We start from the raw sequence: 70,099 nt of genomic DNA, 5'->3' as shown, positions 1-70,099 counted from the left end.
AGTTATGATTGATTGATTGTCTTTTTGAAACAGGATTTCGCTGTGTTGTTCAGCCTACCCTTGAACTCACTTTGCAGCCCAAGTTGGCCTCAAACTCAAATGATCCCCCTGCCTCATCCCCCAAAGGATTATAAATGTGTGCCACCATGCCCAGACAATGTTTGGGGTCTTTTTTGATAAAACACTTACAAAATTCTACTCAGAACTAAATACCATTTTTTGAAATAATTTGAGTGAATAATCTAAACAAATATTTAAGTAATCTCACTGATTTGGTACATGCTGCTACTTAAATCATACTTTTTAATCTTCCAGTGAAGTCATGGTTATGTCCATCACAACTATTTACATTAGACCCAATAAAAGTCACAATTTGTATTTGCTTATTATCATTTAGCTCTTACATTTAACTCTGTAATTATCATAAATTTGCAAGCAGCATAAGAGGTTCACGAGCACACAGAGCTGGCCTCTAGTAAGCACTCAGCTCTGCTGCCAGGAGAGGCAAGTAGTCTTCAGGTCTCTGAGTCATCCAGCTGTTGAACACAGCTGGGATTTTCAAAGGACATAAATATTGTTAAGCTGGTAAATTTATTAAACTCAAGTTGCCAATATTTCTTCCCTCCACTACATCTACGAAAATCACATTCCCTCCTTCTGTAAATTAGGCCTTCGGCGAAAACACAAGGGTCTTTGCTATGAGAAGGATCCAGCCTATCCGTGCTGTATTCGTCCCTTCTTTGTCATCAATAAGGTGTCGTCACATGGCCAGTCCACACCTGGGGACTCGCTCACTTGCCCTGGTTCTTGACATAATCGGCCCCCAGATTCTGAGCTAATCTCAGATGCGATTCATTACTCTTCCTTGCTCTGTAATTCAGGTAGAAGAAAAGCCCTTCTTGCGCCTTACGGACTAAGAAAAGGTAGGAAACGCCGAGCTTCCCTGGGCAGGCACGTGGCGAGTCACACTCGGCCTGCTGGGGGGGGGGGGGGGGCTTGAGGGGCAACTGGGCCGCCCTGTGGCCCAGACCCAGCTCTGGTTTTCTTTCTTTTCTTTTTCTTTTTCACACCCCTAAGGGTGGTGAACTGGATCCTGCAGGGCCCGTCCGGGAGCTCCCTGGTTCCAGGCCGGCCAGGGCCACAGTCTCTGCAAAGCCCGCCTACCTCTCCCCACCCCCTGCTTCGGGCACCCACCACAGCAGATCAAGCTTGGGCCTGGGTGTCTAGCAGTCAACTGTCAGCCTCTCTGCCCTGTGGTCTGAGAGCTTGCAGTGGCTCACCTGCTTACCCCTGCACAAGCCGAGGCCCTACAGTGTCAAATTGCCAATGCTGCATCCCAGTAAAAGTGCTGCTGGCAGGGGCAAGATGCACAAGCCCACCCCGCGTTGTGTGAGTTACAGGAAACGGTCTAGAATGCAGCCCCAGGGGCTCAACTCTTTCTGCTGTTACCTGCTCCCCTCCATCGCAGCGGCCTACACTGCATTCTCACCATCATGTAGACTGGGAAGGTCGTGTTCTGGGTGAGGCAGCCGACGGGGTGGGTGCTGGGCCAGCGGGCCGTGACTGCAGCTACCATTCTTGTTCTCTTTACATCTGCAGTGCCGGTTATGTGCAGAGCAGGTGCATTGTTAGTGTCTTCGTTCTTAAAGGGAGGAAAATGCAAGTTTAAAACCATTCCCCTTCATTACCAGAGAAAAAGAAAAAAATAGGAATTTAGCATTTCAATGGCTACATCTTAGAAAAAGCTTATTAGTGTCCCAGGGAAAGTAATATTTATAAAGAAATCAAGTATCTAAATGCAAAAACATAGCCCCATCCCTGGGTGCGCTGAGCTGGCAATGGAGCCCGGGCGTGGTGGCGCATGTCTGTAATCCCAGCGCTAGGCAGGGTGAGACAGGAAGGCCACCATGAGTCTGAGCTGCATAGTGACACCCTGCACAAAATAAATAAATAAACAGAATTGTTCGCTATGTAAGAAATACATACTTCTGCATTTATGTACTCAAAAGATATAAACATACACAAATGCATAGAGAGAAGCAGGAATGTGAATGTCTTTGTGTTTTTTGTTTTCAGTATAGGAGACTGACAACAGGGATCACTGAACTATGTCATGAGCTTTTTCTATTTTTTAATTTTGAGACAGGGCCTCCTGGGATCATGCACACAGAGGCCTCTACACAGCACCCTTCGGCCTCAGTCATGCGAGGAGCTGGGATTACAGCGTTATAAAAATATAATCAATATTTTCAAATGCACTGCTCCCAAGCAATTTCATTCTTCAACATTTTTCTTAAGAAACCAACGTGAAACTCAAAGTACATAAACAATTCTGCTAATTAAGACAGGCAATTAGAAAACTGGTGAAATTGAAGACAAGTCACACTTTCTTTGTGAGGACCGAGTTACGAAGATTGAGTTCTATGAAGTCAGCCGATGGACTGGTTTTCATATGTAGATAGTTATTACGTGAACTGGCACAGCTAGCACTGAGCTGAGCTCTTACCCACTGCCGTCTGCTTCTCTATGCTGTTCAATGCTTGTTTTGTTTGATTTCTACAAAGAACTCTGTACATTGCCATAGTGAATTTACCTGTCCAAAGCCGGAGAGGGGATCCAGAGCAGAATCTGGATTTAAACCCTGTGTGTGTGTGTGTGTGTGTGTGTGTGTGTGTGTAATAAAGTGGAGAAATAAAAAATTTGCAAAAACAATGGCTGAATAAGCCAATTTAACTTTTCTAAATTCAATCCAGTTGTCAGATTAGACAGGGCAGATTGTGGCATGCCCAGCTGAAAAACAGATGCCTGTTCCTCAACATCTGGAGGCTGGGATTGCAGCCCCAATGCGCTGGACAGCGGGATCCTGGCCAGGGCTGCCTTGCTGCCGTGTGGAGTTCAGCCTCCAGCACAGCACAGGGCAGCAAAATGTAAAGTCCGTTCTTGGGAAGCCCACCCCAGTGAGGGCCTTCATGTCCGTGCCCTCATCTCAGTACCTCCCCAGGGAGCTCTGATGAGGGTTCGGGAGTTTTGATGCCCTGAGAGATGTCCATGTTAGGGAAGCACACCTGGGAGAGATGGGGGTGTGGTCTACAAGTGCAGAAGCTCAGGCTTCCCCGTGTAAATCGGGATCTGCACAACCTTTGCCAGCTTTTCTGGTTCAAATTGTTGTGAGCTGTGAGCAGCATGCCACACACGAAGAAGACAGACAGGCTCTGTGGGCTTTAGGCCACTACAGAGCAGTTTTCAAAGGTTCTGCCCTTCCCGTGCCGGGCTACGGCATCGACAACTTCAAATGTGCTGTTGGACCTACCAAGGCCCTGAGGACCTCTACAGACTGCGTTTTTCAGCCCACTTCCACTAGGCAGCAGCTCTGAGGGCCTCCCCTGACCAGGATGTCTGCTCAGCCAGGAGACGGAAGGCTCCTCTCAGAGGGTGAACAGGAAATTGCATCCTTCCTTGATAAGCGCTAGCGGAAAGCCCCTTCACTCTTGGCTCTTTCCATTTTCTTTCTAGGTTTCTCATGCATAAGTATGTTACGTCATGCTGTAACCCAGATCACCTTGTCGCATTTGGGAGCCCTGCAGGGTATGTGCTATGGTTTGTGTGCAGCTGTCCCCCAAAGCCTCATGCAGTCCCTGGGGCGTGGTTCTGGGGTTTGTGACTAATTCATGATCCAAGGCTGGGATTATGGGTGTGAGAGCCACCGCCACCCTGGGGCGGACAGCCTGAAGGCAGCAGGAGGAAAGGAGAGGGGCTGGCTAGCTGCTGCTGCCGCTGTGCCTCCCTTTTGCTCTTGCTGTTTTGCTGTTTTCCGCCATTGCGGACTACTGCCCTCTGCGTTTGGCACTCTGCCTTGGGCACAGCCAGGTGGGCCCAAACCCCTACAAACTGTCAGCTAAATCAACCTCTTCCTCCTTAATTTTGGGTGCTGGGTATTTTGTCTCAGCAACAAGAGAAAAGTAACCGAGGCAATATGCTTTGATTTTTATTTTCATTTTTAAAACACTATTTGGAATGCTAACATTTAAAAATACTAACTTTATGAAGACATCTTGCTTCACTCTTTTGGGAAATAGACTGTGTCCTGTGGTGGGACAATACTATAGCTATTATACAGATTTCAAACTTTTCTTGTGAAAATTATAAAAAATACAAATAATGTATCATGTGTGCAATAGATGACTTTTCTATTTATTTCTTATTCCTGTAGGCCTGCTACTGAAATATTTTTGTTGTAGAGACTAAGAACAGAAACACACACCAACGTATGCCCACACGCACGCACGCACACACGCACACTCACGTGCGCACACTCACGTGCCACGCTCATCCCACGTCCTGGGCTGTCACTCTCTTGCTTCTCCACTTTTGTGACGCTCATAGCGTTCTGCTGTCTCAGCAGGAAGAGGCTGCGCTGGCCGCTTGAGAGGGCGTGACAGGCCTCCAGTTATTTATCCTGTAACTTTTCCAGGAGACATTATACCCTTTAATTTTGTTGAGAATCTCACACGCACCTGTATCAATTTTAAGGTGCATCAGTCACTAGAAGGTCTAGAAATATGGTTCAATTTACATGGGCATTTTTGTAATTTTAAACCTGTCTATAACTCATATTTCTGAGCTGTTATAACTGTCCACTGCTTACATACTAGAAGAAGATGCTGCGGGGGAGAGGAAACATCCTTTACCTGCTCGTCTATTTCGATTTTCTGTCCCTGTCAGTTACCTGCTCTCAGCTAGCCATGGAAATTCGTACACATCAGCATTGGTTCATCGGTGTTCCTGCTTCCAGACATCAAATAAGTCATCCATGAATTAATTTTATAAGCAATTACGCTCTTCCAAGGCAACACTTGCTGAATTGATTTCTCTTTTACAGTCAAGACGCAGTTCAGCTTCGCTGTGCAGCGCAGCGCACCTCTCCACGAGTCTGCTCCTGCCTTTCGCTTCCTGCCTTCCAGTTTTCCTCCAGCTTCTCGGATCCCCCTGGGCGAGGACACAGACTCTCCCCGCTTGTCAGCTGAGACCAGGTGCTGGCACAGAACTGAAGTGGAGGCACAGGGAGAGGCTGCCATCGCTCTGCGGGAAGGAAGAGCGGGAGGGCAGCGCAGCCTCGCAGCAGCGCAGGCGGCGGGCTGGCAGCAGCAGCGCAGGGCTCAGAAGGGGCCCGGGAGGAGCGGCCCGGCCGGCCCACAGCAGCAGGCCTGCGACGCCCACGCTCCTCAGGGGCGCCCCTCGGGGCTCTGCTGTACAAGGCACCTGAAGAGGATGGGTCATCTGCAGGAGACGGGCCCTGGAAGCCTGCGAGTGCAAGGCCGCCGTGCCAGGGCCTGCCCAGTGCTGAGCACGGCGTCGCGGGAGGAGCCTGCTAGGTGTCTTCGCGTGGCAGGAGGACAGACAGCCCACAGGGCCCGCAGCCCATCCTAGACGCTAATGTCGTCTGCGCAGGCTCCAGGCTCAGGGCCGGAGCCTCCAAAGACCCCGCGTCACCAGGCCAGCAAGGGCCGGGTGCTCCCTGTCCCCTGGGGACCTTGCACGCTGAAAACGGAAGTGAGCCGTCCTATTAACAGTTCAGTGTCTTTGCCACGGGAACCGATAGTCCCTGTGACACTTTGAACTGAATAAAATACGTCTTGAAAATGATTTTCATCTGTTTCTACTTTTTGGATATGCCTTCAAGAGGGCGTGGAAGTGGGTGCGTGGGCGGCATCGCGAGTCGGTCCTGCAGGGCTGCGGTACGAACCTGGCTCTGTGACCCGGCGGCTAGGCACAGTCGCTGTGGCTCCCGAGACCCTGGGTGCCTGGTGGGCAGGTGGGACGTGGTCCAGAGGCTCGTGGCTGCGTCTGCTGCTTCCGGCCCTCAGGAGACGGCTGGGATGTGCCTGCAGTGCAGGTGAGGAGAGCTGGGAAGGTGGGAGACTGCGAGAGGACGAGGAGGGAACCTTGCGCAGCCCCCAGGTCTACAGCACTGCTTTCCTCGCTAGCCCTGCAAGGCCTTTCTCCCCTCAGATTCTTAGATTTAACTTGAAGCCCTGTCACCAGCTCAGCACCCGGAGCTCTTGCAGCACCTGTCTGCAGAGGGAAGGAGAACAGGGTGGGCATGAGCTGGACTTGCTTCTCACCGAAATTATGGAAGGATTCAGTGGTCTCTAAATCTGTGTAAGTATTTGGGTTTCAAGCTGTCTTCTAAAACTAAATCTAATCAGGATTTTTGCATGCTCAAAATATACGGTGAATGTTTAAATCAAAACAATAAATTAGAGTAAAACACACACTGCAAATGAATCCCCCCATCACTCCCCGTGCTTCTCGCGCTCTTTTCCCACCCTTCTTCTCACGTCTTGAAGCCACTCCGGAGCCCTCTTTCCTGAGGGTCTGAAGAGGTGCGAACGCGCCTGCAGAAGGCTCCGGGCGGAAAGCCAGCTCGCTAAGGGCAGGAGTGCGTTCCCAGCCGCTACCTCTGCCTGCGGCAACGTGTAACCTCGGCTCCCCCCACAAGTGAAGAAGGGCAGGAAAGAAAATGCTTCGAGCAGATTCAATCAGACGTCAGGAGAGCGAGGCTGCAGCGAGGGAAGCTGCTCCACAAAGGAGGACTCCAGAGCCGCTGCGGAGCGGAGGGCCGGGGTGGCATTGGGGAGACGGCCGAGGGCGATGCTTCCTCCTGCATCGCCTGAGCCACTCACCACCCTCAAGCACACCTAGTGCTATTTTTAAAAAGGTAAACGCTCTCCAGACGCTTCTTAGATTAATGGGAAAATCCCATCAAATTCAGTATGCATTTAATCAGAATCAATATGAGCAGCAAGCTTAATACTTTAGTTTCTTAATATTTTAATGTAAATAGTTCTAAACAAATTATAATTATACTTTTTCAACAAACATTAGATGATTTATGTTTGCTTAGTAAAGAAAACAAGACAATTGAGACATCATTTTTATGCTGTTACAATGAACAGGTTATAAAACTGGAAAGAAAAGCAATAGACACTCACCATGAATCTTGGCACAGCCCACATGACACGTCCATGGTAGAGAAGAGACAGTTAAAGTCCCAGCACCGACTTGAGAAGGATGCACATCCTCACAAAAGAACATTTCTCTTGGGGCATGGGTGCAAATCGATGTTCCGCCGTAAGACAGAGACCTGAGATGCACGCCGATAAAGTCCCTCTGAACCCGGCCACCGCTCTCTGTTTCCCGTAGAAGCTAAAAGGCGTGGGATTGTGCCCAGAGAACAGCAGCGCTCCCAGCCCGGGGCTCGGAGAGGACAAGCTCCCTGGAGCCGAGGTCGCAGGGTGTCCTGGGCTCTGGGGTCCGCTCGGGTGTGGGCTTCTGTCTGCTCCCCCTGAGCTGCTGAGTTGTAGCACAAAGTGCAGAGGTCAAGTTGGCTGAGAATGCCAGGGAAGGCATGGACAAGAGTGTTCCCAAGTTTCAGCAGAAGGGTCCTCCAACTGGCACCCAGCTAAGAAGGTTTGGCCAAGGGCTGGGGACCTGCGCATCAGGGAAATGCGCAGGCGCTGAAGCGGGCCCAGTGGAAGAGTGGGCACCACGGGTGGGGACCCCGCCGTCAGTGTCCACGCTCACAGGGATGTTGGCTTTTAACGTGTATCTCTAGAAAGTCATGAAATTTTGTCACCTGCGTTGTGCCACATCTGATGTCTTTCTGTGCATGTATCTGGGGAATAACTTTGAACTACTGTGACAGTGACTGAGCACCAGGTCCCTCTGGCAGAACAAAGTGTTGGTACCATGCTGTCAGCTGACCATGAGAAGTACCCAAGGACGTGACAGTCCTATGGAAATCACTGCCACTTAATATATACCAAAAAATTCCCAGAAATCCCAGATCCTTTTATTTTGCTTGCCCAACTGTTATACATTATCAATGAATCTGGGTATTAAAAGAAGAAATGAAAATACTTCCTTTTTGAAGATTAACATAAAATCACAGACATGTTTGTGGATCTCTCACACCCTCTCCCTCTCTCCTGGAGGTGCTGGGAGATGGAACCCTGGAGCTTTACAATGAGCTACCTCTCCTGCCAATGTATTTTTATTTTGAGACAGGATCTTCCTAAGTCACTAACTTGCCCAGGTTAGGCTGGCACTTGAGATGCTCCTGCCTCAGCCTCCTGGGCTGCTGGGATTGCAGGCCTGCTCCACTCTGCCAGCAAGAGCAGCTTCTTTACCATGCTCAGCCCAGGAATCTCCAGGGTCTCCTGGCCCAGACGCTCGCATTCTTCTTCCACAGTTGTGCCGCAGTCAGGACAGAGCAGGAGCCCTGGGAAACGCTGCAGGCAGCAGCACCATTGGGGGCCTCCTCAGCTGCCCCCAGGCTTTCATCCTGCCCTGCTCCCCAGGACTCCCCACCTGGCCAGGGTTCCCTTCATCCACAGGGAGGAGAGGGGTGGAGGGAGCCTCTGGCCCTGTGCTCCACCAGGCCTTGCCCCAGGGCTGCAATTTTATGAGGAATCTGTGCTCCTGCCAGGTTCCTTCTCTTCAGCCTCTCATTTATAGCAGAGGTAGAGCTTTGGAGAAGGCAGGAGAAAGCGACAGGAGGAGCCGTAGCACCCGTGTAACCCAGGGACAGGAGGCTCTGGAGGGGAGAGGAGGGCGGAGCAAGAAACCACTCGGGAAAACTGTTACCCAGTCAGTGGGGAGGAAGGAGCCCTGATCACAGGCCTGCACAAGTCCACTGAAGCGTCACAAATTAACAGTTTTAATATCTTTCTTGATTAGGTAGATTCCAATTTACTGGCTCTACTATTTTCTTCCACATTCTTATACCTTACCTTTTAATTGATAGGAAATGTAATATTGCAAAATCAAAACATGAACACCTCTATCTATCCACCCGTGTAAATGCACCCAGGGCTATGGGGATGCCTTGTGTCACCTGGATAGTCTAGAAGCCGGACTGGTTTGGCTGGCCTGCCTCCTGGGGCGTGCAGAACAGGCCTTACCTCCAGGGTGCTGTCCACTGTGTCAGCTTGAGAAGTTCAGTTCAACCGAGTGACTTTAGGCGGCCAGAGTCCTCCCTTCGTCAACATCTCCAGGGCCTGTGCAGGAGGAGCGCGCAGAGATGGTGTGAGTGTGCACCTTCCCTAGGGCAGGCAGCCCTGCCTCCAACTTAGGGAGGAAGAGAGGCTTCCTTCCCGTCCTTGTGTTCTCCTGGCTCTTGCTGTCTCCTGGCTCTTGCCTTGGAGCCAGCTGATTACGGACTGAAACCTCCACAACCGTGAGGTAAGGAACCCTTTCCTTCCTTAATTTGTGTGTTGGGCATTTTGCCCCTGCAATGAGAGAAAAGTAACAGAGACACCAAGGAACACGAAGGGAGCCATGCGATTCTGAAGTTTATCGGGCACTAAATACCAAGGAGCACTACCATGTTGTGTAAGGGCGCATTTTGTTTGTTAACATGGTAATAAGCATGCTCTGACATGGAATAAAATTCATTTCTGGGATCTGTGTTCATGAAGTAGGCAACAAAATTTTTGCAGGATGCCACTTAAATGTCTCGGGTTTGGCTCAGCAGCCTTGGGTTCCAGGGTCTATGATTGCTCCTGAGCCCAAGGCTTCATCCTTCACAGCAGGGCTGCATTTTATAGAGAATGTTGTCAGAACGCTACAGGAAGCATTTTGACAAATCAGTAAGCACTCGAAGGACACTCAGCTTAACTTTAAACAAACAGCACTTGGAAAAGCACTTGCCACTGTACCCGCCACAGGCAAGGGTGGCGTGTCCTCGTGCAGGGCCACATATTATCACAGAACTCCATGGACGCTCGCTCGAGCCCGCAGGCAGGCGTGAGTCCTCCACCCTACTTGCTTTCCTGCAGAGTGGTGCCGGCCAGCTTTCCCCTACAAATGCCGCAGGCAGTGCAGCCACATCACCTCGGGGGCTGCGCATCAGAAATGCCAGGGTAATTGCAGTGTCAGAATTTTGTAACAGAAAAGTGCGTTTGGGGTTGCCCTGTGGGCTCTGGATCTTGGGAAGTTTTACCATCTCTGCCTTTGGCAGTTCCACAAAGGAAAAGGACTTAGGGTGGGGAGCGAGGGCCCTGAGGGTGCTTCAGCAGCCTAGAGTCAGCAGCAGAAAGGGGCAACTTTAGGCTGCTCCCACCCCCAGGAGATGGGGCTCAGGCCCTAACCTCCCTGAGGGTATTACAAAGCCGGCCTCCCAGGTCCTGGCAAGACCCTCAGGCTGTAGATTTACATCTCAAAGGACAGAGAAAGGCTTTGCCATTGCAAAAGTCAGAAGGCAAAGGCTCTAAGAAAGAAGGGCCTGCACTTCAGGTCATGTTTTGCTGGAACAAACTGAATTCTAGCCAGGGAGGTGGCGGAGCCCTAACCCCACCCACTGGGAGGCTGAAGGAGAGGGTCACAGGTTTGAGCCCAGGACAGGCAGTTCATTGACTTGGAGAAACACAGTCTAAAACTTTAAAGACATAAATACCTAGAGAGCTGGGATGTAGCTTAGCACCACCGTCCTGGCTCAATTACCAAGATCACAAAAATAGAAAAGTAAATGAGGAAAGTGCATTCCTGCATTGAGCTCTTTTTTGCTGGGGCTTTAGGGGAACTGGGGCTCTCCCAGGTGCTGGCCATGAGCCTACAGCCACGCTGGAGGTCGACCGGGCCTGAGCACGGGCTCTCAGGATGGTCTGCCTGATGCTCTCCCAGCACAGGGCCAAGTCCGGTCTCATGTCCAGTGGCATGCTTGGTCCACAGTGACTTTGACACATGCATGCTTTAAAGCACCAGAAAATTTCAAATAATGAATAATGAAAGAGCACACACAATGTTACAGTATGGCATTGGAGACAGATGAGAAATAGCGGATTGCCGTTTCCGCTGTTCTTGAAGCAAGTAGCTGCGGAGGCAGGGATGTGCCCCTGGGAAGCCTAGTCTATTCCACACTTAGTAAAGGCTTCCTGGGAGCTGCTGTTACACGCAGAGGAGGCTGAAGGAAGGAACACTCTGGACAGCCAGAATCCGCCGAAGAGACCGTATGTATTTCTGGCTTTAAAGTAAAATTCAAAGACCTCAATATAGAAAATATTTACCACATTTTTAGGGACTATGATCATCTGTGTAGCTTTACCCGAAGTCGGTAGAACAGTAGAAGTACTTAATACTTCCTGAAAAACTTTTGCGCTGAGTAATTCCACTTCCTGGGTCCTCCCAAGTCATTAGAGGGGCTACAGGAAGGTTCGTGCTGGTGCCAGAGCAGGCAGAGAACGTGTCCCACACGCAGCGAAGGATGCGTTCTGGGCTGGGGGCTGCAGACTGGAAGGAAAGGAAGCGGAGAGGCACAGGCTCGCGCGGGGCAGCTAGGCGCCTGCGCTCCTGGTCTGTCGGCCGTACTGTTGGATGCGTTTTGTGCACCTGCATCTGGCAGTCTGAGCAACTGCCCTGAAGAGAACACCACGCAGCGTAATAGCCATCGTTAATTTCCTATCGCCTTGCTTTAAAATTCTGTCTTTGTTTTTTCTTCTCTTTAAAATGAAATATGAGCCATCTTAACAACACAGAGCCCTCCAGTCATGGACTTGAGGTGCCATTCTTTTTTTTCCTTTTATTTCTTTTCAATCATGTTTTGTAGTTTTCAGAGAAGTTGCATACTTCTTTTGCTATATTTACTATTAAGTATTCTGCTGTTTTTGATGCAAGGTGAATGGAATTACTTTCTCAATTTTATTTTTGAATATTCACTTCATGTATATTTAAATAAAATTAAATTTCAACATTAAAAAAATAAAAAATAAAATGAAATATTTAAAAGGAGTGCTCAAGGTGAAGGATTTAGTCTCTAGTACTGTATAACTAACTAAATACATAAATAAATAACTACATAAATAAACAACTAAAGTGTGTAGATTAGTCACAAAAGTTAAAAAAAAAAAAAAAAAAGCCTTCTTCGATCTGACCCAAACAACAACTCACAAACTGCAACACCTGTAAATTTTCTCTCAGGGACAGGGCTTCAATGTGCAGAAAATCCAGGAGTGAATCTGCCAGGAATCTTCTTCCAGGACGAGTTTGGGGCCATGAGGAGGAAGGACCCTGCCCTCACACGTAAACAGCGCCACCACTGACTTTCTGGTCTCCTGCTTGTTCTAAAACCCCACGTTTTCCCAGAGAAGCCTGCACGCCCTTCCTGTGAGTTCTGTTGCCTGTCCCTTCCCTCCAGGTTGTGAGGACAGAGCGTTAACTTTGTCCACGCAGGATGAGAGCACGCTCTCTGGGCTCTTACACGTGTGGGAGTTTTTCTCCTAGCGACCTCCCCTTCCTATTTCAATGCAGAGCCCACCTAGAGCTGAAGCTGACACGCTGACAAGAGACTTTCTTGTTCAAATAGAGCGGAAATGCATGCTGAATCCTGTGGGCTCTCACGGGCTTCTTCCTTAACTGTGAGATGTGGCTCTTAGGTGCGGACGTCACCAGCGAGCCAGTAACGCTGTCTGATGCCCTGATGACAAGGGTTACTCAAAGAGGTTTCTTCTCCTTACTCTGATAATCAAAGAATGCCCATGATTGGCAACCCATTTCCATCCACAGAGGGTTATAATTATTGCTAATCAAGTGTCATTTGAATAATGAAGTAAAACCAAGATAAATAAAAATAGTTTTAAAGTGCGGCCACTCCCTGGTACCCTGTGCACTGGCTGCAGCGTCCACCACGGACACCAAAATGCAGGATGCTCAGGCCCCTGTGCGCAGTGGCAGGGTGTTTGTGTCCAAGCCACGTGTGTCCTCCTGCCTGTCGTGGCCAGTGTAGAATCAGTTCTTACAAATAGGCGCCACATCGCTGGTCAGTTAGAAGGCAAAGTGACTCTGCTCAGCACAGACGCCGCCACTGCATGGAACGTCACGCTGCAGCCTGATGTGCACATCGGCCACGCCTCGGCCACGCGTGAGACGGCCCACAGGCAGGCCTTGCTGTCCCCTCCGCGGCTGCCTCGCCAGGTGTTTTGTTTGCTCTCAAGGCATCAGGCTGCTGGTGCCACCTTGCCTCTGCCTGCAGGACTGGTTTGTGGCAGCTCTGGGAACAGAGCCCCGGCCTTCTCAGCCAGCTGTATCCCTAGCCAGTTCTTATTTTCTATTTTCAAATAACAGACTTGCTAATTTGCCTGTGTTGGGCTCCAGCCTGGGATCCTCCTGCCTCAGCTTCCCAGGGTCCTGGGATTTCCACGTGGGACTCTTCCACCTTGCTGTAAGAGCAACAAACTCTTCCTGTGTGGCTGGCCCTGGAATTCTCCTGCATTTTAATTTTTATTTATTTATTTATTTATTTATTTATTTGGCAGAGAGTCTCACTACACAACTCAGACTTATAGTGATCCTCCTGTCTCCGCCTTCCCAGTGCTTGGATTACAGGCATGTGCCACCACACCTGGTTATGGTGGCTGGCTTGTCACGCCCAGTGTTCTGGGGCCAGTAAGGCACATGGTACTAGGGACTGAACTTGGGACTGCACTTGCCAGGCAGGCACTTAGATGCTGAACAATCTCCCCCGCCCAATTTCTCCTGCATTTTAAAAGTATAACTTGGTTAGACCCAGAAATCTTGGTTGGCGGCTTGCTCTACTTGCTAGATCCCCAGGTTGCTCTGCTGCTTGCCGGCCTTCATTTTCTTCTTAAATGAAAGGTTGGCATGCCCTCACTGACAGCTCCTTACCCTGATGATCTCTCTCCTTCCTCGTCTCGCTGCTCTCTGGTCTTCGCGGTCAGCAGTTGGACCGGCACCAGCCTTGCTGTGGCTCGGAGACAGAGACTTGGCGCTGGTCGAGAGTCTTGATTTTGTCTCTAGGCCCTCTGATTTTACTGTCTCCCACGGAGCTCCTTGAGTTTTCCTTCCTGAAGTTAGCTGAGCTTCCTGGTGGGTCTTCCATGTAATATGGGCAGCTTTGGTTTGCTCTGGGAGTGTCCTGCTGTTACCCTCTTGTGTCCTCTTACCTGCATTCTCCGTCTCCCTCTGAGGCTCTGGGGAGGACTGTGCTGTCCATCCATCCGTCCATCAGCTCCTGAGGGCTGTTTCTTCTTCGTTTTGTTTTCTGCTCTTCATCCTGAGCTGTCTCTTCCAGTGAGCTGCCTTCTGGGTCCAGGCTGTGCTCTTGCATCTGTCCCTATCTCTGGGGACACTTCCTGTGACAGTTTTTACTCATTTATGATTCCTTTCAGCTCCACGGTATCTGCTGGATTTGTTTTTTTCTGTTAATCTCACAAGGTTCGTACACCACTTTCCTGGTCTTGTTCAGCTCTGCCATTGCCCTCCGCATGTGCGTAAGGCAGCTGTTTCCAAGGTCTGTCCAGGAAGCTCGTCCATGATTGGTCCCCGACGCAGCTCCAGGCCGTCGGCGTGTCTTCCTCCGTCTGCGTGTCTTCCTTCGGTGGGCGCTCGTTCTCCTCCTTCTCTGACCTTACTTCTTGCTGCTGCGAGCAGTGCCGTTCAGCACTATGAGGTCTCGCTCCGTTAATTGGTCTTCGCAGCGCTCATTCTTCTTGAAGTCTGCAGGCTGTCGTGTGTTCTAGGGTTTTTCCAAGCATCTTCTGCAACTGCAGTTCTTCTCGGGGTGGTCCCTAGGTCTCTGTTCTAATTTATCAGAGATCAGCCTGTGACTTGCATGAGGTTTCCATCAATAGTGAAGGAGAGAGAGAGTGCTCACCCTGCCGGTCAGAGCCCAGCTCCAGCGCAGTTTGGCGGCCACTGTGTCCAGGTAGAGCAGGAGCCTGCGGCTCTCCTGGCCTTTGTCCCTGCTTGCCCAGGGCCCACAGATGTGCCAGGGCTCATGGGCTGCATCTTTGGGTCTTCTCTAAGCACAGGTGCAGGCCCAGGCCTACTTGAACTTTCCCTGTTCAGAGCCCCGAGTCCTGTGTGAGCCTCACTCTTTGGGCCTGCACACCACATGCCCTGTCTGCCACTCTTTAGCCCAAAAGGGTCCATGAGCGCCTCTATACGCTGAAGTATGCTGCCCCTTCCATGCAAGCGCCCCAACCCCAAGGACAGATGAGGAAACAGTGAGGGACATTTCTCTGAGAATCGTCAGGGGCTACACCAGGAGTGCAGGAAGCTGCTCTGGGGCCGCGGCCCCTGCCCTAGGCTGGGTGGAGGCTGGCAGTAGCTTTGAGGGCCCCGGCTCCCTTGGTGAATGCGGTGTCCTCCCCTGCAGTGAGCAGCTTGCTGCCCACCGAGGGCTCAGCGCGAGCTTCCTCGGTCCTACACGAAGTGGACAAGATCACGCTTTGTCGGCTTAGCTTCTGTCACCAGCGGAAGCAAACCTTCGAGTTCCCCTCTCTGTCATTTCCTTGTTTGGTTTCTACACAAACTTAAGAACGGTCATCATTAACTCGTGACGCATTAACTCGTGATGCACAACGTCTTTAGTTAACAGCCGAGCTGCCTCCTAACAGGCCCAAATGTGTCACAGTTTCCATTTTCCTTTCAGCAGTGCCACACGATACTTACCCTCATTTGCTGTACTTTGCCACGGGACCCCTTGCACTGTTGTGCTTCTCGTGACCTTGGGGGCTTTGTGCAGAGATTTGCTCCTGCTTTACTATTACCAGGCTTAGGCTTGATATAACTCCTCAGCTTACAGGTGCTCTCCCGAGGCCTGGGGACCTCGCTCACGGCACAGGGGCCTGCCTCACCAGGGCCAGGTCCTGCGTTGGATCCCTGGCACCAAAAGGAAAGTTCTCTCCAGGGAAGTAACACAGACTCAAGCTTCAGTTCAGCGACCTCCGCAATACCCGAGTTTCCAGGACCAAGCTGTTCTGTTTGGCCTCTACCCTCAGGAGAAGCAGGAGTCCCTAGCATTTTTTCAGTCTTCGAACACAGTTTGGCCAGATCTCCGGCGTGGCCCTGGGACGTCTCCATTCGGCCTCAGGCGGGAGGCTTCCTCCGTGGACATCGGCAGCCACGGCAACCCTGCCGCAGCCCACTGCCCCCGCTGGCTGCTCCCTCTGTGTCTCATAAAGGGGCACCCCTTCTCCTTCCTGAGACCTGAGGTACACCCTAGAAAAGCTTCACTGGGACAGCGCTTCTGAAGACCGGCAGGCCACGCTGCGGCGGAGGCGTTTCCTGCTTGACCTTAACCCGAAGTGGGCCCTTCGCTCCTCCAGCTCCCTCGCAGCACTCATCTGGGGCCTGGCCAGAGCCGTGTGGTCACCCGTGGCTCCCCAGGTGGCAAATCAGCCACGCGAGCCCTGTGCCCAGTGTTCCGGGCAGCAGCTACTGCGAAAATCAAGTTCTTCCTCTCGAACATACGTCTACTTACCGTCTGTGTTCTTGTACTGTTTCACCCTCTTTGTGCCTTTCAGCACTGGTGCCGAGTGTGGGCTGCACGCGCTCCTCTTCGGTGAGCGCAGGTTCTCTACAGCTTCCTGCGGCGCGGTGCTCGTTTCCCCTGCGCAGCGTATTCCTTGGAATCCCCGAGTGCCGCGACAGCTAGAGCTGCCCTATGCGCCTGCGCCTGCGCCTATCTGTATATTTATACTTGTTCTAGTATTACAATAGCTCCAAGTATTACAATACCATATTTGTGATATATATATATATATATATATATATATATAATTTCTTTTTATGGACTGGTAAAAATGTCTCATTTTCATTAAACATCTTAGGAAGTACAACAAATACTCTCAGAACTTAACAATTTTTAAAGGAAGTATTTTCATTCTTCTTTTTAGAAAATATTGACTTTAATATATCCTGTTGCACAAATCGGGCTGCTGGAAAGAAGCAGTCCTGCCTGTGTGCTTTCCCCTGCATTCTATTCCAATCATCAGTAGCTCTGCCTCGCTACCTGATTGCAGTCTGGATTGCGTGCCCTTCTTACTACTCTCGTTGTCGTCGCTGTACATACCCAGCTTGCTGTCCTTCCTCAGTGAAACACTGTACCATCTTCGTAACTGGTCTTCATGATTCTGGTGTTCTCTAAGCTGAAACATATCTCAAGGAATTAGAAATATCTTCCTAAAATTAAAATAGAATCCTACAATCTAATCAGCATTCATCACAGCATCCCAGAGTAAAACATGGGAGTGGAAACAATGCAAAAAAGACAAAATGAAACACAAAATGCCCATGGCTGGCTTACACTGCAAAATAGCAATAAGTATATTAAATATAAATGGACTAAGTGCAGCAAATGAAGAGACAGTGTAGCAGCAGGAAACTTTAATTTCTTAACATTATGTTGTCTATAAAAAACTCACTTCTGCTTTAACAAATAATCCTGAAACAATATTTAAGTATATGAAGAAGGAAATTTGACTGTTCCATCCTACAACATTGAAAGTCTAACACAAGATGTATTATCATCCTTAATACCCAAAATAAGAAAGGGAAAAATAAAATAAAAAAAAATTATTGAAGACAAATATTTCTTGGAACACAAACAGCATTAACCTAAAATAATAAATGTTACTTAATTAAAATTAAAAGTTCAGTCTGGTATAGTGACTCATGCGTATAATCCCCCCACTTGGGAGGCTGGGGCAGGAGAACCCCTCAAAGGGAGCCTGGGCTACAAAGTGAGTTCAAGGCCACCCTGAACTGCACAGTGAGACCCTGTCTCAAAAAGACAAAAACAAAACAAAACAAAACAAAAAAAACCACTCAATTACAACTCTGTCTTAAGTAGTGAATAATCTTAAAAAGTAAACTCCCAACTTAGCAAGCAAGTCACACAAATGCATGCCTGGTGAGTGGAAACAGGAAAGCATTCTCAGTACAAGAGCTAGTCAGAAAGGTCCAGATGAAAACAACAAGAGCGCGTTGCTGCAACCCAGCTGAGCTGGCCAAAGTTGCACATTATGAAACGGCCGACATCGGCAACGTTACGGTGCCTGATCATATAGTGAGCCTCTCATGTATTACTGATCATGGGACAGAGGTAGAAATAATCTTATCAGAATGTATGACAGTTCTTCATCAAATAAATGTATGTTAACCATATGGCTAAATAATTGATTTTCTAAGGATTCCATTTTTAGATTCCTAAGAGAAAAGAAATGGTACACAAGCACAACAACCTTTAAACACATGCTTATAGAAGTTTTATTCACATCTGTCACAGCAGCCGCATGACCAGTGACATGAAGCAGTGTAAACGCTGGCCGATTAGAGCACGGCCAGTTAGGGTGCATCCACACAGTGTGAAACAACTGTTCCATAAACATAAAATCCCTCACTGGTATGTGTGGTAACCCCCATCACTCTGCATAAACCTGGCAGTCTGCAAGCCTAGGTGCAAAGCGTTTGTGCTTTGTAATCCCATTCACGTGAAGCCCAAGGAGTGGGGCATCCAACTTCTGTGACCGTGCGCCGCAGAAACGGCCAGAACCACTAGCCAGCGTGGGCGCGAGGGGCATTCCGGGTGACCTCAGGGGTCTCCGTCTTCACGCAACGCGATGCTGCCGCGGACATCCGCGCTCAAGGAAGCCCACAGTCCCATGCACCCAGAGTGAGCCCTGCGTAAAATACGTGGACACTCCAGTTCTTTCCCACGGCGCGCCAGGCGCTGAGAAGCAGGCGGCCTCCACCGGCCGTGGCTGCGCTGGCCGGCTCAGGGCCCGGCTTGCCCACCCCCGCGTTCTCCACCAGGGCGCCTTGGCAGAGGCCCTCGCCCATCTCGGTGCCCTCCAAACCCTGCCAGGAGGGCAGAGTCCAGAGCAAGGAGAGCGCGGCCCTTCAGGGTGGTGCTGCGGTTGAGATGCCCTTTGCTGTCCTGCCCACGCCTATCCACTGCCGGCAGGTGGACACTCTTCTGCATGAAAGAGAGCCAAGCAATTATATATATTTTGTTAAAACGTCTATGCAAAATGTCACTCCCAGTAAGACAAAAGTTCCGTTGTTTAAAAAAGAGGTGACTGCGTTGGTGTACACAGCGCCAGCCAGTCTACGGGGCCAGCCTGGCGAGCGCGCGCAAGTTATTCAGTTTCCCCGTCTCCCAAGAAGCTAAATCCAAGCTTGATCTGGTTAGTCATTGTCTCAGCGAGATGGTCCAAATACTGCAAATGCAAAGCCCTCCCCCACACGCCTGCTGCGCGGATCCTGCACGTACTAAGCGGTCGGCTCGCAGCTGTTCTGCTCCCAAACCACGAGTGGAAAATCGCTGAGCTCGGACGCCACGAGCGCCGGAACAGCCTTGCCCCGAGCGCAGGAGCACCGGGCTCACAGTGTCGCCCACGGCGGCGAGGGTCACCATCTGGAAAGAGACGCAGACGTCCCTCTCACCGCACGTCTGACTTTTTAAAATTTAACTTAATTCATTGATTGATTGATTGATTGATTGATTCTCTGCATTTTAGGAAAGAGTCTACAGGGTGTTCAGAGTCTCACTACTAGATCAGACTCGTAGATTCTCCTGTTTACAGCCTCCCAAGAGCTGGGATTACAGGCACGCCACCAAGCCCAGTTTTCCTGTGATTGCGAATAGCGGCTGTGTGGAAGTAAGGTGCTGAGGGATCCGGACCTCAGAGCAGGCAGGGCCGCGGGCAGCGCAAGCCTTGCCGAGCCGGGCAGCTGCCTTTCCCTCGCTCTAGTAGTGTGTTTTCTCTTTATTCCTCTTGCGGTCTCTCTCTCTGTCTCTGTCTCCACCACTCTGCGCGCCTCTCTCTGTCTCTCCCTCTTTCTTCCCAGCTCTTATCACGCTTTACTGAGACCCAAGAAGCTCTGCTCTCGGTGTGGGGACCTGACAGCTGCTGTCCTATCCCTTTGCTTCTTTACTTCTTCCTCTAGGCAGGCTTACTCAATTGAATTTATTTCTATTTAAGTTTCCATCTGCCTTTTGGTCCTTTCTGGGGCACCGTTGAAACGTGTGTGTGTGTGCGCGCGCGCACGCACAAGCATTACTAGGGCTTGAACCCAGGGCTCTGTACGGAGCTGCATTCCTTCCTCCCTCCCGTTCCCTCTTCTGGTCTCTTTCCTTTGAGACAGGAGTCAGGAAGTGGCCCAGGGCGGGCTTGAACTTGCCGCGCTCCTGCCGTGGCCTGGTGGGGTGCTGGAATCACAGGCAGGCACTACCACATCCGGGCAGTTTGTACTTATTGTATTTGTTCCACTAATAAGTTGTTTGATGGGATTTTTAAAACAAAGAAACTCTATAAGAAGAGTAATTCTTTTTCATGATTTTCAAAATACCAAGCCTCAGTTTGGGGTTATCCGGGACCCAGGAACTGCTGAGCCACAGTTCAGCGGGCTGCTTTCACCACCACAGATGTGCTGCTTCATTTCCTAAGCTCACTGTAGCCAATTATTTATTTTTAATGTTTTGTTATTTATGGTTTGGTTGCAAGCGAATGAAAAAAACCTTTGATAATGTCAATTTTAAGTAAAAGATAGGAAGTTTCCTAAAACACTGAATCTTTTGGGCAGACATTTTTCCTTTCAATAGCGCCCATGCAGTGGAAGATTTGAGGCATGCCCAGCAGCCAGCAGGAACCAGGTTCCAGAATGTGTTCAGCTAAATCATTGGAACTGCCTTGTTCTCTCAGGAAATCGGGGTAAAACAAATCCAACTGGGAACTTGTTGACTTACGTGCTAACGCTATTAATAAACGCGAGATCCATGACAGAGGCGTCCTGTGGCCAGTTAGGCTGATCACAGAACTGCAGATTCCCACTGACACCAAGCTGACTTGGGTCTTCTAGCGTGAGAGGGCGGGTGGCTAGAGGGCGCAGCAACAGCTGCCGCTCGCTGGACTGCTCCTCTTAGCCATTTCCACAAGCCTGACCTTGTGCATGGAGTTTAGTGGCTTAAAATATTTTAAATATTTAAACTGCTTAACGAAAGTCTCATTACCCTAACATGGTTAGTGCTGCTTTCCAAAACTGTTTTTGTACTTTCTGCTAAACAATTCTGTTTCTTAACCAGAGAACTTCTGTCCACTCAATACATGCCTTTGGTTTTTTTTAAATCAAAATTTGATGAGAATCTTCCGAATTTCATTTTGCATTTCAAGGTTAAAGGAAATTTTAATCTGTAGCACTAACAAAAGGGAGATGGAGGCTGCAGAACAGCGAGCAGACAGTGAAGGAGGGGTGAACTCAGCCTCGAACCCTTCCCTGAGCAGAGGTGGCCACTAGTCACACCTGACCCAGGGACAACAGGGTCACTTTCTCTTTTTATTCACATATTAAGAGCATGGTTTAAAGAGGGTCCAAGAATAACAATGCTGTTGTTGCAGGGAGCTCTCTTTCCTGTAGTAAGGAGTAGAGACAGACACCCGCTCACCACAGTTTTGAAAAGAGGACTGAAGTTCTGAAAGCCACAACACCTTCTGGAGCAGATCTCGACTCTTTCACTTCATAGTTTAGGGGATTTGCGTCCTGCCTCTCCTGGCTCAAAGTGTTCTGCAACTCTGAACGTTGTCTGGTCTGGCTATGAGGAACCTGTGCTTCCCAGAGGCTCCTTGGAGGATGGGTGATCTCCTAGGGGTTCAGAAAACAGAAGACAGCGGTTCTAGGTTAGTATGCTTCACAGGAACCTCCCACATGAGAAGCACAAATTCAAATACGCAGCAGTTGGCCTGAGAGTATCAAGGTAAAAATCTCGAAGAGGACTAACTCCCAGAGGCCCAGGTCAACGGGCCGCTCCACACAAGACACCAACAGCTGAATAAGAAAGAGGTTCCCAGCTCCACAGCCGCGGGAGTGCCCATCACACTGATTGTGCTGAGCTTTACATATCAACATGTCTGAAAATATATTTCATTCTTTTTTGCTTACTTGAGAAATGATAATAAACTTGATAATTAGCATGTGCTGAAGGAGCACCCCCTGACATTGATGACTTTGGAACCGAATAATGGCCACTTCCCTCAAGGCTTCTTCCAGGAAGTATCAGAAGCCTTGCTTCAGAGCTACAAGTAGATAAGATGTTGGGTAGAGTACTATTCCCTGCTTAGATGCTATTCAACAATAAAACAAATGTATCGCACATGTTGAGTGTAAGGTCGTTCAGCCTGTCTGTGAGATGCACGAGGGAGATGGCACTGCGGGTCTGCACACTTGTGCATACCAGATCGTAGACAGCTGTCGTCCCTTCCCAGTTGGAGCTTCAGTGGCTCCCTGATCACATCTCACATTCTACACTGAAGTCACATGTTTTCTGTTGGGGACAGTGGGCCAAAGTCAAAAGTGATCAGCCACTTGAGGAGGGTATGGAAGTAGAAGCGACATCTAAGAAAAACCTGTGACCGAGAAAAATGGCTTGGTGTGATCCTCTGCTTCTTTCCTTCTTTATTTATTCAGATTGACTCATGCTTGGAGATTGAAAAACCAAGTCAAGACAGGCCTGGACTTAAGCTGGTCTTCATAGTTCAGGGCTGGAAGCCCAGCCCTGTGGGAGGCTGAGACAGGAGGATCACAAGGTTGAGCCCCATCTCAGAAAAATAGCCGTTCAGTGAGACTGTCTCAGAATTTAACAATAAACAAGCAAATAGCTGGGCATATAGCTTAGCACTAAGGTCCTGAGTGCCATCCCCAGTACTGAAAAAAAGTTTGAATTGAGCTCCTACCTACTTGTAGCTTTGTGATCTTGGGTAACTGTTTAATCAACCACAGGTGGTGAGGTTGTCTTCTAACACACAGTCACAGTCATTCTAGGAAAGACAAAAGCACACTGGCTCTGAGCCCTCACCCTGCCTCCTGCTCTGCGCCTGCAGTTGGGCAGCCGCCCCGGGCTGCGTTCTGCTGGGCCCGAGGTCCACATAGATGCATTCTCAGTATTTTAAAGAAACCGGTCTCAGCTGCTCTAGGCCTCGATTATTTCTTCAAATGGTGACCTCAGCGAACAGAGGCAACGGGTTAGGCGACCAGGGAGGGCTGTTTCCCTCACTGCGGAGATGGCCTGCCCAGCTCTGTTTTTGTTCAGAGACACTGCCACTGTGAACAGGACAGATGCTAGGAGGGGCTCGGGGCACGGGGACAGGAGCGCCGCTGTTCGGCTTCTGGGGGAGTATCTGGGACTGGAGCCTGTTGTCTCCAGGAAGCTCCATGTGGAAACGCCCTGGCACCAGTCCTCAGGCAGGCTCAGGCCTGGGCTGCCTTCGGCCGGTGCCAAATCGCTTGTCGTAAACTGCCTGACGCAGGGGTGAACACTCCTTCTTCGTGTCAGCAGTGTGCGGGGACAAGTGGAATACAGACAGCGATGTGCGCCCAGCAGCTCGAGCCTGCGAAGGAGGGGAGTGTGCTCTGGGTGGCCGGTTCAGAAAAAGACACTCAGCAGCTTTAAACAGGTTGCTACAGAGTCGCTCACGTTTCAGTGATGAACCCGTGAATTTGGCCTGTGTCGTGAGTGGAGCAAATGCACCTGAGCGGTCAGGGATCGTGTCTCATGCCGAAAATGAAGGAATGCAATCACAGCGTGTTTTATACAACTGGAAGACAAAATTAGTGTGAGTAGCCTAGAAATACCCACCGAGAGGCTCCGAGTGGGCAGGACGGCCTGCCAATGTTCTCACTCAAAAAGCAAAAAGAGTTCGATTCAATGGCGTTAGGACTTGCACAAGCAGTAGAGAAGGGGACAGCTGTTCAATTTAGGGAAAGACAGGTGCCAGTCCAATGCTCAGGCCTCAAAACACACAAAAGTACACAGACAGGGAAAATACCAAACTCTCGACAAGACGCAGCAGATTCTTGAATGAGCCATGGTTCAAGCGGCAAGTCAAGAGCCAAGTGTGAATATATTTCAATATATTTGAAAGATATATTTCTAATATAATTAATACAATTAATATAATAAAAGTAAACAGAGTTCTAATATAATTCAATGATAATGACATTGAAACATCAAAATTTGTAGGAACCACATAGTGGTCACAATGCATATGAAATCATGTTTGAAAAGGACTTTAAGTAAAAAAAGTTTGCCCTTTGAAAAGACTGATAAAATTGATAAACGTGTAGCAAACTTCTAAAGAAAAAAGTCAAGGACTATCGGGGTGTTGCTGGGACGGGAATGCGGAAGTGAAACAAGGACTTGTCGGGCTGCGGAAGAGATTGCGGGTGCCTGGGACCAACGCCTTGACAACGGCAGACTCGCATGGGGTCTGACAGTTTTTCAAAAATAAATAGAAACACAAACCCTCAAAAGTTAAAGTTATACAGTTTTATTTCAACTAATAAATTAATTTCAGTTTTGAAAGCCTTCTCACAAACAAAGTTACAGCTCTAGGTTGTTTGGCTTGTCAGGTCTGCGAAGAATAGAAGAAGGAAGATTTTCTAAATGTTACATGACAGCTAAATTCTCGAAAACAGGAAAGCTTTTGCGAATCCTTATGAGATGCACTGAAAAGAACACTTCTATAGAATGTGACGTTATGGCTTGGATATGGTTTGAATGTCTCCCGTTGTATTAAACGCTTTCTGATCTGACATTAGCACAAGGTCCAGCAACATTCTAGATGAACTGGAGACCTCCAGTAGTATCAGAAAGGGAGGAAGTCCCCACGACTACACAAACACCAAGGCACACATGTCGGGGCATCTCAGAACCTCTGGGGTAACACCCCAGTGCCCACTGTGTGTTTTCCTGTTTCATGAAAAATACGACTTGGGTGTCAGAGAGGGCTCCTTCCGTGAAGAGGGCCCCTCCTGGCGTCCCAGGCAGGTCCCTGTGCGGCGTGCGTCTTTCCACTGACCCGTTCTCTATTCCCACTCGTGCATCGCCGATGTGTGCGCCCGTGTGCCTCACGCGAGTTCACGCCCGCGTATCCCGCACTGCAAAGCAGTGACGGCACAGTACACTGAAAGCAGACACGCCTTCAGTTGTGCGTTGCTACCCTGAATACAACACAGCCTGCCCGCCTGAAGAACTACCACAGAGGCCCCAGGCTTCCAGGCTGCGGCTCAGGCTCTGCTTGCATCTGCTCCGCTTCCTGGGCCTAGGAAGGCCGTGTGAGAGGCGCGGCAGCAGGGCCTGGACCCTGGCCAGTCGGGTCCGGACCCGGGCGTGGCGGGGCGTGGCTCCCGCAGCCCCGCTGCGCCCACTGCTGAGTCGCGCGCCTGCCCAGGCCTCCCGCAGCCCGCAGGCCCGCACTAGGAGGAGCGGCCTGCTGGGACCTGCTTGTGCTCCTTGGGACCGGCTAGGAAGCGCTGAGCGCTCTCCACCGCCCCTGGGCAAACGGCTTCTGCGAAAGCTTCGCTGCCGCCGGCGTGCGGGTCGGCTGCACTGCAGGGCTGCCTGGCGGGCACGCCCGACCCTCTGCTGCGCGGGCGCTGAAGGACATCGCCCCAGCACACAGCTCGCGGGGCCCCAAGCCCAGGGAAGCGGGCGCCGCAGCGCCTCGGTGTGAACCGCAGAGGACTCGGAGGCTTCGCTTCCAGGGTAGTGCTCATGGTACCCAATACATCCAAGTTGAGGATTGTGTACCACAGCCGTTATGGTTTTTACTTAAAGTATAAAAACGAAGTATAAAAAGTGAAGCCATATTAATATGCTGAGCTGTAAAAGGCTCAAGTCAGCAACTTCTGACAGAGCCAGTCTTAGGGAAAACTCACTAAAATTATGGACTACTGCACTATATTGGAATAGTTTGCTGAGTTCAGGTACCTACAATATTTAAATGACAAAGAAATACCCTTCTCTGACAAAACTAAGCAAAAAAGGGGATACAAATGAAGGAACATTTTGTATCTTTATATTCAAAATAGGTATAGTACATATACAGCTACATTCTCTTAATTCAATGAATAGTGACATTTGTTCTAATAATGTTTGTGGACAGAATATCATGTCTGCATCTTGTACAATGAATAACCCCTAAGACAACAATATGCAATGTATTAATTATTGAAACCATCCTACTAATTGGTTTTGAAACTGTCTCATTGCTATTTGTTTCTCTATAAAATTATGTTTAAAAAAATTAAAGTAACTTAGAATCACATTGCGCTCAGTTAAGTACTTGAACTGCCCGTAAACTGAGGATGCTACGGAGGAATGATGGAGGTCCGGATTTCAACGTAGCCCGAGGACAGTGTCTTTGCCACTTATGCACTGCTCAGGTAATTGCTTTGCACATTTATTATGTTTATGTGAACTGATTTTCAACTCATTGCAAACTATGTTTACATTAAGGTGTGTTTACATTTAGTACTTTATATACTTTCCAATGTTTTTCTGGGTTCCTATTTACTTTTCCTTGCATGTGTGACCGACTTCTTCCTTTCCCCCTTGCCTCCTCTTATTTGCCTTTCAGCGCTTTGTTCCCAGCCTGCTTCTCTCCGAATCGCCGAGTTGGTCCGCACTTGCGGATCTTACCTGCGAGGTGGAGCTTCGAGGTCGTGAGCGTGCAGGTGTCCGGCGTGCTGCTCGCGCTCGGCTCCTGGTTCTCGCGCTCTCTGCGCTGGAGCCGCGCAGAGCGCCGGGTGCAGACGGTGTGCAGCGCAGGCGTGCGGTGGCGCCGGTGACAGTGCCCAGACCCGGCTCAGGGAGCGACGCAGCAGAAGGGATCTTGAAGGGAAGGGAACTAAGGCGGATCACCTCCATGAAGAGACAGTTCTCAATTTTAAGCTAGTACTCAGTCGTCAGTAGCGAGTGACCCTTCCAGGCCCAGCGAACACCAGCAGAGGCGCGGAGGGTGTGGCCGGCGGCGGGCACCGGCGGGCTCTCAGATGCCAGCCCCGGCGGAGCGGGAGGCCGCTGCTCCGGTGTCTCCCGGTCCGCAGGTCCCGGGCCACCGTTTTTCTCCACGCGTGTGCCGTGACCTCAATCCCCGGCAGCTTTTGGTAACGCTGTCTCGGATGAGGACGAGCGCCACGACGCAGCTGCCGGCCTGGAGCGGTCTGGCGCGGCAGCCGGGCTGACGGCCACCCTGGGGCTGTGGGCACCGAGGGTTCTTTGGCAAAGTCCTAACACCCCGGAGCAGGACGCTGCTCCAGTAGCCGGGACATCTGGGGAAACTCGCAGAGAGCAGGCAGACGCGGCTGGGTCCGCGTGGGGACAGGCGCCCATCTGCTCTCGCCGCATGTGTGTGGCCGGCTACAGATGCCAGGAATCGCAAAACCACTGCGTGCTTGTGCTTAACAGCGCGTGAAGATGGAGTTGGAAAGAATTTCCTGATTCTCAATGCGTGTTCTCTCCTAAAAGTCTGGGACAGTCTCTCTCCTCACACGTTCTCATGCCTGCTTTCGTGGAGGTCACTCAGGAAATAGCTCTTGCGATTACAAGGTAGGTGTCTGAACTGCAGAGGGCGAGGGGACTCTTTGCTCCGACGACGTTATTTCCCAGGACAGCGGGCGCAGCGCTTCCCATTCCATTGCCTCCTTTCCTAACTTAATTAAACCTCTTTTAACTCCAATGTGTGTTCACCAAACTTTCTTGGATCTTTAGTTACAAAATCCTTCCGATGCAAGTAGCAATCAAGATGTTTATTCAGTTTTTATGAGAATGCTTAATTACTTTGATCATACCTTACTCCAGTGGCTAAAATCCAAAAGCATGTTGAACAGTAGGGGTGAAAGTGAACTGATTTTTTAATAAGAAGGTAGTAAATTCTCAATGATTTCTCTGTATGTCCTAAAACCATTTTCTTTTCATGGTCTTTTATACTTTGCATTATTAGGATTAGCCACTTGGATGAACGTCACGGTCCTTTGCTCTGGGGCATGTGTGTGCCACAATTCAGGTATCCTTGACCTTTTTTCATGTAGTCTTTAAGATTATGCTCTTGTAAAGTGAACTGGAGAAGATTTCTATCCTCCGTGTCCAGGGAGCCCAAGGAAACCAGGTAAAATTGCTCGCAGGGAGCCATTCTTCGGAGATAGTTGATCTTCCTCCTACTCACGTACTGCCTCTTGCTGCTGTCGGCTGTTTCCCAGGGTGCACCAGGACTAATCTGAAGCCACACATGTGGTGTGTAGTGCCACAGTGCTCTAGACCATTTCTACCTGAAGATTTCAATAAAAGGATGCAACCACAAGCACACAGTCAATAGCAAAACACCAGAGCTGGGAGGTAAAGAACCTGACTATTAACTTCTTTTAACCATATGTAGAGATCTCTTCCATCAGATTCACAATAAGCACCATACTACAGCCAGCCCTGGATTCTCACAGTGCCCGCTGCTCCTGGAGGCCTCGTGCACCAGTCGTGTGCTGGGCTCTGCTTCTGTTGGCACCTGCATCTGTCACACACGCCTTCATGCCACACGCTCGCTATGTGCTTTGTGCGCTGGACAGTGTGATTATTTTGGAAAAACAATTCCCAGTTGAAATAGAATGAGTCCTGTGCCAGTGTCGCCGGCGTTTTGGCCAGGAGCCAGGCTCATGGAAGCCGATCTTGCCACTGCTGGGGCTGCTCCTGGGAGGACGCCAGGCCAGCCCAGCGCTGAGCACTGCATTGCTGTCATTACGCTGTGGTCAGGGCCTCTGCTGGTGTGAGTCTGTGTTCCTAAAATCGACTACATTTGAGGCGCGCATGCCATCACATGCGTCGCAGGGAGCTGGCGCCTGCGCGCGGCACCCGGATTCCTCTTTCCATCTCTTCCCTCCCCTCCTCTCCTTACAACTTCTCTTTCACTCCTTATCCACAAGAGCTTTCTTTCTATGTTTTTGCTTCTAAGTTTCCTTTTCCCACCCCCTGCCACCCGTCCCTTGTGAATGTTCTCTTCCTGTTTCCTGATAACTGCTCTGCATCCTGATCCTTGTTTTCACTTCTGCTGTCTCACACCAAAGCAGCAGCACACTATTTAAACGCGTGCACACAATGAATGTCATTTAAGAGCATGGCCTCCAGGAGCACTCCTTCAGCTATGAAGGTCTCAAGCGCATCCTTCTTCACGGCAGAGCGGCACTCCACGGTGTGAGCCCCACATCTTCTTTATCCACCCATTCGCTGATGGCAGTGGGCTGCTTCCAGCCGGCAGCGCTTGCCTCAGTGCCCCCGCTCCAGCTCCGGTACCCAGGCACCAGCATGTCGCAAGAGGGCACCACCAAGATGCCTCATGGGTGCGGCTCCCAGCCGGCTGCCGTGGGGAGCTGATCCTACCACAGGCTGGACAGGAGTGGGCTAGGGCAGGATCGCCAGCCTCGGCGGGGCCATCAGCACAGCAGCAGCTCCGGTCGTGCCGCTGCTCAGCTCCTGCTGCACACGTGGGTTCTGCTCTTCTGCAGACCGACACTGTCCACAGCCCAGTCCTACGCTTTTCTGTTGTATCACAGGAAATAGATTCACCCACGTGTTGAGTAGAGGTCATAGTGGATTAAATTTGTGCAGTAATTTCCTTTAGTCTAGGATGAATCTATACCAATAAATGCTCCCCAAACAGTCTCACTAGGTAAGGTGGGGGCAGACCTGTTGTCCTGGAAGTGTGAGGCAGGAGGATCACAGATTCAAAGCTAGCCTGGGCAGCTTAGCCACACAGCAAGCCCTGGCCTTAAAATTAAAGAAGTAAAAGTTTAAGGATGCAGCTCAATGGGAATGCCCCTGGGAGGGAGGAAAAGAGCCATGGGGGGAAGGGAGAGAGAGAGACAGATAGAGAGAAGGAGGGACAGAGAGATAGAGAGAGAGGGAGAGAAGGAGAGAGGAGGAGAGGGAGGGAGGGAGAGAGGATAAGAGGGAAGAGGAGGGAAAGGGGGAGACAGAGGGAGGAAGAAAGAGAGAGGGAGGGAGGGAGGGAGGAGATGAGAGGGAAGAGGAGGGAGAGGGAGAGACAGGAAGGAAGAGAAAGAGAGGAAGGGAGGGAAGGAGGGAGAGAGAGGGAGGGAGAGACAAAATGAGAAGGAAGAGGAGGGAGAGGGAGAGACAGAGGGAGGAAGAGAGAGAGGGAGGGAGGGAGAGAGGGAAGGAGGGAGGGAAGGAGGGAGAGAGAGAGGGAGGGAGAGAGAGAATGAGAGGGAAGAGCAGGGAGGGGGAGATGGAGGAAGAGAGAGAGAGGGAGGGAGAGAGAGAGGAAAAGAGGGAGGGGGAGGGAGGGAGGGAAAAGGAGAGGGAGGGAGAGAGAGGAGAGAGAGAGAGAGACCCTCGCCTGCCTAGCTCACCACAAGCAGGCTTCAAGACCTGGAGCCCAAGCCCCAAAGCCCCTCCTGGTTCTCACCAAGTCACACAGGGGCAGCACCATCACCCAACACTGGTAACACGCACTGAAGCACGAGGGAAGTTTTGGGGGAAATTATGAGTGAAAATGTAGGAATACGTCTAAAATACTCCAAGACTATTTCTTTTTACTTCCTGTTTCTCTTAGGCATTGTGTGGGCTCCTGCAACACTGGACAGCGGTTTGCTGTGGTGTAAGTGAAATCCCAGGGAGCTGCCATGACTGCAGCTGCAGTTCAGCGTGGGCCCATGACACCCCTCGGCTGCCAGTGACTGGGCCTGAGCTTCGGGTGAGTGGATGGGAATAAGCGGACGCTGACCAACTGGTCACTGTGCGGACACGGTGAGGGCTGCATGTTGGCCGCCTGGTCCTGGGTGCCGCTGGAGGGACACCAACATCACGTTTTCTTACACGCAGCCAGGTCACTTTGAGAAAACCTTCATTTGGTCTACTTTGTGCATCACCTTTTCTAACTGAGAAAATGCGAGGTTCATCTTTAACTTACTGACCCATAAGGAGGCATCCCAGATGTCAACTGTACTAGGGAATGTTCATCTTATAAATTTGTGTGTGTGAAGAGACGTCACTGCTAGTATTTTCTCCTTTGAATTTGACTCATTCTTCGATTTTTTTGTTGAAAATAAGATAATTCTCCTTCTTCTCTGTTGCTAAATTGACAAATTAACCCTAATTGTCATGAGAGCGTTTGCTTCTGCCTCAGGGTTAGATTCATTAGAACAACATATTTTGATACATTACAGAAATTATATGCACTCCACATCCCTTATTTTTGTGAAAGTAAAATTAAATGTTATTAGGAAGAACATCCCCCTGCCATGTCCTGACCATATTACATCTTTCAACACCACATTTCTTATAAGTCGTGTCTCTCAAATATTTAAATTGGATTAATTTATTCTCACTGCTCAGAGGCAGGGTTTAAATTTATATGCAAATGTCACCACTTCTAAAGGTCTGAATTCATCTCGGTGCTGAAGTGTGACTTTGCATCACAGCGAGTATGCACATCGTCCCCTAAATAGCAAGGACTCCAGTTATCTTTAGTATAATAACTGAGCAGGAATATCTGAATACTTAGAAGTGTAGACCGTCTGCGTTATAATCCAGACATTTCATACAGGAGCCCTACAGTACATGCCGTCTTTCACTTTCAAAATGACATCCTAAATATCGTGATTAAGCCAAATGAGTATCTCCCAGAATATTGTGAAGCGTTAATAGAACTAAGGTGACAAAATATTCACAAAGTAACTCGCAGAGGGAAGGAGGATTTCCACACAGTGTCTAGCAGGAGAACATAATTATATACAAGGGGATTGGTCCTTATTTTGAAATGGGTCCAGAAATAATGATTGTGTACTCTGTGTTAAACTAGTTTTTAATAACGACTATTTATGGAAACATCTTCACATGGCTCTTAATGGCCTTTTTAGATCTCCAGAAAGACTGAGAGCAGCTTAATACCTCTCCTTTTCTAACCTTAATATGATCGCACTCTGTTATTAAATCATTTCTAATGGTCTGTTTTTCAGGCTAAGTGCATCCAGAGATCCTTTTTTCATAATACATTTTTCCTGCGGGTCACACCGCCTCGGCCGCTGCGCTGGGCACCTCTCGGCCGCGGTGAGGCCGCGCTCGGCAGCGCCCTGCCTCGGGCTCTCGCTGCGCTTGGCGCTGAGCTCGGTGCGCGTCTGCAGATGCAAAGGTTCCCGGGAAACAATCGGTGCGCGTCTGCAGATGCAAAGGTTCCCGGGAAACCATCGGTGCGCATCTGCAGATGCAAAGGTTCCCGGGAAACCATCGGCGCGTGTCTGCAGATGCAAAGGTTCCCGGGAAACCAGCGCGGCGGCGCGGCCCGGCGCACCCGGAGGAGGCCCCTGCAGGCCTGCGGCCGGCTCCGAGGCGCGCACGGCGCGTTCTGGGCACAAGGGCCGGCGCAGCGCCAAGGCAGAGAGTCCGAGGCTGAGCGCGGCGGGCCGAGACACTCACGCCGCGAGGCACTCTAGGCAGCCGAGGACAACGGGACCTCTGCGCGTCAACATCAGCCAGCGTGGGACAGAGATGTTTGCTGGCCTGCTGTTTCCCCGGAACGCCGTCTGCACTCTCTGCTCCCGCTACTCTGAAACGCCGCTTGCGCTTTGAGCTTAACTGTCTGTGCCCGGGGTTCTACAATTTGGAGTTTTACATTCAGTTGATTTTAGCCTCTCCTTCTACTGTTGCACCGTTATTAATTCCTTTAGATGTATACTTAATTCACTAGGTTCTGTGATGAGGACTCTTCATTATGTTCCCTTTTCCAATGACTTACTGAGTTTTACAATATGGGGCTGGATTTAACGCGGAGAGGTGTCCAGACACAGCAGCATGCAGGAGGTCTGGGAGGGCTTCTAGAGGAGCTGGAAACCCGGGATCCAGACCCCAGCCTAGAGCGCCCCCTAACCTGAACGCGCCTCCTCCCTCAGCTGTGTGGGGTGCCTTCTCTCAGCAGCCAGAATTTCAGGTGTAAAGCAGGAAAGGCTGCTCATCCCCACAGCCAAATACGTCGCGGGGGTTCACGTGGTGGCGAGAAAGGCTGCGGCCCTGGGCCCTGGCTCGGAGCCCCGTAACTCGAGCCCTGAACCTAGCCCCAGTCCTCACCCTAACTGGAGCGTGCCCCAAGCTTGAACTGCAGCCCAGCAAAGCCAGGGAGAACATCCGTACTTACTGCAGAGACAGCAAAGGTCCCTATTTACAAGTTCAGGTGTGACAAAGCGGAAAGCAGGAGAGATTGTACTAAAATAAACAAAAATTTCATTAATTAATGTTCAGGTTTGAAGTGTTTCTAGCAAGGAAATGAGGAAAGCTGGGCTCTTTGAGGAAAGCCCATGGCATAAAGTAAATAGGGCTAAGAAATCAGATGTTAGAATGCAGTAGAATATGTGGTGGTCTTTAGGGTGTTGCAGAAATCCACTGTGGTGAGAGATTCTGTTCTGAAACCAGAAGTATCCTCCCCACGCCCCAGGAGGCTTGATGATGAACAATGTACTTAGGAATTGGGGACAAGGAGCAAGAAGGACCTGGGAAGAGGAGCCAGGGCATGGCTGCCATTGCTTCCGGAGTTTCCTGAGCTGTCTCTGGAGCTGGTGCAGAATGCTACAGAAGCACGGAGCAGGGCCATTGGAGTGGCTGAACCCGCCTTGGTGCAGCCAGGCTAGACCTCCAGCCCCGACTGTCCTGCGCAGGTACCTGCTGCGCGGCTGCCCAGACCAGAACTTGAGTGGAGGGGCAGCTCCATGGACAGGTGAGAGTGCACAGGCGTCGACCCTTCCGTCTGCAGCCCCTGGGAATAACAGCAGCGACAGTGAGGATGGCTAAGTGCATCTGTCCCATGTCCTTTTCTGGGACAGTAATAATTAGCTGACATTTTTCTGTTCCATGCTTGCTTTTCTCAAGACCAGCAAGCAGGAGGGATGGGATCAGGCATCTATCTACACCTGCTTCTCAACATCTGCTTCTGCATTTATTCAAGCAATTTGTAATTCAGCAGTCACCATTTTTATACTAAAAGGGACTCAGTCCCCTCACCTCTCACAAAAAGCTCTCCCTGGAGATGATTAAAGGTTACTTCCTGATGTCAGTGCGCAGCTCCTCTCTAGGCCAGACCTCCCTGCAGCCAACCCTACTCCTGTTACCCTGAAACCTCGCAAGCTCCCAGATGCAGTGACAGGTATGCTGTCGACACTGGTGAAAACCCTCAGGGTCAACCACACATTTACATCCACCTTGAGTCACTGGGCTGACACTTCATGTCATGGTTTACGTGTAGATGTCCCCTAATGTCTCATGCACTCATAGGCCAGGTTTTGGGAGATTGAGGGCTCACAGCTAAACTCCTGCTAGGTGGGTCTGGTGGGAAGAGGGGTCACTGTGGAGTGGCCCGGGAGGATCCCCCATCATTCTGCTCTGTTCTTCCTGGCACTGTGATATGAGCTGATTTCGTGGCTCCGGAGCTGGAAGGCCATGTACTACAGCTCTAAGAACTATGAGGCAAAGCAAATCCCTCCTCCAAGCTTAGGGCGCTCGGTGTTTGTCTCAGCAAAGAGGAAGTGGCCAGGTGACGGAGATGCCTCATGCCTGATGCTCACTGACCAGGTGTGGTGTGAACTATCTGCTCCTTTAATCCACCCTGTGGTACTACTTCTGCAGGCCATGGAGCTTCAAGGCAAGAGCAGAAGGAGAGACCGCTTCGCCACTGCTGGGCTACCTGACTGTAGCCGGCAGAGTCCTGTGGATGAACGCCAAGGCTGTTGAATTTTTTTCTGATTTTCCCAGCTTAGTAAAAAGACAAATTTATAAAAATGCATAATTCCTCTTATAAAACATGTCATCATTCATAAATCAAGTATAAATCCCCTATTAGAGGCACAACCCTCTTTCATGAGAATTCGTGCTAAGAGCGCACTGCACCAAAGAACTACTCCTGCACCGCGGGTGTCAGCTTTGGTCTCTTGGGCTTGGCTATACCTCCCAACAATTGGTAGTTTGTGGATATAAAGTTGCACTCAGACAACCAGCTTGGCGTTGTGTGAAAGAAGGTCTATTCCAGGAGAAGAACTGGACCACATTTTTTTGTTAAATAAAAAAATGTTGAAATAATGTTTCCTCATTTAGTTCCATTTTCTCATGGCCGCACTGGACATTTATGGCATTTTGTAACCTGCTTCTTTTAAACAATTTTTCAAGTTTTCTTTCCCACTTGAAGCAATGGGATCTGCTCACAGCAAGTTCTTTGCAAATATCATATGCTTAGCATAATTTTGAGACTGAATATTCACCATCTTGCAGGTCTCTGGTTATGCAAAAATTTCAAGCAGATTTTGCAAACCACTGAAGTTATAAAACAGTTATAAATGGAAAATGGGTTAAACAGCTAAACTTGGGAACTATAGAGCACTTCTAGGGATCCTGGGCAGGGAACTTTATGACATTCGATTTGGCCGACATTTCTGAGCACTGACTAAAGCACAAGCCCCACCGAGGTTGGGTCACTCCTGCTCACTGCCTCCCTGGCTTGAGGCGGTCCCAGGGCATGGCTGATGGCTCTTGCTGCAGTCCTGGTCCTTGGTCCTGGGTCAGTGTAAGCATCCAGCCAGCCGCTGAGGGAAGTAGCCCCGCTATGGACTCTGCAGCTGAGGAAGTGACCTCAGTACAGGTCCAGGGTCCCCTGGTCCCTTGGGACAGATCTTTTTAAAAACTCTTTCAATCCTTTAGCTCCAAGGAAAAATTAATAAATTATATCAAAAGCTAAAGCTTTTGCCCTGTAGAACACATGCTGCGAAATGAAGAAGCAGACTGCAGAGTGAAAAGAACTTCTTCAACCTTCCAATTTGACGAACAGCTGGGATCTAGAATAAGTGGACTCCCAGAACTGGGGTAATTAAACACAATTTGAAGGGCCCAAAGTCCTGGTCGGTCAGTCCATTAAAGAAGACAGAGATGACAAAGAAGCTCACAAAAAGGCCTTCAATATCACTCACCATTAGACAAATGCAAACTAAAACCACCAAGTGATGTCATTATAAACTTATTAGGATAACTGAAACGAACAATAAGCCACGCCAGGAAGGGACATCGAATGCTGACAGTGACCAATCAGGTCCCTCCGACAGCTGTGGGAGCAGAAGATGGCTCTGGCATTCTGGGAGGTTTCTAGTCAACCTCTGAGACATGCATGTCCCAGAAACTGCACTCCTGGGCTATTACTCAATGGAGACTAAAACTTGCACCCTCAGAAAAACCTGTACGTGGGGATGCTCACAACTGCGATCCGTCTGCCTCAGCCTCCCAGGGTTGCACGGGCGTGAGGCCGCACAAGCTTAGATAGCCCTCTGCCTCCTTACGGCCCCACATGTTCCTTCAGAATCCTGCGGATGCCTTTACTGCCCTTGCTAACACCGACGTGTTACATTTCTCAGTTAATTCACTCTGGCTTGTTTTCTGAAATGCCTCACCAGGTACACTACTGCTAAAGCGTACTCAAACACTTCTCTTTAGACATCTGACTCACCTGTGTGGTATTTGCCTCCATAAAGAACAGAGCTGAATAAGCCACTCGCAGGGTGTGCTAGTTGACCGGCACATTCTTTTTGACTTCCAACTGTCCACTTCTCCGTGGCTTCTGCAGGGACTCAGCTTCTCATCACAAGCCGAGCTGAGCACTTTGCCACAGATTAATAAACAGGTAATAATAGTGATAGCGTTTAAGGGAGGACCATCCTGTAATTGACCGGGACTTCTTTGCACAAGGCAGAGATAAGGTCGTTATATTCACTGGGGAAGTAAAACCAGATGCTGATCATCTTAGAGGGTTTTTAATGTCTGTGATACCTTTTAAATTAATATATTAATATATTAACATATTAACTGATTTCATGTTTCTATTGTATTGTATCTGCTCAAAGTATTTCAGCATTCTTCTTGGTGCTGATATCGGTGCATTTTGAAGTAATTTCTCAGTGCCAACATCCAATGTAATATATATATATCTGAAATAGATCTTGGTCTATCTGCTTCCTATTTTCTACTAAAATGACATCACAAATTAGAGAGGGGAGGAAGCACCAGAGCGCGAAGCCCGGGCGCTGCCCGCTACTCCGTTCTGCGCACGTGGATGTGGAGGCTGCCACCGCGCGGGCAGCGGCCCAGCGGCGTGGTCCCCCTGCGGGCACAGGGTCGTCCAGGCCGCGGCGGCAGGATGCGAGCCCCGGCTGTGGGGCGAGCGCCGCAGGGTTCCTTCCGGCGCAGCCTTCCGTCGCCGCTGCAGAGGAGTTTGCGATTGTGCAAAAGGAAGCTCTTGTATCTAAACCTTGTTGAGGAAGGCGGCCTGGGACTCTCGTGAGCTGCTCCGGTGAAGCCTCCCCGAGCCGAGGCCGCCGCAGAGGACCAGCCGCTGCAGGGATTTCTGCAGGGTCCGAGGGAAGTCCCGGGGCGGGCTCCACAGCCTGCCCCAGCCCTGGCGGTGGGTCCGGCCGGAGCGCGTGCAGCACGCGCGAGGAGTGTGGGCCTCGCCTGGGGCAGGCGCCCTCCCGCTGCGCGGGTCTCAGATCCGTCCCTCCAAGCGCCTGAGTCTTGAATCCCATAATAACTTCTCTTGTTTCACTTTTATTTTTCATCAGTTTCCTTAGATATATTATCTCCAGTGCATTCTCTGTGAGGCGTGGACAATTCCTCTCCACCTGTTGGCAAAATTTGTCACCGACAGTGTCACGCTTTTCTGTGCAGGAGTGATCTTGCACTTGTGCAGTTGCCGCAGCGTGAGAGGCCGGAGGAGCAATATAATCCGAGAAGGACGACAGATCCTGTGGAAGGGCGAGAAAGTGCACGCGGGAAGCACCACCCGGGACGCGAAGGAGACGGCGGAGAGCCGGGAAGACACACGCGCGTGTGGACAGCGGGCACGAGCGCGCTGCCGTCTGCCGGTCTACGCCGAGGGCCGGCCGGCGGGGCTCCGTCTCCTGCTTCTTCTCATTGCTTTGACTGATCTTGCGCGCCCGCGTCCGGCAATCCGAGCCGCTGATTTGATGACAGCAGTGTGCATTGCAGCACCCGCTGCGGAGCTCGCGTCTTGTTCAGTGACGTTCTGCATCGTGTCCAATGTATGTTTTGCTATTTTTATTCTCTTAATAAAGTAAAGAATACCAGCTGTGTCACTAAATATAAATAGGAGGCGGTCCGTCTTTCTACCCTGGCTCCCCCAGGCCGTGAACACGGCGCGTCTTTCTGCTTGGTCACTTGTACTCCTTTCACTCCCCACTGGCCGACCCGCAGCATGTACAACTTACGCGTTCGTTAATTTATATTGATAATTGATATATTTCACATTACTAGGAATAGTTACAAATTTTATTGGCTTTTGCATTTTCATTTCCATATGATCATTATACATTCTTTCATCCTGGGACTTGGTAATTTTAAAAATTTACATCACTACTGGTAGAAGATCAAGAATTCTAAAAAATATATTCATAGACCCACGCTTTTCCTTCACGACTTATTGTATCATATTTCACTTACACTTATCTACTACATTAAGTCATTCTTTTTATTTTTATCTAACAGATCACTCAAAGAAGCTCGTGTTCATTTTGATTCCTTCTTCTGCTTACTTTATGAATAAGTGGTTCTTTCTGTTTCTTGAGATCGTGGTTTGGACGGCATATTCGTGACAGGTCCCCTTTCCGTGTCCTGAGGTAAGCCTCCTGCTCAGCTTTAGCTCTGCTCAGCATGTTTAGTAACTGTATTTCATTTCCACTGAGCCTCGCGCATTTACATTTTCCAGCCTTACTTCCTCTTTGGTGGAGTGGGTGCCACTGATTAATTTCCAAGCATTTGACGCTTTTATTGTCTTTCTGATACAGATTTATAGTGTATAGTTGGATCCCATGTAGTGAGAGAACATTCCAGGTAGTAATTTCCCTGTTAAAATTTCTTCAGTTTTGCTTCAAGGCGCAAGTTCAACTCTGTCTTGGACAGTGGCGGTGGTGCTCAAAATGCAAATTCCTCCTGCCATTTGGTGGCAAGCGTTGCGCGCTTGCCAGTTTTCCGTTGGCGGTTCTCCTTCCCTGCTGACTTTCCTGTCTAGAGTTAGTGGCATCAGATGCGGGGCGTGGGGTGCTGGCGTCCCCAGCCGTCGCTGCAGGTTTCTCGCATCTCCTCTCCGTCTGGGGAGCCCCATCAGGCATGCTGAGGTAATTTCATTCCGTGTGCACCCATGAATGACCAGGGCTTTTCTGACCGATCAGAACGCAGTGTGCCTACTTGTCTTGCCATTTTCTGTACCCTGAGTTCTGCTTTACTTGATATAGAGTGGACTCAGTTTTTCTTTGTTATGTAAGAATCAAGTTATATATTTGTCAATTGCACGTAGCATTGGTTTCTTAAGTGAGTCCCACGTGTGCCCCGTGGTCTTGTAATTTTTCCTTTTCTGCACTGAGCGTTGAAACCAGGGTCCTCACGCTAGCTACACCTCAGCCCTTTTTACATTTCATTTTACTATTCTGAGACTGTCTTGCTAAGTTGTCAGTCTGAGCCCAATCTTTAGATCCTCCTGCCTCATGCTACTGGAGTGCTAGGGTAACAGTCATGAAATACCGGGCCCTGCTCCATGCTTGCTTTTAATCCGCTTTGCAATACATATCCTAGTTATCACATTATAGGCAATTATATCTGACATAGTAATTGGCATGCTTGTTTGTGTTAAGTCCGCACAGAACTCATGATCTCCTATTTGTTTTCTCTGTCTCATTCCTCTCCTTTTCCTGAGCATCTTGCGAGTGGTTTGCACTTGTGTACGGCACGTACTCTTTTCTGATTTGTGATGATTTGGGGGTGCACCGCAGCTTTAGCTTCTCTGTGGGCTCTGTAGTGTTCCACTGTTTGCATAATGTTACACTGCTAGTGTCAGGAGTGTGCTGTTTTGCACAGAGTGGGCCCTTCACCTTTTCAGCCTTAGTGTATCATTCATGTTCTTCCGCTCTGCATGGTGGCTTCATTCCATGTCATTATAATTTTTATGTAAACCACTTGGCATGATTTGTGATTCTTTTGCGACTTTGACTATTTAAATTCATTGCTATTTTTATTTATCTGAATGACCTTTTGCACCTCAAGCCCAGGCCATCTTAACTTCATTTCATTTTGATTTCAAGATCTTTCTGGAGTCAGACTTTGGAAGGGACGGACCGGTAACAACTGCTTGCATCCTCTTTCCTATACATGTTTCTCCTCTCTTTAATCCAAAAGGTATTTTTGTCAGGCATGAAATTCAAATTTGGCTGTTTTATCCTTCACTAATTGCAAAGGTTCAGATGCTTTTCTCTTGGACTTCCCTGTTTCAAGAGGAATCCTGTCTTCTAAATTGATGTTCTGCTCCACATAGTGCACTGTCACTGCCTGCTGCTCATGAAGTTTTTCGCTTTAGTTTTCATGGGTTTAATTAGGTTGTGCTGTGGTATGAAATTCTTTGGGATTCTCTTCTTTGTATTCCAGACATCTTTGTGATTATGTAGGTTTAGGACTTTTGACAAATGGGAGGAACTCCTGGCCTCTCTTTCTTTGAGCACAATTTGAGCATTTTCATGTGACTTCAGTGGTGGCAGCTACTGAGTCTCGTTTATGTTGTCTTCTGCGTGTCTCACCCTGGTCTCCTGGTGCTTTGGATGGTACACTGCTGGGCTTCGTATCCGAGGAAGTGGAGGGGTGGGCAACACGATGGTGAGAGCTGAACCGCAGGTCCGGGCTGGTGCGGCCACGTGGTGGGCTTCCCTGGGGGCTCCCCTCGCCCGCACACTCATCCCCGGTCCTCACAGCTTCCTGAGGCAGCTCAGCACCTTCTGTGAGTGTCTATCAGAGAGGGAAATCGGCTGTCAGATCTGTGAAAATCATAAACCTGTGTATTTGGCGAGTTGCTTGGAATCTGTGTAAGATGCAGGGGCAGCGGCTGTCAAGGCCCTCGGCGGGAAGGCAGCTTGTGGTGGATGGCTCCGTGGCCTCCATGGTGGACGGCCCCGTGGCCTCCGTGGTGGACGGCCCCGTGGCCTCTGTGGTGGACGACTCCGTGGTCTCTGTGGTGGATGGCCCCGTGGCCTCCACCCCACACACCACACTGGCAGGGTAGGGTGGCCGGGGGCTCTTCCCGAGGCCAGAGGACCAGTGAGACCTGCACATTCTCATCGATGCCAGGCCGCAGGCAGCCACAAGAGCGCGACCGAAGACTCAGGAAGGAGGACCCGAGCTGCGGTGGGAGGCCCCGAGGCCGGCCGGCCAAGCGTGCTCACTGCTGCCGGGACGACGCCTGCACTCGTGGGTGCGTCTCGCGTGGCAGCCCCGCACTCGGGTCGCGCCGAGCCACGGCCCGCCCGGGTGGCTGCGCTGCAGAGCGCTGGACGGGGCCGTCCCGTCCCCCGCGAGGTCCACGCGAGCGCTGCCCACGCCGGGCGCCGCCCTTCTGACTGCCCAGGCAAGCACAAGGACCGGAGTTCAATTCCTGGCAGCGCATGTCGTGCCAGCCCGGCCCTCAGGCACGGCCACTAGCTCCGCGCCTGTAATCCCAGCCCTGGGAGGCTGAAAGCAGGAGGGTCACTAGCAGTCAGGGCTGTGCAGTGAGACCCTGAACCAAATACATGTTTAAAAAATAATTCACTGATAGTTAATTTCAGGCCAATGTGTAAACACTATCTTTATTCAAGCTTCCAGTCCCAGAAGTCATAACGTTTTATAATTACTGAAGTCCCATTTGCAGTTCCAGTGCTGCGTGACAGCCTACAGCACACCGATCTCTCATCGTGTACAGCGCCACCTCGGTCCACGAGCACACTTCACGTGGCTCTAGCCCTCGAGTTCACTCCAAGGTGCCAGCCGCAACCAAATCGCAAGCATGTATTTTTGTTAACCTGTCATTACTGTAAATTTGTGTCCGGTTTATCCACTGCAAATTGGTTCTGTATCTGACACTGTATCTGAAACTTGTTATAATTATTATTTCTTCTAGTAATTTACTCCAATCATGCCTTCTCGTGTTCTCAACACACAATTTCACCATCCAATCATAATGTATTGGTGAGTTCATTTTCCTGTTTTTATTTTTTGTGTGTTCAGATATTTATTTTTATTTTTTTGTACTCATTATTAACTTTATTGAAAATCAATAATAATTATATAGCAAATTAAAAATTGTAGACAAATATTGAAATGTGAAAGATATGAGAGGTAGATACAGTGAATTTTAGAAAAACATTTCTGAAATGAATACATAATATGAGATTAATAATAGATTGCACATGATAAAATTTATTCACAAACTTCAATGAATATAACAATAAAAATTGTCTAAAATGCACACGAAGAAGACTTTACAGATTGGTCATATAGTAGTTTTCTCCGTGCCAACATCAAGAAACTTATATTCATATAATTAGAATTCTCAAAGTAGAAGGGGGTCGGCAATAAATATTTAAAGATTTATAATTTCTGAATTTAGTTAAAATTATAGCACCACATTTCAAAGAAAAATGAACCTTTTGCACAAGAAATATGAATAAAATCATACCAAGATACACAAAGCTGAAATTATCCAAAACTAATTGTAAAGAAAAAAATCATTAAAGCATATATACAGAAAATAATATTAGCTATGGAAGAAACAAAATTAACATCTTATTCCACATTAGAAAAGAAAAGGGCAAGTGTGTAAGAAACTAGATGTCTTTATTCAAAGGACTGAAAAAAAAATCTGTCTTCATTAAATTTTACATTTAGAAAACATACCTTTGAAAAGTAAAAGTACAATATTTTCCAGTTATACAAACTTAAAATATTCTAATACCTCCAGACATAGCATAAAGAAAATAACAAAGACCTTAATCCAGAAGCCAAGAGAAATTTCTGTATGGTTCTGGATAAAGAATAAAGAGCTCTCAAAATGGTAGTTATGCAGGACTATGTAAAATGTAATTATATTAGATGAACCCATTTAAAAGGTCATTGAAGATTTCCACAAGACAGTATCAATCTTGTGTCAGGTTATATACATATTTTTTCGTGTGTGTGTGTGTGTGTGTGTGTGTGTGTGTGTGTGTGTATAAAAGACAAGGAAGAACTAATATAAAGTCAATGGAAATGAAAATGCACTTTATAAAGTTTCTGATACTAGGAGAAAATATCGTATCATGTCCTGTGAGTAGGTTGTAAGTCAAATAAACCATATAAATCATAAAACAAAGATGAAAAATAAAAGATATTCAGAAAATTGATTGAACATTAATTAGTTCAAAATTAAATTAAATATTTCAGAATAATACTCAAAAATTAAAATTAAATTGTGAGTCCAACTAAGAGGTCAGAATGTAGTGTATCATATGTATGAATCTATGATTAATTCATAGTACTCACAGTATTTGATTTGGTTAATAAATAAAAAAATATTGACTAAGAAAAAGTTTTCATGATAGTAAAGAATTACTAAGAGTAAAACAGGAACAATACTGGAATGGCAAATATATGACCAGACCAACAGTTTGGGGATAGGATATCACACAAAGTTCTAGTATGTGGTGGACGTGGACAGTGCCCATGATGCTTACTGGTGGCCAGGTGTCCCTTGTGGGACAGAGATACTGGTATTTCCTTGATATCCACCCTGTAGACCTGGACAGAATCATGACCTATAGGGTGCAGAAGTCCATTTGCAGAGTGTGCTGATGGTAATACTTTGCTGCAGCATACAAAAGAGTAATTGAAAGACTGCTGTTGTATACCTCTTTTTCTCCTGTGTTTGTCTGCCATATTTGGTGGGTTCTTTCCATTCTCATTCATGGAATTGTGGTCATTTTGATCACTTTCTAGAATACCTTTTAGTAGTCTGTGTAGGGTTGGCTTTGTTGTCATGAAATTCTTCAGTTGTTCTTTGTCATGGAAGTATTTCACTTCTCCATTAAACTTGAAAGAGAACATTTTGCAGGGAATATCAGACTGGGTTGGAATTTGTTTTCTTACAAGACCTGAAGGACTTGGCTCCATGTTCTTCTTGACCTGATGGCTTGTGAAGAGAAATCTGCCATTATTCTGATGGGTTTTCCTTTAAATGTGATCTGTTCCTTTCACTAGTGGCTTTCAGTATACTGTTCCTGTGCTGAGTTTCTGGGATCTTATTATATGTCTAGCTGTGGTTTTAATTGGGTTGATGTTATTTGGAGTTGTATATTCTTCGGTTAACTGATTATCAAATTGTTTCCCCATATTTGGGAAGTTTTCTGCTATTACTTCTGCTCATCTTCTTTTTACATCATTTGTTTTGACTCCTTCTTTCTTATTGATGCCTATTAGTCTTATGTTGTTCATCTTTGTATCATCTTGTAGATGTTAAATTATTTTTTCCTGCATCCTAGTTGTTTTTAAGAGATCTTTTCTTACCTTTTCACTAGCTGCAATGGCGTCTTCAAGGTCTAAAAGTCTATTTTCACTTTCATTCAAATGGTTTTGCCAGCTTGTGATTGAGGTTTTAATTTCCTGTACAGCACTTTGAATGTGCTTCATGCGATCTATTTCTTTCCTATATTGCTCATTCAAGGATTCCATCATTTTCTATTCTCCTCTATTTTTTTAAATCAGTGTCCTCTTTAGAAGAACTTCTTTCATTACAGCTATCATTTCTTTTCTTACTTCAGAAATTATTTCTGATCTGATTTTCTCTATACTTTTCTGCAGTTGTTGCTTTACTTCAGATGCTATTATTTCAGAGATTTCAGGTGTATGTTTCCCAATTTCTTCTATGCTGTTGTCTCCTGCATTTGTTCTGGGTGGGCTTGGGGCCTGAGAATGCATTTTGCTCCTTCTCTTTGTCATTTTGTATAGCACTGTCTTCTTTTGTTGTAGAGCTTTGATAGAGTTATTACTTTAGCGCCAGGTCCAGGTTCAAGCTTGTCCAGGCGGGTGTGGCTTGGGTCTGGCTGCTGTGCTGCACTTCACCCTGCTGCAGCCCTTGGAAGTGCACTTGCTGTGCCCCTCTGGCAAGATGTTCTGCTCCTGGATCAGCTGGGTGGGTCTTGCCTCTAGCCTCTCTGCAGGGAGTTCTTCAGGTTCCACACCGGGCCTGTCTGACGGAGGAAATCCCACTCATACGCCGGGCCTGGGCATTGGCTGGAGTGAGGATCCTGAGGGTCCCTGGGGATCCCACTCACATGCCGGGCCTGGGCATTGGCTGGAGTGAGGATACTGAGGGTCCCGGAGGATCCCACTCACACGCCGGGCCTGGGTGCTGGCTGGCATGAGTGTCCATTTTTCCCTTTACTTAACTTTTTTTCTTTCTCTCTTTCCCTCCTTACCTTACTGGGTCCATTTCTGAAACAATACAAGATTCAAGTTTTGGTATCAAACACGTTTCTCCCAGGGCTTCTTTGATCATAGTCTCTTAAAATCAGAAGTAGCACTTTCTCTTCGCTTCTTTTCATCCGAGGCAGCACGGCCACGTGGACGCGCCTCATTTCTGCATGCCAGAGCATGCCTCTGCTGGCCCTCAGAGCCAGCTGCCTTGTTGTCGCTCTGCTTCGTTATTCCCTTAATTCTTCCCTGTTCTATAAGGAAAGACTGCTATAGTCCTTCCTTGCTTAGATGGATGGCTCTCTCGCTCTCAGAAGTGTCATGATGTTTCACAGTGGTATTCAGTAATGCTGAGGATGCGTGTGGCTCCCTTCTCAGTCAGTTGTGCCTAAGTGAACACAGCTAGGGAAGGAAGTGCGTCCCCTTCATGGGGCCTCTCGGCTGGGCATCGTTCCCCACATTGCTCTTTTCTTTCTTACACTGTTTGCACGGCATGTGATCACTGGATTCGTCCTGGTGTCTTTTTGTCTCTCGACAGTGCTGTGTACTTCTGTCCTGTCAATCTCAGAAGACCCTGGGGTCTACACTAATTTCAGCTCAGTGCTGTCTGAGAGGTGACTGGCCTGTGGATGGCATTGCGAAGGCCATGCCATGGTGCTACAGGAATTTGTAGACACTGAGGGAGGCAAGAGGGACAGGCATGTGTGGGTCCCCTGCACAGGGCCAGTGTGGGTACAGGGCAGGACGCACCAGGGTCTTACATGGATGGAGGACAGGGACTGTGCCAGCAGGGGCGTGAATCTCAGAAATTCTCCAGGGGTCCTGCTCGGCTCCGTGCCCATCCTCTGTGGGCTCCTGCCCTGTGACCACAGCTGTCCGTCAACACTGAGAACCGACAAGTTCATCTGCTCTGGTCTGCTGGAAGTCCGATGGATTCCACAAAGACATCTGGAACAGGAACTCAGGGAAGGTGGGCCGGCTGCAGGGGGAGGATTGGTCTTCCGTTCGCCTTCCTCTGTGCTGTTTCTCGCTAGTGTTAGCACAGTGTCTCTCTCTTCCCAGTGAGGGCTGGGCTGAGATCCACCAGCAGAAAGCCTTGGTGCTGAGGAGTTTAGCTGCCTGTCCCATGATGGCCGAGTGTTCCAGTGTCCCAAGGCTCTACTTCTGAGGTCATCTTCTGCAGTTCGCGTTGGCAGCGTCCATCCTGACCTGGCAGTCAGGTTGGTCAGTGTCCACCTCTCCCTGGGGAGAGAGGTGTCAGGGTCCTCAGGCCTGGCTCAGACCACTTGCCCTGCTGTCTGAACCCCACAGCAGATAGGAGGCAAGTAGCTGGAAGCCAGCCAGAGCAGGGGTATCGGCTCCCGGTCCTGAGCAGATGCTGTGGACAGAGCCAGTCAAGCTGGAGAACTCTGCTGGGCACCTCTGTGGGGTGTGTGTGTGTGTGTGTGTGTGTGTGTGTGTGTGTGGCAGGACTGGTGCTGCAGACAGAGCTGCTTCTGCCTGTCCCAGCCCTCAGGATTCCAAGGTCGGGGCCTGGAAGGGGCTTCCCTTCTGATGAGCACAGCGCAGCCGCAGGCAAAGTGCAGACAAACGCACTGGCTGTGCTGCGTGGGACCTATGTGCTCATTCAGCCCGGGCATGAGGGTGGGTGTAGCCCCAGCATGCAGGGAGGCTGAGGCAGGTAGATGGCAAGCTCCAGTTCTGCCCTGTAGCTCAGTAAGACCCTTGTGTCAAGGTAGAAATGAAGCTGAGGGCAGAAGCCCAGTGTCCAGTCCCCAGCTCCCCCAAACAGCAAAAGATAAAACCAAAACCAAAGCAACGCACCGAGGAATGAGCTGGAGACCTGAATTAACAAGATGAAAAAAAACTGAAAAATTTCTTTAAAAGTGGGAAATAATTAATTTGCTTGCATATGTCAGTTTTAGATAGCGCAAACCCAGAATCAAGTAAAACTCTAGTAACCAGTAGAAATCAAGGGGACAGCATGAGTATTTGTAAAACCTCAGTCATGGTAACAAGCAGCGTACAAGCTTTGAGTAACAAGCATAACGTGGCCTTAGGTAATGCACTGGACCAGCTCAGGAACCGTGTCAGTATGTAGAAGCAAATTAATGAGAAGAAGACCAAGTACTCGTTAAATTCTTTCTGAATGTACTAAATGCAGCTTCACTTCAAGAGCATTTTTTCAATATAGCTTTATAAGCCAATTTGAGTATTTGCAAAGAAGAATAGAGTCCTGCCAAAATTTTAAGGAAGACCAGAGAGTGAAACCCTGAACTACTGGACATTGACAGCGTGAAAATAAGCAGCATGACTTAGAAGAAAAGGTGGCAAAGGCCCCAAATTAAAATGATCAAGCCCAGAAACAAATCACTGTCAATACAAGGCCGTGAAAATGATAAAACTTTAATAATGTGTATGCAAATGGTGAACTGTTAAAAAATCTGAACAGAATATATTTGAAATGCACAATGATACTTTAGAATAGTTTTCCTCATATTTTGTTCTCTATTTGAAAGCCTGCACATGCACGCTGACTCGGGCACGTGCAGCTCACGCCACTTTGTTGGGTGGCAGCGAGCGCAGCGGGCAGAGCTCCCTGCGCCACCGGCTTGTTCACAGGGCTGTTATTTTCTACGTCTCAGCAAGTCTAGCTCGGTCGCCACGTTCCAGCCTCCGTCCGCCGGCGTTTAGGAGTCGCACGTTGCGTCTGCTTACCCTGCTGTGGCTCCAAGCCCTTCACCGCAGAACTCTGTCCTCTTCTGCTGCGTTCTGCGCTTGGCATCCTTATTAATCACGGCATCATGTGTGCTGCAGTAGCGCTGGGCATGCATCTGGAAAGCTCTTTATACTGAAGTACCTCTAATGGAAGGGAAAGTCTGGACTCATTTATTATAACGACTAACATTAGAACTTGGCCAATGTACTACCATGCAGCATAAGTTTTAATACATCTTGAGCATTAAAATGACCATTAGTTACCTGTATCCCCTAATGAACAACAGCAAGAGTTACTTTGAATCATGTTCCAGTGTCTCTGAAGGAAGCCTGCTGCCTGCCTGCCTGCCTGCCTGCCTGCCTGTGTCAAAGCGGAGCACCCTTCTCCAGCGGTGGCACCAGACAGGGAGCTCCGTGGGGGCGCAGGGCCAGAGCTGGTCACTGGGCAGCCAGCATGCTCCTGGCCCTTCTGAGCCAGATTCCAGTAAGAGCATGTGTCACCTGTCATTGCTCGGAGAGGAAAACACCTGCCAGTGTGGACTTTCCATCCTTAAAAGTTATTGACAAGAAACAAATGAGACCAAAAGGCACACGAGTGCATTTTTCTTCCCATCATTTGCAACTGTTCTGTTAAACAGGATAAAGTCCCACTCAGAGGCACAGAGTGACCATAACCAGATTCATTCCTGGAAGGATTGCTGTCAGGGAAGGAACATGGCACTGACATCAGTGAGCAGAAAGACGCACCTCGTCAAGAATTCTGTGACTGTCTGGGGTTTGAAGACCTTGGCTAGAGACCCGCTAAAATTAGAAAACTACAGTCGCATGACTCATGCCCAATAAATCTTTTAAAAATAGAATTTTCTTTATGAAATTACTGACGATGCAGAATGGAATTTCATGCTATATGCATAAATTGCCGAAACACAAGACAGCATTATTCATACACACAGACTCGTTTCTGTATACTCATATTGTTTGTGTACCCCTATACTCATATTTTCATACAGTTTATGATAAATAAACTATGTCAGCTAGGAGGTATAAGTAGGAAAGTAAGGAAGGGATGGGTAAGTTTTACCGTGGTTCAAGGTGACTTTCATTCTTTCTTTAAATTTGCTATTTCTTCTAAAAGGACATAAAATCTGTGACAAAAGGACAAAATGAAGGGAGCCCAGGGCTGAAGGGAGGGAGGTACGTGGGCCCACATGAAGCCTAGTGGACAGGTTGACTTAACATATTCTAAACAGGAAAATTAGAGGATGGAATATTGCTTCCTAGGGATGACGGGAAGACACAGAGTAGAGAAGAAAACACATAGCTATGAAAAAGATGAAAATCAGGAAAGGCCCACATAGGACCCTGTACATGAAAATTAAGGCTCGTGTTGAGAAATTTCACAGTATGTATCTAAAAAAGCAGAATGTAAGAGATAATCAGAAGAGGATCATCTCGTGCATGTTTATTTTTTGGAAGCTATAAAATCACTACTTACTGTAGAATAGGGAGCTTTTTCGTGAGAACAGGGACTCAGAATCACCCCTGGATATGCGCACACTCTCAGGCAGTCTTGGTGCCCGCCACCCCTCTGCAGTGAAGCGCCCCAGCGGCGGCCTCCCGCAGCTCCCAGCGCCCTCGTGAGGTGCTTACTGTCCCCGTCTAGGCAGTGTGGAGCTGGGCGGACATTCCAGTAAAGGGACACTGCGGAGCAGCAGGCACACACGCCGCGGGCCTTCGGGGCCAGAGAGCGGCTTCGAAGCCCCGTGGCGCCTCTGAGAAGGTGGGCTCGCCCAGCCACCCGGCTCCCCACTGCGCCTCTGTTTTATTAACTGTTTGTCCCAGAATAAACACAATCAGCAAGGAGATTGGTTATGCTCCACTGGAGAAATAAGGCCACAAAGGCAACTGTCGCTTCGGTTTCTGTGAAGAGGACAGGGTGGGCGTCCGGGTGTGCTGCGGGCGGATGGAGCGAGCTAAGCCTCATTGCATAAGCAGGACAGACTCACCGCCTCGTAAATGCTGAGCAAACCCGCAGGCCTAAGCGAGCCGCTGCTTCAAGCCTGTCAACAGCCGGCCCACTCTCCAGCTTCGCCAATGGAGGAGGAACTGCGGACTTGCCCGGGCCACACTGGCGCCTGAGACCCCGGGCTCCGCGGGCGCCTTGGCCTCCCAGACCCCCGAGGGTGCAGGGAGCGAGTCACTCTGCTCATGCAGGGACCAAAGGCTGCAGAGCTTTCTTCGGGCCCACAGCTGTGAGGATTCAGCCCATGCCTGGGTGGCTGCAATGAAGAAGGTGGCGGTGAGGGGTGGGAGGTGGGGGCTGGCGCCGGGGAAGGCCCAGGGCAGGAGGGCGCTCGGCTCCTGGTGCTCGGGAAGCAGCGGACGGAGGCCCCGGCGTGAGCCAGCCAGGCACTGCGCAGCTACCAGCCTCTGAGCAGGCTCCGCCTCCTAGCAGCCCAGGCAGCACTGGCCTCCTCATTGGATGAATCCTCTGATGAGCACCCGCGTGACCCAATCACCTTCAAAAACCCTCCCGTGGCGTACACCCGCGGCTTGGGGGGCACATTCTAGATCCAAACCCCCAACACTGGCCTAATTGAGAAAGTCCCACACTTTCTTTGCACACTCATCACTCCCTAATACCACAAAACCGAGGAGCTAAGACATCTACACACCCCTCTTCAGAAAAAAGCTTGATGTTGAACCTCTGCTCAGGGGCCATCAGCGTGCTGAAGAGCTGCCCATTCTGGAAATCCTCTATTGTGCAACGAAGCCCAAGGCCCCGCGGGCTGGGTGCAGCCCTCAGACCCCACATGCGTGCAAGCGGGAAGCAGGCTCGCAGAACTGCAGAGCGAAATGAAATACGCGGCACCCTGACAACTTTACTACGCCGTATTTTCAGTTTTGATAATGCTGTTAAATTCCAGGAATTACAATCGGGTCAATATGCTACATCTACAGTAAAAGTATAGTGCAGCCGTTAATTTTGTTAGTATAACAATAAATAGATTTTTTTATACTCATCTCACCTGTAGTAAATTGCATCTCATGGAAAATGTCTGAAATTAATTTATGCATCATTTACCATCACTTGGCGACTGTCAGTAACTCGGAGGAAGCGAATGATGCGGAGTTTTGTGCCTTTTGTCACGTTGGGGTTGTAATCCAGGCACTGTATCGCTTGAGCAGAATAGTGAGCACTAAACTGTAGAGCCCCTGTAAACGGCAACCATACACGCAGACGAGATTATTATGAGCCGAAGAAAGAGTCACCACACTACGACGAGTAACAGTGCCCCTCTCGGAGCCAGGCTCTAAGACAACGCCGGTGCCCCCCCCCCCACTGATAGAATTCCTGCTTTCCCAGACACAGTCAACAACATGCAGAGAGAGGCCGGCCCACGGCCAGCGTGGCGCGGCTAGCGACTCAGGATTCTACAGAGCTGGCACCGATGATGGAATTAGACAAGCAAACACTGAAAAGGTACTATAATAGTATGCTTATGTTTAAACAGTTAAGAAATTGATAAATAGATTAGATAAGTTGGATTAAATAAACACGTATTACACTACAATTATAAAATGCACCGATTGGGCAGGTGGCGCGCGCTTCAGGGCCGGGGGCACCGCGCGTCCTCCCGCACCCCGAGCTCCGCCGCGCCGCCAGTCCGAGGAGGGGTGCACCCCGCGGGGCATGAGCTCACCGGCCGGCCGGCGCCGCTGCCCGGACCGCGGCGGGTGAGGAGCTGCCGGCAGACCCCGAGGCCACGTGGTTGGAGACGGCGGAATCACGCTGGACTCACAAGGCAGCAGTGCGGACTGAGGCGCGGCCGAGCGTCTGTGCGTGTCCGCTCGGCCCGGCGGGCAGCGTCTCGCGTGCGCAGGAGTCAGAGCCTGCGTAAGGACGAGCGTGCGAGGCTGGCTGGGTGAAAAGGACTGTGTCCGGGCCCTGAGAGGCCTCGCTCTCCGCCTTCTGCTCGTGTGTGCGGCCGTTTCAGTGGGCATAGATCAGGATTTTCAGAGTTTACTTGGAGTATCCAAAACTGCAAGCGGCAGAGAAACGAGACACGCTTTTCAGAAATTAGCACTGGAGTTACATCCTGATAAAAAGCCGAACGACTCAAATGCGCAGGGCGGTTTCCTAAAATAAAGAGCATATGGAGTACTCGAAGGTGAGGATCTGCGGGAAAGTCTGCATGCCCAGCGAGCACCACGGCTTGCTTCCCTCCCGGAGCTACATTAAATAACAAAGATAAAAGACAGTATTTTGTTTCTTAAGTCATTGGATGCTAAAGAAGTACATTTGGAAATAATAAACTTGCAGATTTTGAACTACTTTCAGTGAAAACACTAGAGGATCGCTTGGCACATCATTGCTGGGGCATATTTTTTCCATTTTGGAAAACAGTGAAAATTCAAATGATCCTGAGTTGAAAAAACTGAAAACTCTACTTTAAAGTGACCATATTCAAGCTGGAAGCTTTGGTTGCTCCTCCGCACCAGCGTCTGTATGGATCCCTATATTTTCCAGCTCTGTCTAGCAGTATTTAAAGGACAAGGAACCAAAGAATAAGAAATCCATCATGGAAAGATTTTATACAATATACCTGCCTTCAGCAAAGAAAGTGCTAATTCTTGTGTTCCTGCCCTGGGCCTCAAAATATTCCATCCGGAGACGAAGAACCACGGCTGGTGGGCGGTTTCGCCCCTTGGCGTCCACCGCGCTGGGCTCTGCTGCCAGAGCTGCAGAAGGCATCAGTGCTCCTCCACGGCAGCTGAGGGTTGGCCTGTGGGCTGGAGCTCAGGGTCCACGAAGAACCCTGCAGTGTGGGTGATACTCAGGCCTATCCAGCGCCAGCGGTATTCAAGCAGCCTGGTATTCATGAGTGTGAAGGCTTTCACTCTGCTGAGCAGATCCTGGCGTTCGTGGAGGATCTTAGGAACCCTTCAGTGGTCTCTCTCACGCCCACCACATTCAGTGAACTGGTTAAACACAGGAAGCATGACGAGGTCTGGATGGTTGATTTCTGTTCCCCCTGGTGTCAGCACTGTCAAGTCCTAATGCCAGCATGGAAAACAACGGCACGTACACTGACTAGACTGATCAGGGCAGGCAGTGTAGACTGCTAGCAGTATCACTCTTTTGGTGCCCAAGAAAATGTGCAGAGATACCCTGAGATAAGATTTTTCCCCAACGATCAAATAAAGGTTATCAGCACCATAGTTACAATGGTTGGAATAGGGACGCTTGCTCCCTAAGCATCTGGGGTCCAGGATTTTTACCTCAGATGTCCACAGATAAGATACTGCAACTTTCAGTGAAAAGGTTTTACTAGGAAAAAAATCACCGGGTGGTAGATTTCTGTGCACCCCAGTGTAGACCCTGCCAAAATTTCACTCCAGAGTTTGCAGTCTTGGCTAAGAGGGTTAAAGGAAGAGCAAGAGCCAGGAAGGTAGGCTGCCAGGCATATGCCCAGACCTGCCAGAAAGCCGGGATTCACGCCTGTCCGACGGGTAAGCTTTACACCCATGACAGAGCCAAGAGAAGCATCTGGGAAGAGCACGTAGGTGCTGGAGATGCAGGAAACGATCGCCGCCTCCATTTGTGGAAGGCTGGAAACACTCCACAAGCAGGAAAAGGGAAACAAGGATGCGACGGAAGAAAAACTGAGAAGTTCTGCAATACAGCAGCAGAAGAAGGCACCTTGTACCGATGTTAGCCACATTCACGGAGGAAGCTGATGAACACCATCTTCTTCTGATGGTGACTGCGTGCCCTGAAGTCTGCTCGGAGCTGGCATAAGGACAAGTTTGCAAACTTGTTTGGAAAGGGACAGATCACAAATGCTTTTGGATTTGTGGACTGTATTTGTTTCTTTGTCACAGCTTTGTTTTTAATAATGCTTTTAAAAAATATAAAAGCCCATTCTTAGCTCAGGGCCATCCAAAAATAGATGACAAGGCAAATTGAGTTTATAGGCCTTGATTCCTGACCCCCAGAAATGTGTTTCTGTCTGGCTCTTCCATGAGCCCATTGACTCTACTAAGTGGGTTATTTTTCAGTGAAAATACGTAACTTGATTATCGAAAGTACTCAAATATGGTAAAATAAATGGATACCCTACTCTCATGCTGTTTTGTAGTGAAGGAATTCTTCATTTTGTTTAAACATTGAAGGAGTTACCTTTTGCAATTGAGAAGTTTTTCAGAACTGTAAATATAAAAATCTTACAGACTGCCTTATCACCCACAAAAGCCACAGGAGAAGAGTCCCCGGAGAGGAAACAGGACTCCGAGTGAGCCCTATGTAGCAGTTAGAGTTCTGTTCTTAAACTTTGTGTGCATTTAGTTTCTGAAATTGCGTCTATAAAAATTTTCCCTCTGACAGGTCATTTTTTGAGGCATCTTTCTGATATTTCCTTATTTACTTTCTATTTATTTACATTGATTTTTCATAGCTGTTGTTTTCCATTCCATTTTACAGTAGCTCATAATGATACTGTGGTTATTCCAGTCACTAAATGTCAGAGGTTGCCTTTTTCAGATAATTGTTGGCATAACTGAAGTTATTTTTATAAGCAAATCAAGTATACAAATCTAAAATGGGATCTTTTAGTTTCTGAGCTGTTTTCATTCAAAACATCACAAAATGTTCTTTGCATTTCTACAAAACTCAGCAACCTCTACTTGTTTAGTTATAATTCAGTGGACAGAATGCTAAAAATTTCAGCTTGCCACTAGAGGCTAATGAATAAAACACTTTGCTTTTTCCAAAAGCTTATTAGGTTTATGATGCATTAGATTTGAAAGTTTTGTTTTTATCACTTTACCCTGCACCCCAAATTTCCTTGTAAAGATTTCCTCATAGCTGTCATGTGTACAAAAAAGTGTACCAATTGGTTTTATTGCCAATTAGACATGAAAGAGGGAAAAAGCTGTGAGTTTGAAAGATGAAAGGGGCAAATTGAACACAGGACAAAATGGAAAAGAACACGCAGGACTACTTCCTAAGTTCTATGCTAAGTAACTGGTTAATCTGAATGGCGAAGAGAGAAGAGCATTTAAAGAAATAATGGCCAAAGGCTTTCCAGACTTAATTTAAAATATTAATTGAAAATTTTGAATAAATGAAAGAATACAGTAAGGAGTCAGCCTCAAAGTCTACATCAGTTAACTATGAAGGGAAGTGAGAACTAAACCCAAGCAGCAGAAGAAAGTCCACAATGCATAGCAGTGCAGAAACCGTGTTTGAAGTGGAAGGTGTAGCACAAACTAGGAAAATTTTAAAATGAAACTAAAAATTAGTTCTTTGGGGGGAAAATTAACAAAATTAGCAGAACTTGAACTACACTTTGCCAAGAAAAAAAAATGAGAGAGAAAAGGGAGGGGAGAGACAGAGACAGATACACAGAGAGACAGAGACAGATACACACAGACAGACTGACACAGACAGACCAGTGCAGACAGACAGAGAGAGACGCAGGGACAGAGAGATACAGAAACAGAGACTGAAATAGAGAGAGACAGAGTAGGGGAGAGAGAATGCACAGATTAAGAAAATCAGAGTTAAAGGGGCAGTTTCCATGTGACCTCACAGAAGTTGGGAGGACTACAAGGGATTCTCCGAATGGCCTTGCGGCAACACCACAGTTAGGTTCAGGGAAATGGGCAATTCCAAAAAGAAGCTCAAGCACCAAGACTCTCTAAAATGAAAAAAAGTCCTGACTGTATCTTAACACTATTAAACAAATTTGGTTTCAAACAGCCTAGCACAGGTCCCAAGTAGTTTTATTGGCGACTTTTATCAATTATTTAAAGTAGAAACAGCACCGTCCTCCATGGGTGGGTCAAATGAATAGATGAAGGAGAAACACTCCCTGTTTTCTGGAGATGGCATTACCCTGTCACCAGCCCCAGACAAGTCCTTCATGGGGAAGCAAAATTGTCACCTAAGGTCATCCATGAAGGCAGACTCGTGTTCTTCAAAAATATCAGGGAAACAAATCCAGAAACACATGAAGAGAATTGTGTGCTGTGACAAATGTGGGTTTTTCTCAGAAATCCAAGCTTGCTTGGCCACCAAAAGTAAATATATACAGCTTGCCACAATATAAAATAACCTCACAATCACCTTAACATAGGCAGAAACTACGTATGTAGTAAAATCCAAGATACACTCATGACAAGAGCTCTCAACAGGCTGAAGCAAAGAGAATTTCACCAAGTTAATGAAAGCTTTCTTAAAATTCTGCAGCTTACATCATACTTAATGGGAGAACACTGAACTCTCTTTCCATTTAACAAGGTTGGGAATGGTCTCTGCTCTCAATTTTACCTACTGTTGTAAGTGGACATTTTACTCAGTGCACCCAAGCCAAAAATACATTAAATTAAACTTTATAAAATAAAATTTAAAAAGGAATAATTGGCATCAAATGGACAAAAACTAAATTATCTTTATTCACAGATGATATGAATAGTCATGCAGAAAATCCTAAGGAATGCACACAGGCCCACCAGACCCAGCCCAGGCCTGGTCTGTGAATGAGACCTTACACCGTGCTCTCGGGACCCCTCCAGACCTAGCCCAGGCCCGGCATACAGGCCTGGGGTGAAACTCTGCAGCTGAAGTCCCTGCAGCGAGGCTAGGGGTCAGAACCACCCAGCTAATCCAGGAGCAGAACATCTTGCCAGAGAGGCACAGCAGGCTCACTTCCACGGCTGCAGCAGGAAGAAGCTGAGCACAGCAGCCAGACCCAAGCCAGGCACATCAGGTTGAATTCAAATTTTGCAGATCCAGACCTAGTAAGCTGAGACACTTGGCTAGACACAGATCTATGAGAACATTCTCCCTCTTTCTCTCTTGACCAAGAGAAGGGTCAAAAGGTAACTGGGGTGAACTAGTCTGCCTGGAAGACCCCATGAACATCAAGGGGAGGTAATCAGACAGAACTTAGTGGAACTAACTTAAATACAAATTCTCAATTTAATATCTGCTTAGCTATATAGACATAATGATTGATCTTGCTGTCTAAAATACAAACCCATTAGTTACAAAAGTTTGTCAACTGCTAAATATCACTACCTATTATTAGTGCTCCTAATTGTAGTTCTATAAATACTAAACTATAACTGCCTTAACCATATAATCTCCCTTGGGTAAAAATTTATGAAGGTGCTAAGATTATAACTGCACCAAAGCTCTACAGCAAAGGTGAGAGGACAGCTATACAAAATGACAAAGATAAGGAGCACAATGCAACTTCAGGCCCTGAGTCCACCAAGAACAGATGCAGGAGCACTAACATAGAAGAAACTGGGAATCACACAGCTGGAATCTCTGAATTAATATCGTCTGAAGTAAAGAAACAATTGTAGAAAGGTAGAGAGGAAATCAGAGCAGAAATAATCTCTGCAGTAAAAAAAGAAAGGATAACTGTAATGAAAGAATTAATAACTGCTTCTAATGAAGACACTGATAAAAAAATTGAGGAGAAAAAAACACGATGGAATCCTTGAATTTGCAATATAGGAAAGAAATAGATCACATGAAGCAGAGTCAAAGAGATATAGAAGAACTTAAAATCTCAATCACAAGCTTGCAAAACCGTTTGAATAAATGTGAAGATAGAGTTTCAAATCTTGAAGAACTATCATAGCTAGTGAAAAGGTAAGAAAAGATCTCTTAAAAACAAATAGGATGCAGAAAAAAATAATTCAACAACTGCAAGATGATGCACAAATGAAAATGTGAGAATAATAGGTATCAATGAGAAAGAAGGAGTCAATACAAATGATATAAAAAGAACTTGGGAAGAAGTAATAGGAGAAAACTTCCCAAATATGGGGCAACAATCTGACATTCAGGTAATCAAAGCATGAAGAACTCCAAAAACATCAGCCCAACTAAAAACACATAATAGTCAAGATCCAAGAAATCCAGCACAAGAACAATATATTAAAAGCCTCTAGAGAAAAGAAACAGATCACATTTACAGGAAAACCCATCAGAATAATGGCAGACTTCTCTTCACAAACCGTGAAGAAAAGAAGAGCATGGAGCAGAGTGCTGCGAGTCCTCTATGAAAACAAATTCCAGCCCAGACTACTACACCCTGCAAAACCCTCATTTAAGTTGGATGGAGAAGTGAAATGCTTGCATGACAAAAATGACTAAAGAATTTCATGATGACAAAGCCAACCCTACACAGACTACTAAAAGATATGCTGGAAAGGGACCAAAATGACCACAACTCCATGAATGAGAATGGAAAGAACCCACCAAATAAGGCAAACAATTAAACACAGGAGAAAAAGGGGTAAAAAAACAGCAGATAAATAAGATGTCAACCATAAGTCAAAACATTTCAATTATAACCATCAATGTAAATGGACTTAATTCACCAATTAAAAGAAATAGACTAGCACAGTGAATGAGGAAGCAAAATCCAACAATATGCTGTGTACAAGAAAAACACTTAACTCATAAAGAAATTCATAGGCTGAAAGTCAAAGGATGGAAAACAATACTACATGGCCCAGCACCTCAGAAAAAAAGAAGGGAAGCAATCCTGTTCACAAACAGTCTCAACTTCAAACCAAGAATGATCAAACAAAATAAAGAAGGCCACTACATGCTAGTTAGGGTAAAAATTCAGAGGAAGAGATAAAACTCATAAATATGTACACAATAAACACGGGAGCACCCAACTATATAAGACAAATATCAATCAATAAGAAAAATCTAATATGCAATACCACAATCTTAACAGGAGACCTTAACACCCCCTTATACCTACAAGATAGGTAAAGCAGATAAAAAATTAGCAAAAAAGTACCAGAACTGAACCAGAACTTGGAACAAATGGACCGAGTGGACATATACAGAGTGTTCCACCCAACCACAGCTGAATACACATTTTATTCAGTTGCACATGGGTCATTTTCTAAAATAGGCCACATATTAGTCCATAGGTCATGCTTAAGTATATGCAAGAAAACAGAAATTATCCCATGTATATTATCTGATCACAGTGCAATGAAACTGGAAATAAATGACAAAAGAAACCACAAAAACCCCATAAATACATGGTAATTAAACAGCACCCTCCTCCACAACCAATGGGTCACAGATAAAATTGAACAAATTAAGCGATATCTACAATTCAATGAAAATTCAAACAACTTATCGGAATTTATAGGATGCAATGAAAGCAGTTCTTAGAGAGAAATTTATAGCTATGAACTTACACAGTAGGAAAACAGAGCTGGCACAAATAAATACTCTAATGCTGCACCTCAAATGTTTAGAAAAGGAAGAGAAAACAAAACACAAAGCCCAAAGACAGGAGAAAATTTTAGAGATTAGAGCACAAATTAATGCAGTTGAGACAAAGAAAACAATACAAAGAATTAATGAATCAAAAATCTGGTTCTTTGAAAGATTAAATAAAATTGATAAGCCCCTAGCTAACCTCATCAAAAAGAGGAAAGAAAAAAATCAAATACAAGCAATAAGGAATGAAAAGAGTGAAATTACCACACACACAATGGAAATTCAGATCATCAATAGCTACTTTGAGTATCTTCACTCTCACAGAATAGAAGACAAAGAAGACATGGACAGATTCCTAGAAAGGCACAAACTACCAGAACTGAATGAAGAAGATATAAGAACTCTCAATAATCCAATAACTGCCAATGAAATGCAAAATTTAATAAAAAATCTATGACAAAGAAAAGTCCAGGTCCTGATGGATTCACAGCTGAATTCTCCAAGAAATTTATAGGAGATATAATCCCTATACTCCTCAAACTCTTCAATGAAATTGAAAAGGAAGCAATCCTCCCAAAATCATTTCTGAAGCAAGTATTATACTGATACCAAAACTGGGGAAAGACACAACTAAAAGAGCACTACAGGCCAATTTCCCTTATGAAAATAGATGCAAAAATCCTCAATAAAATCCTAGCAAATAGAATACAGCAAATCATCAGAAGATTATACATCATGACCAGATAGGATTCATCCCAGGGATGCAAGGATGGTTCAATATATGCAAATCTATGAATGTAACACACTGTATCAATACAGCCCAATTCTAAAGCCACATGATCATCTCAATTGATGCAGAAAAGGCTTTTGACAAAGCCCAACACTCATTCATGTTCAAAGTCCTACAGAAAATTGGAATAGATGGCCTCTACCTCAATCTGATAAAAGCCAACTATGACTACTCAATGGCTAATATAATTATAAATGGGGAAAAAACTGAAAACTTTTACTCTCAGATCTGGTACAAGACAAAGATGTCCTCTATTACCACTCTTATTCCATATAGTTCTTGGAATTATTAGCTACAGCCATTAGACAAGAGAAAGAAATAAAAGGAATAAGAATAGGTAAAGAAGAAGTTAAATTATCATTATTTGCAGATGACATGATACTTTACTTGGAAGACCTAAAAAAACTCCACCAAGAAGCTATTAGAATTAATACACAAATTCAGTTGTATAGCAAGACACAAAGTCAATACCTGAAAGTCAATGGCATTCCTTTACACAGATAACAGAGAGGGAAATTAGAGAAACAATAACTTTTACAATAGCACCATGGAAAATGAAATGCTTTGGAATTAATCTAACTAAAGACATAAAAGATCTATTCAATGAAAATTACAGATCTCTGAAAATAGAGGATTTCAGAAAATGGAAAGATATCCCCTGCTCCTGGATAGGAAGAACTAACATTGTAAAGGTGGTCATACTCCCAAAATTTCTGTATAGATTTAATGCAATCTGTATCTACCTGCCACCGACATACCTCACAGACCTAGAGAAATCCTTCTTAAAATTTATTTGGAACCAGAAAAGACCTAGAATAGCAAAGGCAATCCTGGCCAACAAAGAAAAGGCAGGAGGCATTATAATTCCTGACTTGAAATTATACTACAAAGCTACTGTGATAAAGTCAGCATGGTATTGGCCAAAAAATAGACCTGAGGATCAATGGAATAGATTAGAAAATGCAGAAGCCTCTAAAAACACACTCAGCCACCTTGTCTTCGACAAAGTGACCAAACATGCTACTGGAAGATAGCTTCTTTGGCAAGTGGTGCTGGAAAAACTGACTCTCTCCATTCCTGAAAAATAAAACTGGATCCAGGTCTATCACCATGCACTGAACTTAAACCAAAATAGATTAAAGTTCTAAACATTAAAACAGAAACACTAAATCTCTTGGAAAAGAAAGTCAGAGGAACACTTGAAGACATAGGGGTAGGCAAAGATTTCATGAACAAAAATCAAACTGCAAGTGTAATCCTTGAAAGAATTAACAACTGGGACCTCCTCTTATTGAGAAGTTTTTGCATGTCAAAAGAAATTACCAACAGAGTGAGAAGAAAGCACACAAATTTGGAAAAAAATCTTAACTAACAAGAACTCAAAGTTCTTTTCTCTAGAATGTATAAGAACTAAAAAAATTAGGACCCTAAAATTTAAAGACCCAATCCAGAAATGGACATCCAAGATGAATATACCCTCCTCAGAGAAAAAAATTCTAGAAGGTAATAAATACATGAAAAAATTTTCTGCATCACTAGCCATCCATGAAATGCAAATTACAACAACACTGAGATACCATCTCATTCCAGAAAGAATGGCTGTCATAAAGAAATCAACCAACAACAAATGTTGGAGAGGCTGTGGGGAAAAAGGGAACCTTTCTCCACTGCTGGTGGGAGTGTAGACTGGTGCAACCATTATGGAAGTCAGTATGGAGACTCCTTAAAAAGAAGTAGGACTGGAAATCCCGTTCAATCCAGCTATCCCCCTACTGGGAATTTTCCCAAAAGAACTGAAAATATCATAACATAGTGATATATTTGCACCTATGTTTATAGCAGCACAATTTGTGATAGACAAATTTTGGAAACAACCAAAATGCTTGTCACCTGAGGAATAGATGAAAAAGGTATGATGTTTTTATACATTGGAGTATTACTCAGCTATAAAAAATGATAAACACAAACCTTCATGTATAAATGGATTCAATTTGAAGATATACTCATAAGTGAAATAAACAAGACCCACATGTTTAAATATTGTATATTTTAAGTCTCTTTAAAATACAAAGTGTTTAATATGTTTAATATGAGGCATTAGATTTGTAAGCTGAAAATAATGAAGTATTCCTGACAGTGAACAAACAGCACCTGCATAAATTAAGACGTAATCTCATTTAGCCACATAAAAAAAAGTCCCACTAGCTGGCAAATCTCTCAGACATGTCTCTGTATTCACCAACCTTTGTGAAAATCACTTTTTTTAAAATTGACAACCGCTCCTTAAAATCTACCATGAAATGTATAAGATACAAAATATCTGAAACTAGTTAATAAGTTGTAAGACTTACACTTTCAGATTTCAAACTTATTATAACACCCATTTTATTTGAAAAATGCATTGCAGATGAACATGGGATGCAACTGTAGTTCAAAACAACCTTCTTATAAAGATGCATTTAGCAAAATGCCAGGTTTATTCCATGGAGAAAGAGGAGTTTGTTCACGAAATGCTTTGGGGACCTTGCTGTGGCAACGTGCAGAGAGATGTGCGTGTAGACCTTGGGTCGGTGAACACGCCCATGCAGTGTGCTTGCTGACACTCGTTTTACATGCTCAGCACAGCGGCGAGGCTGCCATTTGTCACACATCTTCTGTGGCCACCTCAGGGTCACCGTAGTTCAGCAGCTGTGGCAGGAGCCGTGTACTGCGACACCTGCATGTTACTCTCTGGCCTCTGGGGCTCAGTCCCCAATCTCTCACATAGATCCTGGCATCATGCCACACACAAAAATGTACAAAAAATGGATAATTTAACGGCATGAGACTGATGAAGCTGCTAAATTCTTCAAAGAACACATAAATATCCAAGGCATGACCTTGGGCTTCCCAAGTATGGGTATTGCAAGAGCACAAAGTGGACAAATTGACTTTTTTCTTTTTTTTAATTTTAGTTCCGGGTCTACAGGGTCTTACTACACACATCAGACCCATAGTGATCCTTCTGTTTTCACATCCTCTCAGAGGATGTGTGACTACAATGCAATTGCAGGGCAAAGCAGCTTCCCAAGCGCTAGGATTACAGGCATATGCCCCCGTGCCAGTCTGACAAATTGAATTTCATCAGCAATAAAAAGCATGTTTTTCAAATATATTATTATGAAAGTGAAAAGACAAGTTCTAGTTGGAGTAATTTTGTAAATAATGTATCTGTGAAAAATTTGGTGTTTATGATACATAATGAAAATTTCAGTTTAAGAAAAGTAATCCAGGGCTGGTGAGATGGCTCAGTGGTCTAAGGCACCTACTTGGAACAAGCTTAGCACAGCACAGGGACCGCGGTTCAATCCCCCAGCACCACATGCCAGCCAGCCCGGCCCCCTGGTGGGCTGAGCTGGCCACACACACACACACACACACACACACTAAATAAATAAATAAATAAATAAATAAATAGAAAAGTAATCCAAATTTTTAAGGTGGGGAAAATATTTGAGTAAGCATTTCATAAGGGAAAAATTGTAGAAGGCCGACAAGCCTGCGCAAACACACAGGCATCCCAGGTCTTGACGAGAATGAAAACTGTGATCCTAACAGACTGCTGGCGTAAGCATGCTGTGTGCTAACCAGAGGCGCATATCGTGATGGGGGATCGTAGAATGGTTCAGGTACTGCAGAAAACATGTTCTCAGTTTCCTATACATTGAACAGTATATCTCTCGCACAAGCCACATACACACACACACACACGCACACACACACGTTTACCCAAGAAAATGAAACCTGTGTCCATGCATTTTTGTTCAGCTTTATAGACATTGTCAACAAAAGCACAAAGGAATCTAAACAGCCCTCAGCTGAGAAATCAGTGGAGCGCTGTTCATCTTGACAGTGGACTTTTCCCATGGAAAGCATAGCTACGGATGTGGGCAGCCCCACGTGCACCTCGGAGCGCACTGCGCTGTGCACCTCCAGCCTCAGAGATCTTCCTGCTGTGTTTCTCCACGTGCATGCATTCTGAAAAGCAGCCCAGCCACAGGGACGGGGCGCAGCCCCGGGCCGCAGGAGGAGGCAGAGGGCAGGTGGGTTCCAGAAGCCAGTGGACTGGTGGAGCTGCACACTGCCTGTGAGGGCTGCCTTATGATAGGCATTTCTCAACACTCACGCAGGAAGAAGAGAGTGCTTGCTGATGCATAAAGTACAAAGTCAATCTTAGAGAAAGAAAATTGAGATATTAAAATCTCAGTAGTAAGGAAATCGATTAATGCAAAAGGGAACAAGAAAAGAAGAAACAGAGTAACATAAAAGACATAGAAGATACAAAACCCCAGGAATCCAAACATGTCAGCAGATTATATGGAGACATACTGGGCCCTCCAGTGCTCCTCAGAAGGTGGTCAGCTGCAGAGATCATTCTGATGCCCAAGGTATTCCATGCACAAGAGCCACTCTGCAAATGTAGAGGTTGGAGTTGAGTACCATGGTGGCAAGAACTCCACATACCAACTTGAGCATCGAAGCAACTTGGAGTGGCTGTGCCACTGGCATCACTAAAGTACACCCATGACAACAACCTAGATGGAAGGGGACCACCCATAGAATCCCAGTGATAGGGTGATCTGGAGGACCCAACCTCCTGAAGGGTGTGTGTGAAGGGGACAGCCCCCAGTACATAAGGCAGAGCCAAACAAGCAAGGGGGTAGGGGGAAGCATGAAATCTTACCTGAGGTTGTGAGCATCCATTTGTTCCATTCCCAAAAGTGGCTGATGGGCCTGCGAGACAGCTCAGTGGACTAAAACGCCTGCTTAGGCAAGCTTAGGCAAGTGCAGGGGCCCAGGTTTGATTCCCCAGCACCACAGGCCATGCCAGTCCTGCCTGCAGGTCAGGCTGAGCAGGCTGCAGAGTCCGGGCCTGGTGGCACATGCCTGTAGTCCCAGCGCTGGGGAGGCTTAAAGCAGGAGGTTTCCAGATTGCTGTGATCAATTTTTTTGGTAGATTTACTTTTCCTTTCTGTAAAAAGTCTGTATTATGAGTCTGCACTGCGCAGTGAGACGCTGCAACAACCAAGTGCATTTTTTAAAAAAGTGGTTGATGCTAGTGTTGTTCAGGGGACGTACTGTGAAGCTGGTTGAGAAAATGTTCTACTACCTGAGACGATGTGGGTCACATAACTCTACACAACTGCCAATATTAATCAAATGACACATCTAAGACACATTAACATTTCAAGTATATCAAGTGTACTCTTAGAAAGTGGAGTTAGAAACATGCCGAGTGTGTGCAGGCAGATCTGCTTTTCAGACGGGCTCATTCGGCACCTCTGAGTCTGTTTGCTGTGTGTCTGCCTCAGAGAACTCGAACTAAAAAGACTGGAGGCAAATAAAGGAAAGCAGATTTCTCACTTTGAGAAATAGAATTACCAGGCCAGGGAGATAGCTCAGTAGAGTAAGCACTTGCCTGGTAAGCACAAGGACCTGGGTTCCGCCAAAAAAAAAAAAAAAAAAAAGAAAAAAAGAAAAGAAATTACCTTAAGAGGTGTGGGTCAGCAGGCTCAGCAGGGAGGGCAGGGCTGTCCCTGTGCCGAAGCATGCTGTGGCTGCAGACCGCAACGCACAGTGCAGCATGCCAGGGCTGTGAAGCCTGCATGAGCCAGAGGCTCATGCACCCTCAGCTGGTGGCCCATACGTCCTTCTCAGAATGGAAAGAGGGCCATTATGGACAGATCTGGACTCATGATTTAAAAACTAGCCACTGAAAGAAAAAATCACTTAGTTTGCGATCTCTGTGCGCTCACAGTTGGTAGACATCAGTACACTACAGGTGTCCACATGTTGGAGTTCTTAGCCTTCTGAGGGCTGGCTCGTGCCCTCAAAAGTATGTGGAAGGAAAGGAAACAGTGGACGTGGGGTGTGCAGGGGAGGCGGGAGAGCCCCACCCTCTGCGCTCCAGCCTGAGCGGTAATCCAAGCCCATGAGTTTCCTTCCCGTAAAACGAACTCAGACTCCAGATTGCTGTGATCAATATTTTTGGTAAATTTACTTTTCCTTTCTGTAAAAGAATCACATATTAAATATTAAATGTAGAAAATGCATGACGAAAATAAAATTCACCATGAAGCCTGTCACCTAAATTTACCACGTGTGCTCCATGTCTTACGCTGTTCAGAAAAGTCTGCGAATTCATCAGACTGAGCGAGGGCTAACTTTTAGTCTCTAGTAGTGAAGTATGAAACTTCATTTGTTAGATAATTGCAACCATTTTTCCATATAGAAATACTCCTTTAAAGTACTAGTAGATCACACCGGCTTCGGTGCGGGTCTCCAAGATCCCCTCTTGAGAGCTCATCAAGAGGTAGTTGTCCTCAACAGCACGGACCTCGGGAGTTAGGAAGCAGAACTGACCTGCCTAGGTACGTGGCCGCGGACCTCAGGGGAGAGCCACGGCGGCCCCGATGGCCCTCCGGCGATCTCCTCGGTAGCTTGGAGCGAGTGCGCTCTGCCTGTGTCCTCTCCTGCATTTATGTATGGTCGAAGCTCTCCATAAAACAGGCTAGAACATTTCCAACAATGCCTCTTTGTAACTTTCCAAATCCACTTATTTATTATTAACCAAAGGCTGGAAGGAGAAGAATGCTGTTGCTTCAGCTGCCGCAGAGACCCGCTGAGAAGAGCTCCTGCCGCTCGACAAGCAAAGTCTTCCTGCTCAGCTCTCTCAGAAGCTGAGCACACAAAGCACGGCTCTCCACCTGCTTAATCCGCTGTAATTGCAGATAATCATCCACTAAAGCAGTGGGAGCACAACAACAAATCAATTAGGCAGCATCTAAATCCACAAGATTAAGATATGTATGGTTACAAAGGATAAATAAGCATCTTGTGTTAAATAATGTGTGTAAGTAACGAGTTGGAAGTGGAAAGGATAGAAAATTAGGAGTTTCAGGGTTTAAAACTTAGTCACAAAGTTTATGCATATATTGCCTTAAATAAAGATATATACCCATCTTCACACACATGCTTTAGCACAAAAGCAAAACCACTGAGGTACCTTTCACGCACCGGCTTCCCTCCTAGCTGCAGGCCTCTTGCTGCTGGGAGAACCACTGCGCTCTCCAGGCAGCTTACGCAGCACGTCGGGTAGTGGCTCCCGCGCTGTCCTCACTTCCCAAGAGGCCTCTTTCTTCACCTACTGTAGTTCTTACTACTATGCACATATCTGCTTCAGCTCTTTATCATGACGTGCGATGCCTGAGTGTCCCTCCCTCCGCGCTTGCCGCTCCTCTCCCCAGTGATTATTTTGAAATTACAGTCTCAGCAGGATGAGTAACTCAGTGAAAGAGAGCTGGCCTCGCACCCATGGGTCTTGGGTTTAATCCACAGTACTGCAATGAAGAAGGAAGGAAGGAGGGAAGGATCGAAGGAGGGAAGGAAGGGGAAAGAAGGAAGGAAGGAAGGAAGGAAGGAAGGAAGGAAGGAAGGAAGGAAGGAAGGAAGGAAGAAAGAAAGGAGAAAAGAGGGAGGGGCAGAGGGGGTGCGGAGGGAGAGGGAACTGCAGTCAGCCCCTTCACGTTCCCATTTCTGCCGTGCTCCCTTGGGTCTGCCCCAATGCAGAGCTCTGTGAAGCAAGCTGCGGCCCTTACGTACTTGGGATGTGCGCTCCCCAAGCCGTGTAGGACTCTGCCCGTCCCCACAATGCTGGCTGGTTCTGCGGGATGGGCACACCGTCCTAGGCTCGCTCTCAGATGGGAAGCAAGGTTGCTTCTTTTTTGCCGGCTCCGAGCCACACCCTATGAATGTCTCCCCCAGAGCTCACGTGTGACTCTCTGCAGATAGGCGGGCTCCAGTGACCTGCCCAGCCGACAGGTTCACGCTCTAAGTAGTTGTCGTCAGGGGCTCTGCGAATTGGTGCTATTAGGTCACGTCCACTTCTCTTCCTCGGAGCACAGCACATGCTACTGTGGACTTGCAGTGTCTGGCGGCCAGCTGTGTGCAGTGCGTTTGCATCCGACCTGATTATTCCGACTGGCGTGTTCTCACGTCCCGCAGTCTGGATTTCCTCTGTGCATATTACTTTCTCCTGTGCTTTGTTACTTTCTAGATTGGATGCTTTTGTCTAAAGCTACAACTGATTTACATATTCCGGAAACTAATTATTTGTTGATGGCATGCCTTGAAATAGCTTCTTGCAGCTGTGTCCTTTCCTTTAAATTAAATTTAAAATTAATTTACCCAAAGGATAAAGTGTCCTTTCATTTTTATTTTTAAAATTTATTTATTTATTTATTTATTTACTTATTTATTTATGTGGTACAGGATCTTGCTACACAGCTCAGACTCATAGTGATCCTCCTGCCTCAGCCTCCCCAATGCCGGGATCACAGGTGTGCACCACCATGGTTGGGTTTGGTGACCATCTCAGCGTGCCCAGGGCGAGGGTCTGGCACATACAGTACTAGTAATTGAACCTGAGTCCTTGCACTTGTCAGGCAAGTGCTTAGATAGTAAGCTATCTCACCGGCCCCTCCTTTTATTTTTATGTAGTTACGTTTAGTAGAATGTTCTGTGTACATCTCTGAAAGTTTTCTTGCTAGCTTTGTGCTCCAGAAGAGGAAGGGGAAGCACAGACAGTGGTTTGGGGTCACAGGGGTCCTCAGCTGGCCACCAGGGCTAACCTGTCCTCAACCGTGGAAGTGTTCCCACTGCAGCCTCATCCACGGCCCGACGGCCCTCTCGGAACAGGGCAGCCTTGAGAAGTTTTCATTGGAGCTGCAAGGGCCCCACTCCCACCCAGTGAGTGAGGTCTTGGTTGCAGAAATGGCTACAACCTCACAATGAAGCGTCCACTGTCCTTCTCCGTCCATCAGCCCGTATTGATATTGTTACACCTTTACCAGCTACCTGCTTTCTAATCACTTAGTAGGGTGCGTGTTTATTTAAGTTCAACAATTTTGTGTTTAGAATATTTTTGAATTTTTAATTCTGTGGCCAATTTTTCTTAGAATTTTCTGCTTTAGTAATTATATCATGTGCAGAGATAAAAACATTTAAAATTAGTACTTTTACTAATACGTATCCACCAAACCTTGATATTTATAGTTTGGTGTGCAATTAAAGTTACTTCATACTTTCATATTTCTCTTTTCAGTTCATTATATGCGGCTTTCTCTTAAGGCTTTTGAAAACAAAGTTTTCTTTAGTGAGCTTTACTGAGTGCAGTTTGCACGTTGTAGCGGTGCCCTTTTAATTACAGTTCTTACTTGCAGTGGTATGAGGCCTGTCGTGAGATAAGCAGCGCTTTTTAGAGAGGGCTGCCCACATCCCCCCACATTTGTGGGTTACTTTTATCCTACCTTTTTATTTGCCAACATATTTTATAAATTTTAATGTAAACCCACTGAGATCTCAAAGTGCCACTCTGCTTACAGCGTTGCTGAATGCGACGTGGAGTTTGTAATCTAACACTGACCGCGAACCCTGCGGTGTCCAGTTACGCCACAGCAGAATGCACGATGTCTTTTCCTAGGGTAGAGGGCATGCTGTGCCCAAACATATGCACATATATTTAGGTATTTTATATTTTTTATGAATATATATGTTCAAGCCAAGAGGCATCTTATGAATAAAATTTGGAGGGATGTAGGTATAATATAGTGTGCATATACAGGTATGTGCAGAGAAATCAAACCTTCAATGTCTGAGGAGAATTTGGATTTTTTATGATTATCAAAGCTTCCCAGGTCAAAGGCAGTCAGTGACACCTTAGGGAAACTATTCTGAGTGAACACCTGGCTGAGTCCAGGTACAGCACTGCGGAAGACTCAGAACGGTGCGTAGCTTTCCGAGTGACTCCTCAAAGCCTCAGGCCTCCCGGGGAGTAGCTGTGGGGAGGCGACTGGGTCACGGCCGGATGGCCCCGGTCAGTGGAGGAGGCCACCGAGGCCTTCGTAGACACACAGGCGACATGGATTGCGGCAGGTGAGGCCTGCTTGGAGGCGGCGGGCAGGGTGTGGCCTGGCCGGGTCCTCTCTGTGTTCAGCCTGTAACGCCCTGAGCTCTGTCCCCTGTGCTGTGCCCGCTGCCTTGGAGCCAGCCAACTAGGCGCTGAGACCCCTACAGACTGTGAGCCCACCTAACCTTTATTCCTTAAGTAGTGCGTGTCAGGTCTCGTGTCCCGGTGACAAGGAAAGTAGCTAAGACAACTGACTTCTCTGACTGCAGGCCTACCCCCAACCTGCTGCGGCTTCCGCTTCCATGTGCACGTGCGGGGCTGGCGGCCTCGTGCGCTGGGTCAGCTGAGGAAGGACCCGAGGAAGCTACGTCTCTGGGACACGATCCATGGTCCCTCGCTTTGCGCAGCTAGCTGGGTGCTGATGCGGGCTTCTGCCGTGTCTTCTTT

At 47.4% G+C, this 70,099-nt stretch overlaps 1 pseudogene; it reads left to right on the top strand.

Moving 5' to 3' along the window:
- The first annotated feature begins 33,199 nt into the window (after positions 1-33,199).
- On the top strand, positions 33,200-53,383 carry LOC101577561 (annotated as a pseudogene).
- Positions 53,384-70,099: the final 16,716 nt, after the last annotated feature.

The sequence above is a fragment of the Octodon degus genome, unplaced genomic scaffold (genome assembly GCF_000260255.1).
Source record: "Octodon degus isolate 3935 unplaced genomic scaffold, OctDeg1.0 scaffold00275, whole genome shotgun sequence".
Classification (NCBI taxonomy): domain Eukaryota; kingdom Metazoa; phylum Chordata; class Mammalia; order Rodentia; family Octodontidae; genus Octodon; species Octodon degus.
This window is presented reverse-complemented; position numbering and strand designations above follow the sequence as displayed.